We start from the raw sequence: 72,089 nt of genomic DNA, 5'->3' as shown, positions 1-72,089 counted from the left end.
ACATTAAAAAATTTTCAGTAGCATTGGCGCTACTTAAGTGAGAACAAATTTTGTGTTTTTTTCGGTTTTTGATTACTGTAAACACCACATGAAATTACTGCAGCTTCCAATGCTTACATCACCAGTGAAAAATGTGGACAAAATAAGTTAATTAACATGAAGGTGTAAACAGATGTGCCACAATCAAGCTATGTGAAGTGTAGTAATAGCTGGAGAAGAAGAAAGTTTTCGAATTATAGTTCAAATTGATGCATACTCCATATCAGATGAGAAAACACGGTGAGGATCAAGCCTATTGCAATAGAACACATAAAAGATGCACGTTTGTGACTATAAAGGGTAATGAAATAAAAAATCAAAATATAAAGCGCGTGAAGGCAGAAATATTACATCTAAAATCTTTAGTTATCAGCTTCAGTAATGACGTGAAAGTTTTGGCAGAAAATGGCAGTCACTTGAACTATCATAACCATGCCAGGGTCCTATAAAAACACAGAACAATACCAGATTAGAAAATGAGGAGTCCTATGAAAAGAACGCCAGTCTGAAACAGATAGAATAACTGCCTGGAAGAAATGAAGAAACCCGATTGTCAAAGACCTTACAACACAAGAACACATACTGAAACTCAAACGAAGTGAATTCACTTAAACAAGACGAAAAAACTTGTTCCCTAAACGGAAAGTACTTTTATTAAGTGACAGTCATGTTGGGCAGTGCACAAAGCTTCTGAATAGTATTCTAGAAAGAAATTACTTAATAACCTCATTCTTAAAATCAGGAGCACATTATTCCAAAGTTACAGGAAACGTTAATGAAAAGACCAAATATTACAGTAAAACTGACTGTGTAATAGTGATTGGTGGGACAAACAACAGTTTCAATGATGAGAAACCATACCTATTTCGAAAATCTGTTAATGAAACAATACAAAACACATTTCAGACGAAAATAATATTTACTAGAGTCACATACAGATACAACATTCAAAACAAAAGCCACTCTATTTATAAATTGAACTGTCAAGTAATGAAATCAGCAGCTGATCATGATCATGTTACAGTAATTGACATAAACACATTCCTCAGGAGAAATGATTACAGAAGGCAAGGGCTGCATATGGTGTCGAAAGGGAAGATAGCTTTGTGTAACAGTCTGAAAACACAACTGAAAAATGAGACAGAGAAAAATTCATCATCAACAACATATATAGTTATCCGACATCTTAATTCAGAATAACGAGCTGAACTATGAGAGCTCCATAGTACAAATGATAAAGGATTACTGCTTTCTCTGATGTCATGATGTATCGATGTCGTACTCCTTACATAATCACAAACCTCTGGAAATTTGGGAGCCAAGTGTGCCCCTTCTCTATGATATCATTATCATTCTGCATAATGACGATAGTGCCACAGTGCTAAGGGTCACATGCTGTGCTGGTGTGGGGAGAGGAGCAAGTGTAGGGCTTCTGTACAGTTCAGTTGTGCACAACAATGGATAAGTAATTTACAGAAATTGGTAGAAAATGGAATTCACAGTTAAAAGCATTATGTCGAACTGTGGAAGAAAAATAAGTCCTCTACTTCGTGGAAAATTGCGCTGGATTAGTTAAGAGATTTGTGGTTGATACAGTGTTTTGTTTGAGAATCAGTGATTGTCATAGAGAGACATATTGATAGTAGAATGTAAATTAAAAGGCTTCAGTGACCAGTGATTAACTGTTGAATTAATGTCAAAGTCCAATGTAGCAATGGTTGCTTCAGGTTAAATGTGAAACAAACATAACTGTTAACATTAAATGAGACTGGATGAACATACATGTTGCTAAGGAAGTGTGTCACATGCAAAAGGAAAAATAAATGTAAAATATTTTGACTTGCATTATTATCATTTCAAAATTACATAATTCATTCTTTATTTAAGCAATGTTAATGTTCGAAAAATATAACAGACACATATTTGTATTAAGCAAATGGTCAGGTTTAGCATGATCTCTGTGTACAGTTCCCATAATTTACTCTGACACCAGGAAACTAAAAACTAAAAAAGAGATTAATAAAGAGAATAATGAGGAGCTTTATATCTGGCAATGTGTGAAAGGACAACCGCCCTTCTGTGAAGGATAGTGATAGCAACGCAAAATGAGAGTTAACTGTGAACAACAGAGTAACGAGTCTACGTGTGGAGAGAGCATGCGCCATCGACGACAAAACTAGTGTGCAAGAAAACGTAGCATCTTGGATTGCAGTGGTTCGAGTCGTGAGGAGGAATTCTACATCATCTTTGACTGACAAGGTTCGAGACGACCATATCGACGACACAGTGACTTGGCGCAGTTTGCAGTATCATATCGAAGCACAGAAACCAATAGTCGCAGATTCAAATGTGAATGGTGCATTAATGCCATTTAGGCGTAGTATAAAATTACTGCTGTAGACGAAACTTTTCAATCCTTTGGCGTGTGATGGACTTTAATGTGGGAAATTAACTAGGCTTGTGTTTTGTATTTCGATTTTCGAATGTATCTATGCCATCTTCAAAACAACAACAGCAACTAGTAGCTGAATTTAGGGAAGCATAGAAAAAGTTTAGGAGTATAACAATGTAAATTATTTGGGGGGAGAAAATGGAGAAATCAGAATAAAAATCGCAATACGATAGCGAAGGTGACTGCAGTAAGCCTAGATAGCAGAAAATATATATAGAATTGCGCAGGAACGGTAAAAAAATGTAGAAGAAGTGGGAAACAAATTAAATCTGCATTTAATAAGCGCCATGAGAAAAAATGAAGATATTTGAAGAAAAACAAGAAGAGAAATGCACGGGCATATGTGAACCAGTAGCTGAACTTTGGAAAGCATAGAAAAAACTAAACTAAACTCCTCCCAAATTGGCTGTGTCATCATCAGCCTATAGGTGTCACTGGGTGCGGCTATGGAAGTATAGAAAAGGGTTAGGAATAAACCAATGTCACTAGTTGTATAACAGAAAATGGAGTATACAAGAAAAGAATTAAAAGAAGATAGAAAATTTAACTGTAGTGAGCATAAAGGTCAGAACATACAGAAAGCATCGCACAGGAATTGCAAACCGACCTAAAAGAAGCACAATAGGAGAAGACTGTATGGTACCTGAGGTGTCATATTTAGAAGTTAATTTTCGACACCGACTTGTTAATGGAACACCTAGTTCTGAAGTTAACATGTCAAGCAGAATGGGTGCTAATACGACCTCAGTTGATGAAACGACTAGCACATACACTGATGGTCACTGTACTCAACCGAATGCACACGTTGATGGCATTTATGGAGCTGTCTTTTCAGCAGATAAGGAAATCATACTTTAGAAAAGAATATTCAGATGAGATTATTATTGTTAAAGAGAAGCTGCAGCAAAACGACATGAAACAAAAACAAGATTCAGAATAAAAGTACAAGTTCCTCAGGATTAGTTAGTCTGAATTTTATAAGGAACTTGATCATTTGTTATCTTGAAGGCAGAAGAAGAAGAAAGATTGTCATATGCAGAGGAAGGTAAGAAGATGTTCTTGGATACTATGAAGCAGACTGAGATTCAAGCAGAGGATATGAAGATTATTGTTACTGAAGAGATTGAACAGACAGTTAGAAAGCAAAAACAAGATTCAGAAAAGGTCTGTCTGACTTCTTTAGATCATGAGAAGAAAATTGAAGAGATGTCGTTCAGGATGAAAGAAGAATAAAACTTGTTGCACAAATAGACTGAGGAGCTGTTCCTGGAAAAACTTACCGCACGATAAGCATGAAAGATGAGAGTTTAAATAGTATTTGCATCGATCCATATGACCACAGATAGGACAAAAAGTATGCAGAAATTTTGTAATAAGAACTAGAAAGGAAGCACTGCTTTCAAGTACTGTATAAAGAAAATGACATTTTAAGTACCATGATGCACCAGCTAACATGCCAAGTTCATGGTCAGCTCCCAGGCGCAATGATAAGAAAATCAATGCAGGTTGTAACATCGAAAATGCAGATAAAATACCTTCTGCAGCATCCAAAATTTTCGCTGTTACATATCCATAGATAACTTGTAATGTACTTCTGATTTTGAATCTGTAAGCTTTATTACGGAAACTATATTGAATCTGTAATCGATGTAACAGTGTATTTATTTCTGATATAATTGATTGTAATAATAATGAAAATATTGTAAATTGCTGGGTAATAGCCAAGGAAACTCAATTTAGATGTATCGATAGCAACGACGAAGTGGCAGAAGCTGTCCCGTTGTTTATCTTTGCGTATTGATAGTCTTTGTCGTGCTGCGAGCAGAGAGGAAGCAGAGTAGTTTGAGTGATAAAAGAGTGCAGAAGTGTTTCTTGCACGCTCCCGCCGACGCGGTGTGCAGCTATGCTCACGCCAGTTTAGACGCGTCTGATTCGTTAAACGCAAGTATTGAGAGGACGGTAGGTATGGACAGGCGGAGGAAGCTGCAGTTTTATCTATTGCCTGTCCTGTAATTACCGGTGGTTCTGGAGACGACTTGGCGTTCTCCAACTGCAGGAGCAGCAGCTCAGCATTGTCGTCGGCAATGTTCTTCGTCGTCCACACAGCTAGAGCATCGTAAGACTGTTTAATGACTGTTCTAGAAATATATAGGCTTTACCCAGCAGCATTTCTTTCACAAAGTATGGCTAACCTGAATAATAACCTCCAATAATTAAAACTTCTAGGGCATCTGTGAGACATTACTACCAAGCAGGGTCGCACTTCATTCGCTTAAATTAAAGTAAAATTTCACTGGCAAAACTAATAACGCAAAATACATCACAAATTAAGAGTGCTCAGTTTCATTTATTCTCTATTTAGCTAAGGGAGTGACTTCTGCTAGCTTGGTATGTATGTTGTTGCTGTTATTTTAAATGGAAAATTTGTTGCTCATTTGCTTCAAGTAAGTCTTTCAATAATCAAAAGTAAATTGCTTGCCATTTTCTGAATTTAGCAGTACATTACACTGAGCTTACTGAAAGTAATTTCCTACATAACAAAGTTTAAGTTAAACTGGCCATTTATTCAACTATGAATTTCATTTGATTTTACTTTCAAAATTTAGTATTTCACAATAAGTAACTGCAAACTCAATGCTTTCTGATTCATTTTCTCATGAACTGTTGCACTGTGGAAAAGCCTGACAATGTTATGTTGTCACACCAGTGATGAATGCTTTAATGTCTTTGACATTACATTTCTTAAGATTCTGGAGATTCATTGCCCTAGTGGGCTGGCGACCGTTTAATTATCCCCTTTTTAGCTAATCAGTGTTTTTTTTCTATTATCAGTAATTTTGTAGTAAATATTATGTGGTATAAATTATGTGGTATCCTTTTTCCCCCTGTGCAGTTCATCAGAAATTGCACTATATTCCACCCATTTCAAAATTATCATCAGGATTTAGCTTAAGTTTAGAATAGATTCCTCCTTCAGAAGAGACTGTTGTACACTTTCCTCCAACTAACCGGAGTTATTTTCCTTCAGTAATGATAGCCTTACTCATTGTAAGATTTCATCAGGCATATGCGATCACAGACAGTTATAGCTCAATCCACTAGGCCGATTAGGAAGGGGGAGGTTACAAGGTTCAGCGAAAATCTGCACAAAATGGAATGCAGAAGAAACGGTTGGATTCAAGAGAAAACCCAAGAAAAGAGAATAAGGGACGACACGGTTACCATCATGAAGATGTGCGAGATTACAATGGCTCACTGACTGACAAAAAGAAGAGTAAAAAGAAGTGGGATGACAGAAATGGGATCAGCCAAGGTCAAATGTATATGCACAGACTGGCAGGAAGCGGAACAAGAAGAGCTGAAGTTCAGTATTGTCATTTGACCACTTACAAGGATGAAACTATTATGCAATGGAAGAGGAGAAGAAAGAAGAGCTAATGAAGGTTGACATGATGTGTTATGCATGTTGTGTGGCTGCAAGTGACCAGTATGGTACTTGCAATTAAATGAACTGTCAATTATATATGTACGGTAATTTATTTAGTAAATTTTAAATTGTTTGTATTAAAATACTCTATATATGTTAGGCTAGTAGCAGTAAAGAGTAAAAATATTCATTTTTGGCATTACAAAAGTAGGAGTGTCACACCCTGTGCATACTTTGATACTCTGTTGGGCATATGAACCTTGAGACCTGTCTCCAATGGTCATGTCTGCTGCATGTCTGACACTGTAGAGTGGATGTCTCGGTGATGCCGTCATTGTAGTGCTGCACATCATCTCATCTGCAGCCTTGAAGGCGGATAAGCGCTATTCCAGATACACTCCCACCCCAATACTCCTCAACCTCTGCTTTCTTCTTGGAGTCGACACAATGTGAGGGGCTGTGCAGCTGCTGAGGTTAAGCATTGCCCAGAACATCATAGGCCACTGATCTCTCTTTCTTCTGGGCAGCTTGTGCACAAAACTTCTGTAGATTTACATCAATATGCATTAACATTAGTATGATTAGGATATTTTATATGTTATAGGCATTTGAATGGACTCCATTAAATAATATTTGGCACAATTTTCATGGGTCTTTGTATGGAGATATTTCAGTACTTTTCTTGTTGTTTGATCTAGTTCTTTAACTAATTTAATTTATTTGTATGTTCATTGCCTGCTTATCAGATGCATGAACAAAATGAAAAAAAATTAATTTCGGTTTATGGAAATGAGTATGTGAAGTGCACATGATGTTTCTGTTATACTTTGGTATAATAAAGGAACCATTGCTGGGTTGTTCATCAGCTATTTGTTTTTCTGCAGGATTTCTATTTCCTCTATCTTTAGTGTTTCCAAAAACTTCTTTTTTGCGTATTTGAACAAATTGTATTGGAGAACGTAAGGAGTACTGCTATCTTTGATGCATAACATATTGATATCGTAATCTTTACTTAATCTCTAGCTTATGAAACTTTTGGAGCTGAGCACGTGTTTCCTCTGTGAAAGTTTGAGCTTGCTGTATAATGACAATAATGCCACTGGAGTCACACACCATCTTAGCATGGGGAGAGGAGTCAGTGTTTGGCGTCCCTACAGAGCAGTTGCTGCTGTGCCATGGTGAAGTAATGTGCAGAATCTAGTGGGAAGTGGAATTAATAGCTAAAACTGTTATCTCAATTTGTTGAAGAAAAGTAATTCAGTTATTTCATAGAGCGGTGTGCTGGATTAACTAACAGGTTTATGACTGATACAGTGTTGTTCTTGAGAACCAGTCATTGTCATGAAGAAACATATTCATAGTAGAATGTAAATAAAAAGGCTTCCATGAACAGTGATTACCTGTTCAATTTATTTGGAAGTGCAATGTAGCAGTGGTTGCTTCAGTGTGAATGTGAAAAAAACATAACTGTTAAATGAGACTGGATGAATGTGGACATTGTTAGGGAAGTGTGACATATGCAAAAGAAACAATAAACCAAAAGTATTTTGACTTTTACTATTATCATTTGAAAGTGACATTTTCATTCTATAACTGAGTACCATTATCATACAAGAAATATAAGAGCCACATATCCGCATTAGGCAGATGGTCAGGTTATATACTTAATGAGGCATGATCGCTATTTAAATCTCCTATACCTGAGGCCAATAGCGACAAGAACGAAAACTAGAAAAGATGTTAATATGGAGAGGAGTGAGGAGGTTTACAACTAACGTTTTAAAAATGCCTCAGGCTTGTGTTTTCAAACTACATAGAACAGAATGGTAGCTTGCAGATTATCTGTGATGACCCTTAGTGTAGGAGGGCTGGCTGCACACCAGTCTTCTCATTCATTATGACCCAGTAGGCAGCAGTGACAGACCATGGCTGTGACGTGCCTCAGATTGGCTGCATCTCAGTATTGAAGTCAGCAAGCAAGTAGCAGGCTGGTCATCATCAATGTTTTTATGTAGCACAGCAATATCCACGTTTCCATCTGCCTTGCTCCAAGCTTGTGTGGCAATGCTCACCTCTGCACATTTCAATTGGTTCAATTGGTACACCATGCAAGTGCTAACCTTCTTTGTTCTGAGTTTGCGTGCTATATCTTCTAAATTTGAAATATGTACATTAAAATTGTTCTGCTGCACAACACTCCTTGTCTATTTCAACAAATTAGTTCTGAATCTTGCCTTTGATTATCATCTGCACCAACATCACAGATCTGCCTACATACCTGTACATTGTGTCCATTGCACCAACTTCATTGTTTGTGAGGGCTGACTTATTTCTAATTCTGTATCATTTCAGTTTGCTGAATCTTTTTTACAGTTATGTTACGTTATACTTGGTCCTGCTTTTGCAAGTGATAATAATTTTACTGTTTTGCCAGTCTATCAGCTGGTTTTTAAACCCTGCTGCTTTGGTACAACATCTGAAAATTTGTCTTTGAAACGAAAGTTTCCCTCACGTTTCCTCAAAACACACATCATCAAAACTAGGCTTACACAACAACTACTTACAGTAGTTCCACGTATAATAATCTGGTTGGTAGCTCCAGTTCCCTACCTTACTTACAATTATTCACAGATTGACTACACCTTGCTGTGCCAGATTTCCTTATGCTTTTCCTTTTCAAAACCAACTTCCTCATGTTCTTCGTCCCTTTACTGTGTGCATTGACTGTTAGTGATGTTGTATGCAGTTAAGGTGGGGTTAGCATTAGCGTCTGTTACACATGTCCGGGTTGTGTCCATGCTGAGATACATCCGAGTATCTGCCATCACCTGGAGGATGAAATATACCATTAAAATAAATAAAATGAATGTAGCTGTCCAGGCCTGACTGAGTCCTGCTTGAGGAACGTTAGTGAGCTGAGGATGTACCCTGGAGAATTTGTGCTGTTTAGTTTTTTAAGTGACAGACTATGCAACAGTAGAATTGTTTTGTAGGCTGTGCAACTGTGCAAGACCGTTTTGTGTTAAAAAATGGATATGGAAAGATTAATTCAAGAAGTTCGTAAGCTTTTCGTAACTTTTGTTCGTTTACTTTGTGTGTGGTCTTTTTTGCACCTACCTTAAAAAACAGCCAGTCATTCTTTGGGTGAAATTGATAGTCCCCAAAAAGTGACCATTTTTCTCAATTTTGGTTTTAAGTTTTTTAATAGCTTACAGAAGATACGCTGTGTCATCTTAAAATACTCATAAAACTTCGACTCATCATCCATATCATCCATGAGATGAGGAGATAATGTACCACACTTCCCCTCTACTGGCTTTGTTTTGCATGCACTGTGTAGCCACACAGTTGTTTTCTTTCGCCTTGATTCATTATATTATTCCTCTAAAGCAAATGCCATTAAGTCCTGATTCACTATTACGAAAATTACCGAACATATTTACAACTTTCACATACAGGAACACAGATCCCCACTTCACTACAGACTAGTGTCAGCCGGCCGGTGTGGCTGAACGGTTCTAGGCGCTACAATCTGGACCCGCGCGACCGCTACGGTCGTAGGTTCGAATCCTGCCTTGGGCATGGATGTGTGTGATGTCCTTAGGTTAGTTAGGTTTAAGTAGTTCTAAGTTCTAGAGGATTGATGACCTCAGCAGTTACGTCCCATAGTGCACAGAGTCATTTGAACCATTTTGAACTAGCCTCAGATAAGCGCGGCTTCTAGAGGAACAGGCCGGAGTATGGGTGTCAGACAGAGCAAGGTAGTGCATCGGTTAGCACACTGGAGTCGCATTTTTGCGGACGACAGTTCGAATCCACGTCCAGCCTTTCTGATTTAGGTTTTCTGTGATTTCCTTAAGTCACTTGAGGCAAATGTCAGGATGCTTCTTTTGAAAGGACACAGCCGACTTCCTTCCGCATCCTTTACTGATCCAATGCGACTGATGACCTTGCTGTTTGGTCCCCTCTCACAAATCAACCAACCAACCATGGGTGTCAGTCATTCGACACTCGGTCCTGACACGGACCGGATGTATGTGACCGGTGGGTTATCTATATGTCCGTATCCTCTCTGATGACGTATATAAGGCGTCGTTGCAACTTGTCGGCTGCTGTCGAGTTTCGTGGTCAGATCGAGTTAGGTGTAAGTTGGTCTGCTATCTTCCTCATTGTCAGTTGCTGCATAGTTCTGTTGCCTTTACTGTAACCTATAAACGTGGAATATTGTAATTAATGGTCGCTCTTTAGATAGTTAATGACAAATTTGTTTCGAAATTCGCTGTTTATATATTACAATGAAAGCAACTAAGCAATGCAGCAGCTCACCCATAGAATCGTCTCGAATAAATGGCATAATACACCAAAAACACGAATGAAAATTGACTCACTTCATGGAAAGCATCGTGTAAAAGGTAAATAAAAAGCAAATCGTTACTGTCAGTAGAAATTTATTTTCTAAACGAACCTATTGTTAAATTTATGTAACATTTGATAACACAAACTTCATTTTTCTCAGATCATTATTTTATGAACTTCTATGAGAGATCTGATTTGAAAGCAGAAGCATTTCTGTTTTGCAACTGAGATATTCAGGATTATTAATTTTAGACATGAATTAGAACAAAATTGAGAAGTAGTTACGTTAAATAATTCCACCATACATGAATGTAGGCTACACGAAATTTTATTGCCGATTGGCGATCAATATTCTTTCCAGCTGGCTTAAAATTTTGCAATGAGGAGAGACATGACTGAACTCGGCAATGTAATATTGAGACTCTGTCCTGCATACAGTTTCTTTTTTTGCAGAACATTTCTACAGGGTTATGAGGTAAAACTGATCTTTGTTTCGAGTATCGTTTGTGGAAGTGATGGTTAGCACTTCGAGTGTTGTACCCCCATGATCAGTTTACAAATTTATGTGGATATAATAGTTCAGTGGTTCCAATCCAATGGCTCTGAGCACTATGGGACTCAACTTCTGAGGTCATCAGTCCCCTAGCACTTAGAACTACTTAAACCTAACTAACCTAAGGACATCACACACATCCATGCCCGAGGCAGGATTCGAACCTGCGACCGTAGCAGTCCCGCGGTTCCGGACCGCAGCGCCTAGAACCGCATGGCCACCGCAGCCGGCTATATAATAATTAGGAACCCTCCTTTAAGGAAAAAATCACGATATGAGTCTCTTAGTTTTGCACAACAAACTATAGTAATAACCTTTTTCTACAATGGCAATGGTGGAAAATAGACGTCTGTGTAATCCAATGACTATATCATCCTGCCTTTCTCTCCCAAAGTTCTTTAAAGGACTTTCAAAGACACCTTCAACTCTAAAGAGCTTACATATGGAGCACTGTAATTACTGCCACTTTTTGAAAGTGTTACAGCAAGACCACCAGGTTGGATGTTCCTACTGACACTTGAATGCAGATTAATGGGTTCATAGTGAGACCTTTTTCTTCAGAAGTAGAAAGTTATTTTGTAAACGACCTATTCCTCAGTAAAGAGAGGGGGCAGGGGGTTGTTGATCTGCCTGGAGAAGTTAACAAAATATTACAGCTACCTTCGAGATTTTAAAAGGAGCTGCTTTAGAAATGAGAAATTCTTAGATTTCCATGACAAAATAGCTTTTCAACTTACTGGTACAAACAGTAAATAGTTCCTGAGTCATGGTGCAAGATGTTGCCATAGCCATAGTATTGAATCAGATGGTAACACTAAGATTTCCCTCCAGTTTGACCCAAGTACAACTGTGGTTGGAGAAATGTTTTCTGTTCTTTCACATAAGCAATCTTTTGCCCAGTCCATGTGTCATCACTTAAAAAGTCTGCTGACATCTGACACAGTTTCAATTTTTAAGTGTATTGTCTGTCCAATTATAACAGTTAAAATTGAATTATTCATTTAGGCTTAGCATTTGATAAACAGATTATCCATTTTAGGTAGTAAATATCTAATGCTCATCTAATATTTTAACTGTGATTGTGATTACATGTAATGATATGTAAATGTCCTATGAAAATATTGATTTTTATAATTTTTTCTGTATAATCATCATTTAGTTTGGTGACTTATGTGTATATAAAGTATTACCATTTTATTGGAATTGAGGTAATAACAGACACAAATAATGTACAGGAGGTCCCTAATTAGTAAGATCTTTACTAAAGCTTAATCTCCATTGCCCACAAAACTGAGGCTGCATTCAGTAGTAATACATTATGGTGATGCCTCATTAAGGCAGATACACACCTTGAGACAGTTTAGTTCACCAAGAGAAAAGTATATTTGTCAATGTGTATGTGTCACACGACAGTGAAGAACCTTCTGCCTCTTGACCCTGTATTTTAGGTAATTTTGTGCTCTGCGTCCTGTGTTACTCTAAAGTTGTCTTTTTACATTTATCATATTGTTTTAAAGGCATGCTGTTATATACATTAGAAACTCACATATACACTCCTGGAAATGGAAAAAAGAACACATTGACACCGGTGTGTCAGACCCACCATACTTGCTCCGGACACTGCGAGAGGGCTGTACAAGCAATGATCACACGCACGGCACAGCGGACACACCAGGAACCGTGGTGTTGGCCGTCGAATGGCGCTAGCTGCGCAGCATTTGTGCACCGCCGCCGTCAGTGTCAGCCAGTTTGCCGTGGCATACGGAGCTCCATCGCAGTCTTTAACACTGGTAGCATGCCGCGACAACGTGGACGTGAACCGTATGTGCAGTTGACGGACTTTGAGCGAGGGCGTATAGTGGGCATTCGGGAGGCCGGGTGGACGTACCGCCGAATTGCTCAACACGTGGGGCGTGAGGTCTCCACAGTACATCGATGTTGTCGCCAGTGGTCGGCGGAAGGTGCACGTGCCCGTCGACCTGGGACCGGACCGCAGCGACGCACGGATGCACGCCAAGACCGTAGGATCCTACGCAGTGCCGTAGGGGACCGCACCGCCACTTCCCAGCAAATTAGGGACACTGTTGCTCCTGGGGTATTGGCGAGGACCATTCGCAACCGTCTCCATGAAGCTGTGCTACGGTCCCGCACACCGTTAGGCCGTCTTCCGCTCACGCCCCAACATCGTGCAGCCCGCCTCCAGTGGTGTCGCGACAGGCATGAATGGAGGGACGAATGGAGACGTGTCGTCTTCAGCGATGAGAGTCGCTTCTGCCTTGGTGCCAATGATGGTCGTATGCGTGTTTGGCGCCGTGCAGGTGAGCGCCACAATCAGGACTGCATACGACCGAGGCACACAGGGCCAACACCCGGCATCATGGTGTGGGGAGCGAACTCCTACACTGGCCGTACACCACTGGTGATCGTCGAGGGGACACTGAATAGTGCACGGTACATCCAAACCGTCATCGAACCCATCGTTCTACCATTCCTAGACCGGCAAGGGAACTTCCTGTTCCAACAGGACAATGCACGTCCGCATGTATCCCGTGCCACCCAACGTGCTCTAGAAGGTGTAAGTCAACTACCCTGGCCAGCAAGATCTCCGGATCTGTCCCCCATTGAGCATGTTTGGGACTGGATGAAGCGTCGTCTCACGCGGTCTGCACGTCCAGCACGAACGCTGGTCCAACTGAGGCGCCAGGTGGAAATGGCATGGCAAGCCGTTCCACAGGACTACATCCAGCATCTCTACGATCGTCTCCATGGGAGAATAGCAGCCTGCATTGCTGCGAAAGGTGGATATACACTGTACTAGTGCCGACATTGTGCATGCTCTGTTGCCTGTGTCTATGTGCCTGTGGTTCTGTCAGTGTGATCATGTGATGTATCTGACCCCAGGAATGTGTCAATAAAGTTTCCCCTTCCTGGTACAATGAATTCACGGTGTTCTTATTTCAATTTCCAGGAGTGTAGTTACTGCATGTGAGTGATATTGCGTATGTAGCACAACCTCATGTTTCAGCTTCACCATTTGGTTGCTGCGAACTTTGCCTGTACCTCGCGGCATTTGGCAGATTAAGCAGCACATCATTTATAAATTAGTGAAAGAGCATGCATGTTTCCACAGACATATCAGAGGATGCCCTAAGTAATCACTTATATTACAATAAGCTCTTACCACATGCTTGCTAGAGATTTCAGCCACACGCATCCTACTGTAGAGATATTACAAATGACTGGTTGCATGTGCCTTTCATGAATCCAGTTTGTAGAACAGCAAAGAAGAATGGGGATTACCATTATCCTTAGGTGTTTCACAAATTGTGTGTAAACTGTCAGTCAAAACAATCAACAATAGTTAAATAAAAATTCTTACTTCACCTGAATCATTACAAGGGAAATTAATTTGAAGTCGGAATTATAAGAAGCACAAGATCTAATACCACAGAAAAGTTTCACAGTTCAGTGAAAGACTTAAGCCTAAACAAGGCACTAGGAGTAGAGAACATTCTCTTACTTTTGTGGAGATCCTTCAGACAGCCAAACAAGAGACACTATTCCACCTGATATGCAAGATATGAGATAGGTGAAATAACTTTGTACTTAAATACAAATTAATTAGTTCATTTTCCAATATAGGCAACTTCTGTAAGTTGTAAATAATAGAGAGCCACCAGTCTAGCAGCTCAAGGTTACCAAATTTTGACACAGATTACTGTATAGAAGAATAGAAAAATTGGTACAGGAGAAGCAACCTCCAGAAAAATCACTGTAGGGTCTGGAGAAATGTGAGACTATACTAACTGTATGTCTTATCTTAGAATATAGGTTAAAGAAAGACAGATACATTTATAGCATTAGTGGTAACAGACAAATCCTTATGACAATGTTGATTTGACTAGACACTTTAAAATTCTGAATGTATCCAGGAGAAAATGTCTGAAATTGGCCCACAAATGAAGTATAGTAATGTGTATGGACATGAAAGGGATGCAGTACTTGAGAAAGGAGTAAAATGGGAGGAGGGAGAGCTTATAGAAAGGAAACTACAGGTTAAGTTTAGTATGCATATTCAAAGGGGTGTTGATCCATATATAATTGTTTTCTTACATAAGATTTAATTATTTGATATACAGTCCTTCCAGTGCTTTTTACTGATGATCTTGTGAAGGGAATGACAATATTAAAATATTGGTATACAGATTCAATAAGGAATTTTGTCTCGTTAGTGTCACCTTGTAATGATTCATGTTGAATGATTCTTCAGTTTCTTCTGCCTGGACCATTGATGAATGAATGCGAAATTTTCATGCTTCACAAAATTTATTCACATTAATTGACATCCAAACTGCACACTCGTCATGTAAAGAAAGCACACAGACCTCACTGATCTCTTTGACTCCCAAAAGTAACTTCAAAACTGACTTCTCACAGTATCACTTTAAATAGAATTTTAACAGTAACTTCCAAAATAAAGCATTATTAATTTTGTACAATTTTGATGATACAATTAAAATTTACTAAACGTAAAGAAACTGATGTTACAGCTGAATAAGGTATAAAATACAATATTCAATGACAATCTTTTATAGTAATATCTTTAGTTTTCCATTCTGTACTTTACTTACAATAATGTCTCCCATGTTATTTTAGTTACGTAATTGATTACAGTTTGGATTTGGTTACTAATATTCAGTGGTAGTACAGAGCTCGTGCTTTATCCAATTACATACATAAAATGCACAAACAAGGCCTCAAATTCTGGAAATCGGAAAACTGTAAGATTTAAACAATTGGGGAGTTAATTAGAAATGTTATTACAAAGAATATTAATTACAGAGGAAGACATAAAAATAAATAACAAATGAAAATACATCGCTTGATAACAACTTTAAAGCTGTTTCTCGAGATAGTGAGGTCTTCTGTTACTGGATTTTTAGATTACCATTTTGCTAATTAGAAGCATTGATTTTTCATGCTAACATCTCTGCAATCTCTAGTTACTTATTCCTAAGAACGTATTACTTCAATGTCTTGATTAGTTACTTAATTTCGTATGTTGTTGTTGTTGTTGTGGTCTTCAGTCCTGAGACTGGTTTGATGCAGCTCTCCATGCTACTCTATCCTGTGCAAGCTTCTTCATCTCCCAGTACCTACTGCAACCTACATCTTTCTGAATCTGCTTAGTGTATTCATCTCTTGGTCTCCCCCTACGATTTTTACCCTCCACGCTGCCCTCCAATACTAAATTGGTGATCCCTTGATGCCTCAGAACATGTCCTACCAACCGATCCCTTCTTCTGGTCAAGTTGTGCCACAAACTTCTCTTCTCCCCAATCCTATTCAATACTTCCTCATTAGTTATGTGATCTACCCATCTAATCTTCAGCATTCTTCTGTAGCACCACATTTCGAAAGCTTCTATTCTCTTCTTGTCCAAACTATTTACCGTCCATGTTTCACTTCCATACATGGCTACACTCCATAAAAATACTTTCAGAAATGACTTCCTAACACTTAAATCTATACTCTATGTTAATAAATTTCGTATGTGTACATAATTTAATAAATGAGCACAATCCACCGATAATTACAACGCACATCTTTCCAGAACATTCCACACGCCTTCGCAATGACTATCAAGTTTTTTTATCAAAAAGGACAGAATGATATATATAAAAACACACATACAATGCCCTAGGAAGCACTGAATTGTCCAATAACTATCCTGATGCATATAAAAAAGGTGGTATCAGCCATTTCATATGAATTTTGGGGAAGGCTGTATCGTTATACATCCCCTCAGCCACTCTTACAAGTATTACTTGTTTGAATGGCTGCTAAATACACACACCCAATCCAAAAAAAATCAAAAAATTTCTTTTCTTAGCTGTCAATCTAGCCACTGGTTCACATTGCACATCTTAAGAATTGGCAGCTCACAGTCATCAGTCCTTTTGCACTGTCCATCTTGTGTCTGCAACCCCTCTTTTTCCGGCAGTATCTACGCTGCAGTAGTACAATCCACTATTAGTTTCACAGTTTTTTAATTTTCACTACCAGGTCAGGTAAGGATCTAGGATACAGTTCTCTAGGTAGGAACAAAGATGAACCCATTACTGAAGGTACTCATATAAGTTACAATTAAGGTCACATCAGGTATGAATATATCAAATGCATTCACACATTACCCTATACTATCAGCATATTTACGAACAAAATCAAGCAAACTTAAGCATCTTTAAATTGTAAAGATTTAGCTATATACAGTCAATGAACAAAAATGAATTATATATGTATCCTTTCTTTTTGATTAATATTTCAGTATATTCCACTATATATTCCACTATATTTCACCCTCCAGATCTCATTCAACTCTTTATCATATCAAACAAACTTACTGACTGCTCATCATCATACCATCTTGTAATAATAAACTTTTCACAAAATGTCTTTTGTCACAGTGCATTTTGTCCATTTAGTAACACATGTACATCTTTACGACAGTCCATTTATTCATCTCATTAGCAAATTCATAAAATGATGACCATGCCTGTACTTTTCAAAGAAGCACCCACAAACCAAATACATGCTCTACGGAGTATAGCTACAATAACTGCTCAATTACTATTGTAGGAAAGTGAAATTTAGTACACTGTTATATTTTCAAATTATTCCTCAAATAACGTCACACAGTAGTCATATTACATACAGAAAACTTATACTACAGAGAATGGATAGTAGTTTCAGTAAGAGGTAACTTCATTACAGGTTTATAGATGAGTAAAAGATGTAGCATCCGAAAACTAAAAGAAGAAAATAAAATACTACATAGCTCGGAGACCTAGTGCTCGCCATGCACTTGACACAAAGATGTATCCTCCTGAGGGCTTTTACGTCATCTTAATTTTTCCTGGTGTTTGACACTCCATATGGTTTGATAAAAAATGGTATGTGAGGTTTTAGATTAAGTCTTCATTCATAGTTTTTTTTTACTTTTTCACGTTTCTCACTAAACGCGTCTTTGTATTCTCACAACAAACTACCTAATTGATCTGTCTATTCTTCATCTAGACTTCCAGCTTCTTTTAGTTTCGCGGCCACTAATTCAGCATACTTGTCTTCACTGCATTCTTCTTCATTGTCTTCCTCATTAATATCAATTTTCATTTATACCATTCTTGCGTGCACAATTTCTCTTACTTGTCTGAATTTAATTAGAGCTACGTCAGATGACTGTTTGATGTCATGTCCTTCTTTTACACACTATCTACTTTTCCAGGAACTGATCTCATTGTAAGCCTGCTGTTTGGTTCTACCTTCCCAGTTGGAATGCAATTCTTCGCAGATAATCTTGATGAACCTTTTTACTCTGTCGTTGTCACTATAATCCTTGTAAGTATACCATAATGTTTCTAGCATCACATCTAAATCATAATGTCTGTTCACATGTTCCTTATCTGATGATACCTTCCCAGTTTCCATTGGTTCAAAAAATGTTCAAATGTGTGTGAAATCTTCTGGGATTTAACTGCTAAGGTCATTAGTCCCTAAGCTTACACACGACTTAACCTGAATTATCCTAAGGACAAACACACACACCCATGCCCGATGGAGGACTCGAACCCCTGCCGGGACCAGCCACAATTCCATTGGTACAATCTGGTTCTCATATTCTTCACAAATACTACTGACATCATCTTCTTCACCATTAATTAAATCTTCTTTAACCTCCATATGCGCCATGCTGCCTAATTCTTCCTCCCATTCATTATTACTACTGTCGCTTTCACTATCAACATCGTCACACATGCTATCATCTCCAATACTAGGCACTTCTACATCATCTTTACAATGATCATCAGAATTGTTGACAAGCACACTAGTACAAGTATTATCACTTAAGTGCTTAACAGTGAAAGATTCTCCCTGCGTTAACTTACCTAATCCAAACTCATCAGGATTATTATCAGAACCAACATTTTCTTCGCAAACTTCTTTGCCGCACTGATTATATAGACTCTAGCAGAACCTTTACAACATTCTTTCAGATGCTATTACTCTTATCTTCAACACTTTCATTCATACTTTTCCAGAATTTACTGTTAAACTGTAATTTGCTAATCTGATGTTCTCTTCTTACATTAGTTCTCTGATTTCCACTCCAATTCTGTAATTATTTTCGATGTCTATAGGCTGGTGGTGTTTAGTCTGATTTTGGTACTTATATCTCGCCCCAAACTGGCAGGCTCCCAATGAGGCATCCACCAGTTTAAATTGCCTGGTCTTGATTGGCGATTATCGAATTGTTTGTTATTATTCTCCTAAGGTCTCCCCCTGTTGTCATATCCTTCGTTTCCATTCCCATTTCTATGGTTGATCCATCTATTATCACTTCTGTTGTAACCACTACTATTATTCTGATTTTCATTGTCACTCCTACCTTGATTCCTGATCTGATTCCACCCCCCAAATGGTTGATTGCCAAATCTGCCATTACTTAACCTCTCATTTCTGTCTATCCAACTTATCTACATACCTCAAGAACTGATCTACAGAGTCGTTTGGTCCATAAATCGCCTCCCACTGTATTGTTTTCGGTAATCTCCTTTTTAAGGCATCTATTTGTGTTAGTTCATCAAAAGGTTTGTCTAACTGTACTAATTTCCTCAATTGGTTTTCACAAAAACACTTCAAGCTACCATCACCTTCCCTGTACATTCTACCATTCAAAAACTCACTCAGATTCTGACCAAAACTTATTTAAGAACTTTTTTTCAAATTCATCATATTACATGGTACAATTAACATTCTGATTTCTTCTCCGTCCAAAAATCTCTTAACAAATTTAATTTTAACATTGTCATGTCATTACTAAAATTATCTTGACAATGCTGTAAAAAATCAACAGGATGCAATTTACCATCTCCTGGAAAGCATTTTGAAGGTATGCCACCCCATACACAATTCTACATCTACATGGTTACTGTGGAATTCACACTTAAGTACCTGGCACAGGGTTCATCAAATCATTTTCATACTACTTCTCTACCATTCGACTCTCAAATGCCGCATGGGAAAAAGGAACATCTAAATATTTATGTTCGAGCTCTGATTTCTCTTATTTTATTATGATGATCATTTCTTTCCATGTAGATGGGTCTCAACAAAATATTTTCACATTCAGAAGAGAAAGTTGGTGATTGAAATTTCATAAATAAATCTCACAGGAAAAGAAACCACCTTTGTTTCAGTGACTGCCAGCCCAACTCGCATTTCATATTAGCGACACTTTCACACATATTGCGTGATAACAGAAACTAGCTGCCCTTCTTTGCACTTTTTCGATGTCCTCCATCAATCCTACCTGGTAATGATCCCACACCATTCAGCAATATTCTAGCAGAGGACAGACAAGTGTAATGTAAACTGTCTCTTTAGTGGGTTTGTCGAAACATCTAAGTGCAGTCTTTGCTTCACCTTCCCCACAATATTATCTATGTGGTCTTTCCAATTGAAGTTGCTCATAATTGTAATTCCTAGGTATTTAGTCGAATTGACAGCCCTTATATTCGTGCGATTTGTCGTATACCCACAATTGTGGTTAATATTTGTAACAAAATTTCTTTGAGCTACACGCTCTTGTAGTTCTACAACTTTCTTACTTAAATCTACAACATTACTTTTACACAAATCTATTTTTTAATCATAATTCAGTTCTACATTACTTATTTGATTGGAAATGTCTGTAAGTTCCTTTTGAAAGTTTCCACTTTCTCTTCTAACAGTCTCCTAGTCTAAACAACCTCTACTTCATGTTTAGAATTTTTTACTTCTACATGTTTATCTAGTTTTTCGAATCTCTCCTCGTTTTTGGACAACTCCTGTGTGAAATTAGTTTCTAATATCTCTATCCTTCCTTCTACTGCTCCTACACGAGTATTGAGTTCACCCTGTCTTGTCTCAACAGTAATTCTTAGTACTGCCAAACCCTCCTGGATTTCCCTAATCCGATTAGTATTTTCAGTATCAGTATTCCTTAATTCCGCCATTTGTTCACTGGATTGCTGACTTAACTGTAGACCCTGTTGACCAATATCCTTAATCTGTACCATCTGTTCCTTCACTTCTTGCCTCATCTGTCAAATCTGTTCCTTTGCTTCTTTCATATGCTGCATTAATAGCATTAACAAATGATCTCCACCTACTCTTCCCTGTGCAATTGGAGTACTCCTGGCGACATTTTCACTGGAACCCTCTCCACCAAAGCTTCGATCTACACTTTGATTACTACTGGGCGATAGTTCACTCCTGGGTCTGAAGTGTTTTCCACTGCTTCGCTACTTACAAGTTTTTCCTCACTCATTTTTACCTTGTCATTATCGGCCAATGTAAATCACAAAATATAAAAACTTCCCACACAAATGTTAGTCAATGTCACGAAACTATTTAATATAAAGATAAACTGTTACTCATCTGATGGTTGACAGTATTGTCTGACAATTAGGTACATTTTATCCACACCAACTCTTTCCTTACAGTAACATCACTTCGTTCTGTGAGTCCATAACAGAAAATTTTTCAAGACAATTTATGTTTGGCATTCGTCTTATGTTCACCTGAAACAACCACTTGTTAAATATATTTCCACATTGCAAACATTGATCGCAGCTCATCTCCACCATTTGTAAAGATTCATGTTGAATGTTACTTAACTGAAGTTTCCTCTTCCCGGTCCATTGATGAATGAATGCGAAATTTTTATGCTTCACAAACTTTATTCACATTAATTGACATCAAAACTGCACACTCATCATGTAAACAAAACACAGACAGACTTCACTGATCTCTTTGATAGCCAAAAGTTACTCCAAAACTGACTCCTCGCAGCATTGCTGCATCGCTTTATATAGAATTTTAACAATAACTTCCAAAATAAAGCATTATTAATTTATTACAATTTTGATGATGCAGTTAAAATTTAAGAAATGTAAGGAAAGTGATGTTACAGCTAAATAAGGTATAAAATACAATATTCAATGACGATCTTTTATAGCAATATCTTTAGTTTTCCATAAGAAAATCATTCTGAACTTTAACTACAACAATATCTTTCATATTATTTTAGTTACATAATTAATTACAGTTTGGATTTGGTTACTAATATTCAGTGGTAGTACAGAGCTTGTGCTTTATCTGATTACATACATAAAACAAAGCCTCAGATTCTGGAAATTGAAAAACTTTAAGATTTAAACAGTTGGAGAGTTAATTAGAAATGTTATTACAAAGAATATTAATTACAGAGAAAGACATAAAAATAAATAACAAATGAAAATACATCACTTGGTAATAACTTTTATGCTGTTTCTCAAGATAGTAAGGTCTTCTGTTACTGGATTTTTAGATTACCATTTTGTTAATTTGAAGCATTGATTTTTCATGCTAACATCTCTGCAGTCTCTAGTTATTTATTGCTAAGGACTTATTACTTCAATTTCTTGATTAGTTACTTAATTTAGAGTATGTACATAATTTTATCAACGACAGCTATCCACCGATAATTACGACAATGCACGTGCTTCCAGAACATTCCACATGCCTTCACAATGGATATCAAGTTTTTTATCAAATAGGACAGAATGATATATATAAAAAACATACATACAAGATCTTAGGAAGCACTGAATTGTCCGATAACCATCCAGATGCATATAAAAAAGGTGGTATCAGTCATTTCATATTAATTTTGGGGAAGGCTGTATCTTTATAACCTTCATCAATTGCTGATGCTTCAACGTGTATATAAATTGCTTGGACATGTTTGATGATACTTGTTTGTGACTTGAGACGTTAAAGAAAATTTGAAGCTTTAATAGTGAACTGAAAGTAGCATTCACTAAGCAACTGCATATGACAGATATTATAGCCTATCAATATTTTTCAAATAAATTATAGTCATTGGGGTAACTTTCATCATTTGAGTTGGGTGATACACTGGTATAATCTACATAACACACAAGCAATAAATATCTATGTTTTCTTTAAGCACTCATCTTAGCAACTAAAATGGCCACACACCCATACTGTTTTTTCAATCCCAGAATCTGTGTCTATCATGACATTCCCCACCCCTTCCAGATTGCTGCTTGCATCCCAAATGATGTTGCATTCCAGCTCAAGATGCTGGAGCTGGTGGCTGTGCGTGTGTGAGGTATGCTTGCTTGTGTGTGTGAGTGGTGTGTATCTCTCTTTTACTGATGAAGGCTGTGACCAAAAGCCAAATGTAAGTATCTTTTGTTGTGCTTGTCTGCAGATTGACGTGTCTTCTTTATGGTAAGTAGCAATATGTGTTTTCCTATATTGTTCATATTTCTTCCTGGAGCTTCCATTGTTTCATACTTATGGTGTGTATTTCTGTAAAATCGTGTAAAAGCATAGCATATTACAATGGCTGGTGGAGTACAGCCGATGGAAATGGCCAATTCTGCCACTGGCCTGCCCAATGTATGGGGCTACCGGCCATTTCCATCTAATAATGCCACTTTCTGACCACCCTCCAACCCCAATATAACTTGTTCAGTAAATTTAACCAAATCTAAGATTGAAAAGAAAATCAGAAGAATAATATGTCTTAACAGATTATAAAAAATTTAAAATAATCTTTTGCATAAAACAAATTCGATAATAAATTCAATTGCAAAGGGTATACCACAGAACTGCTGAAACGCCTATACGAGTCTGTATTTTCAATGAGACTGATGTCAGATGTAGGAGACATAAACAAAAAAACCTTGCATACCTTTCTTACTTTCATTCCATTATGTCATACAGAATCATGTTTTGGGCTAATTCGTCAAACAAAACAAAACTTATTTTTAGAGTCCAAAAGTGTGTAATAAGACTCATTTATGGCGTAAATTCAAGAACATCATATACAAATTTGTTCAAGAAAGTGGGTATGCTAACCACTGCTTCTCATTTGTTGTAAATATGACTCTACTTCCAGCCAATAGCTTAACACGTAGTATCTTTAAAAGGAACAAGAACAATCTACATAAATATGTAAAATCACTTACCTTGGTAAAAAAGGTGTCCAATACCCAGCAAGACATATTTTCAATAAGCTCCCAGCAACCATTAAAAACTTGGTTTCAGATGAAGCACAGATTCAACAGAGGTTGAAAGATTTTTTTGTAGCCAACTCCTTCGACACTATAGATGACAATTCGTTGATCTGCTAAAGGAAAAATTATTTTGTATGTCAATTAATTCATGGCTGTCATCCTTCTGACGGATTATAATTTAAAGTTATCTGTCAAATGTGAGTACAACATGCCCTGCATAAACATTTTTGATTTGTAATGAGGCCTGGTATTTAGCGATAGGAATCAAATTCTGTAAATAAATATGTGTAGTGATTTTATGTGATTATTTGAAAAGAGTTGCTAGACTTCTCTTTTCATTTATTAAGAGATACAATCCTAGCATGAACATTTTCACCTAAAGACCAGTGGCACAGCCAATGAGACATGAAATTGATCTACAGGTAGGTCCCCTTTGCATCCTTACGTCTGGTGCCCCATTCCAGGAACACTGTGAGACTTGATACAGTCTTTGTTCCTGGACTCACGAGTACTATGGACAGTGTGTAGAAGTGACTTTTAATGGAAAGTGGCATTAGTGGTGTATACATATCCTTCTTCAGACGAGTGAGGAGCAATACAAAAACTGATACATTGTCTATGAGCAGGTAAGTGCTTAAAACATAACGCAATGAAGTGACTTTTAGTGGAATATTAGTGGCAGTTTATATTAATGACTTATTGTGAAGGGGCACTTTGCAAAGGCACTTTAGACAGGAATTTATAAAACACTCAAGTCTCTGTTAGTGCAGTGTACAATCATGTAAAGGACAAGAACATGACTGAGTAAAATGTACAGTGGCTGGTAAAAAGTTTTTGGAACTAAGTGACTGTTTTGAAAGATAACTGGAGCTGAACTGAGATAGAGAACAACAGAAGAGGACCATAAGAATTATGAATAACCACACTGGTCTATAGAAGAAGGAATGCTGGATACAAGAGTGGATGAGATGGCTGCCATCTTGAAAACTGGACCAATCCTGTCTTTGCTGTGGTGTAACAGACAGTGTATTGGATGATACCAGATAGTACTGAATGGGTCTGGTGGTGGAATCGCTAAACTCTTCAGGCAGATATATTTGAAAACTATTTCAGTAACTTGTTTGGGATAATGTTCTCTTTATAATTCTATAAAAATGGCTGATAAGGAAAAAAGTGTTAGTGGTAAGAAAATTGTGCTGAGGAAATCAGGGTGATAGTGTAGTGGTTGTAACTAATTTTCTCATTAGGACAGAAATTTTAAATGATTCTGAGCAGATAGTAAAAGAAGTCAAACAAATAGTCAAATTTTGGAAAAAATGACAACAGCTTCACCCATTAATGGTAAAAATGTAAGTAATGTTGAAAGTAAGTATGAACTGTGTGAGTGCAATAAGCAGTTTGGACCATGTATATTCTCAAATTTACGATCTTATCCTTTTTTCAATCTTATTTGAAATGTTTTAAACTCCAACTGTATAGTAGTATAAGTCATGCTAACATAATTAACCCTTTTGATTAAAAATAAATTTCATAAAATTTCTGTACTACAAAAGATATATCTTTTGTTTATATGAATATGTATATTAACAAGATTGTTCTATTGTGCTGTTGAGTGAATTTCATTTTCTGTAAATTATTTTCGATCTAATGTTCTATGTTTCAATCTTAGTATGACTACCATAAAACAGGGTGAATAGCAACAAATTTTAACTTTGATTGAAAAATTTATTTATTGTTTGTCAAGTTTAAACAAAAAAAAATACTACCCAAAACTCAGGTCTGTACGGCTCTAATCAGTTTATGATATTATCAAATTATTTTCTTTCAATAAATTAAAAAATTTAAACATGGTGTTTCTAATCACCCTGCAGATAGAGGTGAATAGAAACAGTGTTATAAAACTGTCAGCGTTTCTTTTAAAAGCAAAGAGAGGTTGAGGAGGAGGAGGAGATTAGTGTTTCACATCCCATTGACAATGAGGTCATTAGAGATGGAGCACAAGCTTGGGTTAGGTAAGGATGGGGAAGGAAATTGGCAGTTCCCTTTCAAAGGAACCATCCCAGCATTTGCCTGAAACAATTTAGGGAAATCATGGAAATCCTAAATCAGGATGGGCAGGGATGTGTTTGAACCATCGTCCTGCCAAATGCACGTCCAGGGTGCTAACTGCACCAACTTGCTGGATAAAGAGAGATCGATAAAAGCTATTAAATATATTTTTTCTATTATAAAATAAATAGCTAAACGTTTATTTCAAAAGACAATGGTTTATTGATTCTAAAAATAAGTAAAATATACAAAAATGTTTGTGTCACATGGCTAATCTATTCAAACTTAAGGGGAACTAACAGAACACCACTGTTTACCATGAGCCTGGTACTGTATTATTAATAAATTGTTAAATTAGACACATCATCCTCAAAATATAGCATGGCTATGAAACGAGCACCTGAACTGAGAACCAGCAACGACAATTTTAGGGCGACATAGTTTCTTTAGACAGAAGATTCTTCTTCAGTCATTGTGAACTTTCTGGGTTGAGGAACTCTTTTTATAAATGTTCCAACAAAATCATTGTCAATAAGGTAAATACCTTTGCAAACATAACATCGAAAAGATGATGTTTTACCATATACTTTGACCACCATATAGTCACCTTTGCTTTCATCTTGATCTGAAGAATCTCAAGAGGACAGAATCAAGTCTTTATCACTGTCCTGCACTGAGTATGCATCTTCATCGTATCATGATGTATCAAGACGTTTTCTGTTTTTCTTGGTACTTTTTATCGTTCTCTTGGCTTGTTTGGATGTACAAGAGCTTGGACCACAGTAAAGTGAAGAATTGGGGGTAACGTCCTTCCCATCCATGTTCTCAAAGTCATCAACACTAACACTTCTGCTGGGTTACACATTAACTTTTGTCCTTTTTCTCCTTTGTTTAGGAGTCTGGACTTGCCTTGCCAGGTTGGACAGTAACTTTTGTCCTTTTTCTCCTTTGTTTAGGAGTCTGGTCTTGTCTAAGGCTCTGGGAGAGTTCTTTAAAGCCGTTGTCAACAGCATTAGTGAATTCTTCAAGATTGTTCTTATCCTGGTTTTCATTTACTGGTATACGGGTACCAGTATCTGGGAGCACTGATAACACATTATTGCGGTCTAGAGGCACAATTCCACATTACCTAAAACCTGCGATAACATTTTTTCCTTCAAGGGGTCACATACCTTTTTCAAAAGCAGAGGAAATTTATCCATAAGAACTGTTGCCACATTTCTTCATGGGCCTTTCTTCCATTCTTCTAATATCTGGCCAAGTAGTTTTAAGAGGCCGAAAAATGCCACACTCAGTGGTTGTGTCAGGTGTGTTGAATTTTCTGCTAGGAATATAAATTTTATGTCATGTCCTGACACAGCTTAACTGATTCTATGAACAGATGCAAAGATAAATTGTCTCCAATGAGAAATTTCTTAGCTTCCAGCTTTTTCAGGTATTGAACAGCAACTGTAAGGACCCAATCGTCGAGGCAGAACGAATCAAACCAGCCAGATTTTATCCAATTGTATCTTTCATATTTTCGCCCACCTTCTGTCCAGCTTTGAAATAAATGCAAAACCTTATACATGACACTCAAAAATTGAGATGATTCTCGTGGTTGTGGAAAACGTCAGAAAATATAGCATAAAAACATAAAACATTTGAATATAAAAAATACTACCCTTATCATTTGCCAGGAGATTGTCGAAATAGGTGAATACAATGTGGTAAACTGGAACAGCTAATATTTACAGAATTAACACGCTGTTAGATTGAAATACGGTTATGCGCCATTAATTAATTTTTCATACACAAAATACCTAACCTTGACTGTTGTGACTAAGTGGTCTCAGAACTGAAATTAACACATATTCACATATTTTTACTTAAGATGGCTTATCAGTCTCTGTTAGGATATTCATCTATGGAGTAGAAGGAGTTGCCTATCAAAAAGTCTTTCAAATTCTGTTTAAACCATGCTTTATCTGAAAACATGTTTTTAATGGTTGCTGGCAATTTATTGAAAATGTGTGTTCCTGAACATTTGGCCCCTTTTGGATCAAGGTAAGCGATTTTAGGTCTTTATGTAGATTGTTCTTATTCCTAGTATTGGTGCTATGTATTGAACTATTGGTTGGAAACAGAGGTGTATTACTTGCAACAAATTTCATTAAGAAATAAATATACAGAGAATAATGGTTAGAATACAGAGTTCCTTGTACAAGTCTCTACATGATGTTCTTGAATTTACACCACAAATGAGTCCTATCACACGCTGCACCCTAAACATTTTTTCTCAGTTTGATGAGTTGCCCCAGAATATGATCCCATATGACATAATAGAATGAAAGTAAGCAATATATGCAGGGTTTTTATATTTATATCTCCTACATCTTACATCATTCTCATAGCAAATACAGACTTGTTTAGGCGTTTAAGCAATTCTGTGGTATGCCCTTCCCAACAATTTATTATCGAGTTGTAATCCCAGAAATTTAACACTGTCACCCTCTTCGATCTGCATGTCTTCGTATGTTATACACATGCTGTAAGGACATCTCTTACAGGTTCTGAACTGCATATAGTGGGTCTTCTCAAAGTTTAATGACAGTGAATTAGCTGTAAATCACTTATTAATGTCAGTGAAAATATGATTAGCAGCTATTTCTAAATCTGTACTTGACTTGCTATTTATTTGCAAGGTTTGTATCATCTGCAAAGAAACCAAACTTACCATCTGGCATTTTAACAGATACTCCATTACGCTGTTCACCAAACCTGACAACCCCCAAGCTGTCACTAACAGCAATGAAGTACTCGTTTAAGAGGTTTCCAACACTAGATGTACTTGTGACCAATGTTTCATTTATTTTTAGAGCTATCTGTTCCTCTTCCTTTTTGGCCCCACCTGTCTCTGTCTTCACTATATCCAATACAGTTTTTATTTTGTTGTCTGAGTAATTGCTTTTTTTATCATAATAAAGCTGCTTCGATTTCTGGATTACTTGCTTCAATATTTTGCTGTACTCTGTGTAATACATTACAATCCTAACAATTGAAAAGTCAATAGTCTCATAATGTAATCTTATTAGAGCAGAGCTTAATGTGCAAATTTATAATGTTAAAAAAAAATTTAGCTGACATGTTTCCTCAGGTGAAGGCTACAGATGAACGTGTGAAAAAAGTAACGGAGAGGATAGAGGCTTTAGACTCCAAAATACAGTTTTTAGAAACAAAAATAGGGGATTTAGGCAAGTATCTCAGATGTGAGATAGGCGCTGTTGAAGTTAGATGTAAAGATGCTGTTGGAGGCACTAGTAAACAGCCCGTAACCTTCATAATTAAGCGAAATGAAAAAAATAGACAGTGTTGCGTCAGATGTAGATGAAAAAGTTCAGAAGATAGCTGAGATAACAGACTCAAATGTGTCAGACTTACATAGTGATGTCACTTTTGTCCAAAAACATGTACAGCAGTTACATTCTGTAGTGTAGGACACCCAAGCTATCCTACTATGCCATTAAAGTGTTTCCCTGGTGACAAACATTCTCATCCAGTTGATTTTATACAACATTGGCACGATAGTTTTCTCCCTGGTATGAGTGACGGATTAAAAATTAAGTTTATTAAAGGATCATTAGAAGGGAATCCTTGTCATGGGCCAACCAATTTCACTGTAGCAGTTTATCCATAGATGAATTTTGAAAGCATTTCTTTAAAACGTTTTGGTATGACACTGAACAGGCAAGGATAAAGAGTGAGTTTATAATGATCCAACCCAGGGAGAAGAGAGGGGGTATGAAAGAGTTTTGCAAAGACCAGATCGTGCAACTTGCACACATAGATCAACCTTTTGATCAGTTAACTCAAATAGATGTACTTAAGAGAAGGTTACCAGAAAGAATTCAAATGGGGTTAGTTCATGGGCCTGAAATATGTAGAAAAGTTGGACAGGGTGTATAACAGGTTTGTCAAATAATAATGACAATTTTAACCAAGCCTGGGGAGGAATGACAGAAATCCAAATAATACAGGTACAAACCTGTAATGTCAAGCATGAACCTGTCAGTGATCATTTGTTGTTTGGTAAAGTAAAACAGAACATAATGGTGCTACAGATAATTCTATGGCAAAATTAATAGCTATAGCTATTCTTAGTAATTTACATACAAATATGAATAAACAAAAAGGAGAAATGAATTCAAATATGTGTGAAATAAAAGGAGATATTGCCAATATAAAGAGAGAGCTGGGAGATGTAAATCAAAATTAACCAAATTTCACCAAACAGTTGCGGAAGTGGAAAGTAATTGTGATAGCTGGTTGATGGAGGTTTGTATGCAGGGTGGTCCACAGATGGTGAACGGGCAGAGTATCTCACGAAATAAGCATCAAACGAAAAAACTACAAAGAACAAAACTCGTCTAGCTTGAAGGGGGAAACCAACCCTATGGTTGGCCCCCTAGATGACGCTGCCATGGCTAAAACGGATATCAACTTTTTTTAAAAATAGGAGCCCCCATTTTTTATTACATATTCGTGTAGTACGTAAAGAAAAATGAATGTATTAGTTGAACCACTTTTTTCGCTTTGTGATAGATGGCGCTGTAAAAGGCACAAACGTATAACTACGTGGTATCACGTAACATTCCGCCAGTGTGGACAGTATTTGCTTCGTGATACATTATCCATGTTACAATAGATCGTTTACCAATTGCGGAAAAGGTCGACGTCGTGTTGATGTATAGCTATTGTCATCATAATGCCAACGGGCATGTGCTATGTATGCTGCTCGGTATCCTGGATGACATCATCCAAGTGTCTGGACCGTTCACCTGATAGTTACGTTATTTAAGGAAACAGGAAGTGTTCAGCCACATGTGAAACGTCAACCAAGACCTGCAACAAATGATGATGCCCAAGTACGTGTTTTAGCTGCTGGCGTGATTAATCCGCACATCAGTAGCAGACAAACTGTGCGAGAATCTGGAATCTCAAAAACGTCAGTGTTAAGAATGCTACATCAACGTCAGTTCCACCCGTACCATATTTCTATGCACCAGGAATTGCATGGCGACGACTTTGAACGTCGTGTCCAGTTCTGCCACTGGGCACAAGAGAAATTACAGGATGGTGACAGATTCTTTGCACGCGTTCTATTTAGGGACGGAGCGTAATTCACTAACAGCGGCAACGTAAACCGGCATAATATGCACTATTGGGAAACGGAAAATCCACGATGGCTGCGACAAGTGGAACGTCAACAACCTTGGCGGGTTAATGTATGGTGTGGCATTATGGGAGGAAGGATAATTGGCTCCCACTTTATCGATGGCAATCTAAATGGTGCAATGTATGCTGATTTCCTACATTATGTTCTACTGATGTTACAACAAGATGTTTCACTGCATGACAGAATGGCGATCTACTTCCAACATGATGGATGTCTGGCACATAGCTCGCGGTTGGTTGAAGCAGTATTGAACAGCATATTTCATGACAGGTGGATTGGTTGTTGAAGCACCATACCATGGCCTGCACGTTCACTGGATCTGAAGTCCCCAGAAATCTTTCTGTGGGGCAAGTTGAAGGATATTTGCTATCATGATCCACCGACAACGCCTGACAACATGCGTCAGCACATTGCCAATGCATGTGCGAACATTACGGAAGGCGAACTACTTGCTGTTGAGAGGAATGTCGTTACATGTATTGCCAAATGCACTGAGGTTGGCGGACATCATTTTGAACATTTATTGCATTAATGTCATATTTACAAGTAATCACGCTGTAACAGCATGCGTTCTCAGAAATGATGAGTTCACAAAGGTACATGTATTACATTGGAACAACCGAAATAAAATGTTCAAACGTACCTATGTTCTGTATTTTAATTTAAAAAACCTACCAGTTACCAACTGTTCATATAAAATTGTGAGCTATAGGTTAGTGACTATTACAGCGCCATCTGTCACAAAGTGAACAAAGTGGTCCAACTAAAACATTCATATTTCTTTATGTATTACACGAATATGTAATAAAAATGGGGATTCCTGTTTAAAAAACGCAGTTGATGTCCGTTTTACCTATGTCAGCGCCATCTAGCGGGCCAACCATAGCGCCATCTGGTTTCCCCCTTCAAGCTAGACAAGTTTCGTTCTTTGTAGTTTTTTCATTTGACACTTATTTCGTGAGATATTTGGCCAGGTCACAATCAATGGACCACCCTGTATTAACAGATTCAAAAGTGGAGGAAGTAGCCAGTCATTGCAAAACTAATATGGAAAATGTTGTAAAAATATGTAAGGATGTGTTGGAAGCAATTAATGCTAACTGCCAGGAAGTCCATGAGGATAACAAAACTTACTGGACAAAAATAAAGATAATTTGAAAACATAGTTAGAACAAAAAAAGAAGCAGTGAGTAGTTCAATTCTAAATATGGAAAGTGAAGTAGGTAATAAATGTATTTCTATAATTAAAGACAGTATTTTGGGAGTTACTGAAATCATTAAATCAAAATTAACTGAAAATAAAATAAGGTGAATCAAAGTGTTGATGGAAGTGATGACTTTGTATCAGGTGTTTTATCTTTCACTAGTTGTAAAAAATTAACAGTTTTGAACCCTGTGGCAATGGACACCCAATTGAGTTGATTAGAAAATTCGATGGGTTAACTAAGTGATGGAATTAAAGAGAGAAAATGTTTTTGTAAGAGGTTTCATGAAAGAGGACACTGGTTGGGCAGCAGAAGCAGCAAGTAACCGTGCTTCTTGTGAAGAATTCAGAAAGGTTTTTCTAGAAGAATATTGATCGAAAGTAGAACAACAGAATTTCTTGAGTGACATCTGGTGGTGGAAAAAAATATGACCATAAGACAGGCACAATAAAAGGGTTTGTTAATATCAGATGAACAAACTCAAGTATCTTCATCAGGATTTGGGTAGTGAAACAGTTGTATTGGGGTTAGAAAACGAGTTGCCTCAAAGAGTGAAAGAATTACTGTTATATGCCCCCAGAGGAAAATTTAATGATGTTTTAACTTATGAGAAGAATAGAAACAGTTAAAACTAATTTTGGGGAACATGAACTAATTTCAGCAAGCAAAAATGGGAGTAGAAATCATTACCAAATTAATAGAATTGGTAGAACAGATAACCAAAATAATCACATGGATAACTGGAGAAGTAATAGTAACAGATGAGGTAGGGATGAAGATAGAAGCTCAGCTAACTGGAATGGAAAGAGAAATAGTCATACAAATCAGAATGAGGGAGACTAAAATTTGCAATGGCTGAGGCTTAAACGTGGACAAAAGATTGCACACAGTGATACAGTTTCAAATATAACAGTGGTTATGCACCAGAAGTAGTGCAATTAAACATTTTATCAAGATAAGAACAATATATACTCTCCAAATCATTAATATGGTAAGGAAGCAGCTTGTATAGCAGAAAGGAAGTGAGAGGAAGCAAATTATGTTGTGAATAACTATTAAAATAAAGTAGTAAAGGTCAAAACCACAGAAAGAGTAAACAGCATGAGGGAGGAAACTAATAACTCTTGTTTGGCATTAAAGAGGGCTATTTCCGGTAGTAGTAGTGTAGAAAATTCATTTGAAAACTTGTCTGATCAGATGAGTGAAATCGAAAATGAAAATAGTGTTCCCCTATTACAAGTTGAAGACAATGGCAATCAAGAGGAGATACCAGAAGGTATGTACAACTTTGAAGTGTCTGGGTTCATACACTAATAACAATGAGGAAAAGGATCAAATGGGTAACCAAATGTTGAATGATAATGATAGTGATATCAGTATTCGTTTGGAAGATGATGTGACTGTTAAATCATCAAGTAGTGATGATGAGGAAGAAATATTTGAAATGAAAGTTCAAAAAAGTAATGTAATTAGCAAGGGGAGGGTAATTCTGAAAATGGAGTTATTAGTGAGGAGAGAAGCATTGAAATGTAAGTAGTGAGCAGGATACTGCTTTGTGTCAATTAACTTTAGCTGAAAACAAATTTGGTGATCCAGGTGACAATTTTTCTGGAAGAAAAATAAATGAGAACTTGTCAGATGAACCACACATTTCAGAGAATGATGATGAAATATACAGTGCTGTAGTTATGGCTAAGGTACAAGGAATAGCAATTAAATGCCTTTTGGACAGTGGGTGTGAATTAAATGAGATGTCTCATGCATTTTTTGATTCGGTAAAAAACAAAGAGAGGGTAGTTGCCCTGAGAGTTTGCAGAATTCCTATTCTTAGTACTACTGGAAAAATGTTTAAGCATTAAAGGAGAGGTAATGTTAACCACAGAATTGGCTGACCAAAGAATGTATTGTAAGATTTTAGTTACTCCTGGTCTTAATATCAATGTAGTTCTCAGAACTGAGTTTTTGTGCAGATGGAATATCAAAATTGATTTTGCAATCTAAATTTTTATATTGATTATAATGGAAATACAAATTAAGTAAGTTTTTTTGGTAAAAGGAGTCTTACTGTGGATAATGAAAATAATCAGAGAGAGGAGGAAAAGACTATTGAACTCATGAAGTAGAACATGTTGATCTTTTTACCGGAGAACAAAAGGATGCTGCAGCTAAAATATAAATACAAAATAATCAATTAGTCTCTGAGTAACCTGACTTAGCAAAAACCTCTGACTGTAAATTAAAATTTAAAAATCATGAGTCCTTTTTTAAGAAAACTTATGTCATCCCATTACCAAGAAAAGGAGGAGATAAAATGGAAATAGAAAAAATGATTTCGTGGAGATTAATAGGAAGATCTGATAGCTGGTATAACAACCCATAAGTAATAGTTGGAAAAAAGAATGGGTCTGTGAGATTAGAATTGGATGCCAGAACACTAAATGAAATTGTGTTAAGAGAAAATGACAGGCCTGCTAAAATAGATGAAACTCTACAAAAATTCCGTGATGCTAAATTTTTAACGTCTTTTGATGTCAACTGTGGCTACTGTAATATTAGTTTGGCTAAGGGATCCAGGACTGCATGAGGTAAGTGTTATCATTATTGTGTGGTCGCTTTTGCGTTGAATATATCAGTTTTTGTATTCTTCAGGGCTGTGGATCAGTTGTTGGGTAATCAATTGGTAAATAGAATGAATTTTTGTGTAGATGACATACTTATTGCAAATTCAAGCTGGTTTGGGCATTGTAGTTTAATGGATGAAGTTTTACAGGCTATTCAATAAGGAGGCCTGAAATTAAATGTCACAAAATCGGAGTTGGTTAAAAAGGAGACAGCATTGTTGTAGCTAGCAATAAATGGAAAGAGAATCTATCCAGACCTGAGGAAAGAAAATGCTACAAAAGAATTTCCACCTTCCAGAAATAAACGATTGGAAGCCATGTTGGAATTGTTCAGTTTCTACTATAACTCTGTAAGTGATCAGCCATTTAATTACCCATGTTTAGGGAATTTATTAAAGAAAAATTCTGTCTGAAAATGGAAAGGTAAATGTATGAAAGCTTTTCAAACATTAAAAGATGAATTGTTTAATAGTAAAATATTGTATAATCCAGATTTTTCTTTGCCATTCTGTATGAGTACTTATCTTAATTACTGTGTGCTAGGGGTAGAAACTTTTTAACTCTTCAAAGCAGAAAATGGAGTTGAATATAGGCCATAGCCTTTGTTAGTCGAACATTGCATTTCCACAAGAAAAATTATGTAGTTACAGAGCTAGAAGCATTAGCTATTAAATTCCCTTTTCAGAATTTTGAGGGATACTTCTTAGGATATAAAACAATTGTTTGTACTGATCACAAAGCTTTGAGTTTATTGCTGCAGTGTAGGTTACAGAAGAATAGGTTCACAACATGGGCCAGGTATTTCCATAAATTTCACACAGAGGTAGTATACATAAAAGGAGTTGATAATATTATTGGTGATGTATTGTCCCATTTATCAGAAAGAAGAAGGGGGAATATCCAAGAAACAGAAAGGTGTTTGATCAAAACACTCTATATGCAAGGGTTGAAGGGAGAAAAATCTGTTCTAAAAACTTGCAAATACATGAAGAGAGAGCAAAATGAAGACCTAAAGGTAAATTTCTTTAAACAATATTACAATTCTGATAATTTTTCAAATGTAAAACGATATTATCTGATTCACAGAGGGTTGCGTTTTAGAAGGAAGTCTGTAGATAAGAAGGAATGGAATTTTTTTTCAGAGCAGCATATGGATATTTTGCTTGATTACATGCATGAACGTTATGGTCATTATGGGACAAGTAAATTGATAGCTAAACTACAAGAAACAGTAACTTCTGTATATATAAGGAGGTGAGTAAAAAGGAGCTAAGCCAGTTGTGACACCTGTCAAAAAGTAAAAATAAGTTGTATTGCATTACATGATGCATTCAGTATTACCTAACAAGCCAAGAGAATTAATAGTAGTGAATTTACTTGGACCTTTACCTACTTCTACAAGGGGATGCAAAAATGTATTGGTAGTTCTGGATAGTTTTGTCAAATGTGCTAAATTTTGTCCTATGAAAAGAGGCAACACCACAATTATTATTTAAATATTTGAACCTATTTGTCAAAAGTAGGCACTCCAACTGCATTGCTTTCAGATAACGGACCTCAGTTTACTTCAGAAAGATTTTTGCAATTCACATACCAGTACAAAATTAAATATATAAAAATATCTACATAATTTTGTCAATGTAATATGAGCAAGAGAGTAATGAACGAAATCAACAGGCTATGTTATACCTACTGTAGCAAGGAACACTCTGCTAGGACTAATTACATATACCAGTTTGAGAACATCATTAATAATTTCAGGAATGAATTAATTGGTCTCTGCATTATATGAATTAATGTTTGGGAAGAAACCTTCTTATATAATTGGGGAAGAAATTGATTTTCTGGTGTTAAGTGAAATAACACATGATGAAGAAATAACATTAGCAAAAGAAGTGATGAAAAATAAAGTAGCAGAATGACAAAAGAGACATGACAGCAAAGTAGTTAGTTACAAATCTGGTGATTTACTATTGGTAAAAACAAACAAAGGATAAACCATACGAAGTGAATGACAAGATTAAGAAGTTCTTGCACGTGTACCATGAGCCTTATAAAGTCATCATCGTAACTCTATGAATTAGCTTATGTGAAATCAGATAAGTTGTTTGGAGTGAAAAATGTAATTGATTTAAAGCCTCATGTGATTCCTATGACACTAAAGAAATTAACCAACACTGAACTAAATAAAATTGAAGACATTAATTTTAGATTAGATTAGATTAAACTAGATTTACTTTCATTTCAATTGATCCGTAGTGAAGAGGTACTCCAGGATGTGGAACATGTCAGAAAAACAACAATACATGGCAAACATTTACAACCAAAACAAATAAGCCAATGTATCACTCCACAGGTCCCAAGTGGAATGATCATCATTTTTTAATGAACACTACATGAAAGAGTCATTCTACAAATACTAATGCACTGAATTTAAAATAAAAAAGTTTTTTATTTATTTATAAGGTAATAAACATGTAATACAACTACTATAATACTTGTTTACGATGAACACATTACTGCACTGAAATGGTGCTGAAGTTAGATTGTACTTACACACACATACACACATTTACAATGAACACATTACTGCACTGAAATTGTGCAGAAGTTATGTTGTACTTATATATAAACACAAATCAGTTGGTTTTACTGAGAAATTCATCAATGGAGTAGAAGAAGTTGGCCACCAATAAATCCTTTAGGCTTCTCTTAAACTGAATTTCATTGTTGTTAAGCTTTTTATGGCTGCCAGCAAGTAATTGAAAATGTGTGTTCCTGAATAATGCACACCTTTTCGTACAAGACTAAGTGACTTTAAATCCTTGTGAAGATTATTCTTATTTCTAGTATTGATTCCATGAATTGAGCTGTTGGTTTGAAAAAGTGATCTATTTTAATGACAAATTTCTTTAAGGAATAAATATATTGCGAAGCAGTAGTTAGTATCCCTAGTTTCCTAAACAGGATTCTGCAGGATGTTCTTGAGTTCACACCACATATAACTCTTATGCACGTTTTTGTGCCCGGAAAAATTTAGCTTGGCTTGATGGATTACCCCAAGAAATAATCCCATATGACATTATGGAATGAAAGTAGGCATAGTATGCCAGCTTTTTCATTTTTATATCCCCTATGTGTGACAAAATTCGCATTGCAAACACACATTTGTTAAGGCGCTTCAGCAGTTCTGTGGTGTACTCCTCCCAGTTGAATTTACCATAAAGCTGTAATCCCAAGAATTTAACACTGTCCACTTCTTCTATCTTCTTGTCATCGTATGTTAGACATATACTCATGGGACATCCCTTACAAGTTCTGAGCTACATGTACCGTGCTTTTTCAAAGTTTAGTGACAAAGAATTGGCTAGGAACCAGTGATTAATGTCCATAAATATTTTATTAGCTGATCTTTCTAAAAATACACTTGATTTGCTATTTATTGCAATGTTTGTATCATCGGAAAACAAAACAAACTTGGCATCTGGTAATGATACTGATGAAAGGTCATTGATATACACAAGAAAAAGTAAGGGCCCCAAAATGGAACCTTGTGGGACCCCACATGTATTAGTTCCCAGTTGGATGATGCCTGATAGCTTGATACATGTCTCTTTCCTAATAACACCCTTTGTTTCCTGCCAGAGATATAAGATTTGAACCATTTTGCAGCATTTCCTATTACACTATAATATTCTAACTTACTTAAAAGGATATTGCGATTTACACAGTGAAATGCCTTTGACAGATCACAAAATATACCAGTTGCCTGCAATTTTTTGTCTAATGAATTAAGCACATTTTCACTGTAAGTGTAGGTAGCCTCCTCAATATCACAACCTTTTAGAAATTTAAACTGTGACTTTGACAGTATGTTATTTGAGATAAGATGGTTATAAAGCGGACTGTACATTACTTTTTCGAAAATTTTTGAGACTGCTGGCAACAGTGAAATTGAACGGAAATTTCTTTATCTCCCTTCTTAAACAGTGGCTTAACTTCAGCATATTTCAGCCATTCAGGAAATATTCCACTGATAAACGACTGGTTACACAGATAGCTTAATATATTACTTAGCTCAGAATCACATTCTTTAATTAACTTTGTTGATATTTCATCATACCCACTAGATGTTTTTGATTTTAAAGATTTTATGATGGACATTATTTCTGTTGGGGTAGTGAGGATCAAATTCATATTATGGAAGTTACTTGAAATGTCTGGTCTGAGGTATTCCATAGCAGCATCTACCGAACCTGACAACCCCATCTTTTCAGTAACAGTTATAAAATGTTTGTTAAAAAGTTGTGCAACACTATACACATCTGTCACCAATGTATCATTTACTCTTAATGCCATTTGTTCCTCTTCATGTCTGGTTCTACTGGTCTCCTCCTTCACTATATCCCATATTGTCTTTATTTTGTTATCTGATATGACTATCTTTTCCTTGTAATATATTTACTTTGACATCCATATTAAAGTCTTTAATATTTTGCAGTATTTCTTGTAATGTGCTATAGCATCAACATTGGAACTGTTACGGATTGACAGATACAGTTTTCTTTTTGTTTTACAAGATACCCCTATTCCTCGAGTAACCCATGGCTTCTTTGTAGACTTTGCTCTAACCTTGCTAAGTTTAGGGGGAAAACAGTGTTCGAATAAGGTAAGCAATTTATTAGCAAAAGTGTTATATTTTTCATTCATGCCATGAGCACTGTAAACATCAGTCCAGTGAATGTCTCTGAGGAGTGTCCTAAAATAATCAATTTTTTGCTTATTGAGTACCCTCTTGAGCTCAGATTTAACAGATTTTATATCATTTAACAGAAGACTGATAGATTAAAAGAATTACTAAAGAATTATAATATCATTTATGTAGATGATTCACTACTCTTTAGTGAATATTTCAAATGACGATTAGTGCCTCCTCAGCTGGGTGAGATCATTCTTTCTTTTTCTGATCCACTCGTCTATATCTGTCCTTTACAACTATTTACAGTTTCACATTTCTTCATATGCACACTATGTGAATGCATCCATTTTAATATCTTTTGATATCCTCCAGATTTAGGAAACTGAATCAAGTCAAAAAAGAAGACTTGCAAAGTTTGTAATAGGAGTCAAATTAACATTTTTATGTCATTCCTTTGTTCTTGATGAAAGTATTACAATTACAGAGCAATCAGTAATCTTTAACAGATGTGTTGCAATAGGTTTCACATATGCTGATTCTGTTCCCTCTTGATTCAGAGACATAGTCCCTTTGATACCTTTGCTCTTGTCCTATCTCTCTTCGGAGATACTTTTGCAGTTCTGTTGGTGTCATCTTTATCTTTCATAACCATTAGTCACACTTATATTTATCACTTGTGGCCCTATCACTTCAAGTTCTCGTCGAAAGAGGAAAATTTCATGTGTCACCTTTATAGTATATTTCATCTTTGTGGATATCATGGTTGCTTTAAAGTCCTCTACAATGAGGAAAGTCCGTACATTATGTTTCAATCATGTCGACATATATATCAACGAAATAGGCAAATTTCATGGGTCACCTATATAGTATATTTCATCTTTGTGGATATCATGGTTACTTGAAAGTCCTCTACAATGAGGAAAGTTCGTACATTGTGTTTCAGTCATGTCGACATATATATAAACGAAATAGGCAAATTTCATGGGTCTTGTTTATAGTGAATTTGGTCCTATTTCCTGAATACGTCATAGCATTTTTAAAGCATTAAAGAATCACAAAAATTATTTCAACCATCATCATGCATATTTGCTACCTAATGTCCACATCACTGGAGGTAAGATTCATAACATACGACCCAAATAGATCAATACATCCCACTTACACAAAAAAATTCATTATACACTCTGGATGGCATAGCAGGTTTATCATAACTTATCATGAACTTTAATGTTTGCATTTATGAAAATTTTACTCAATTATGAAACAAAATTAATGGAATTAATCTGTCTAACAAGGAGTCAATATACATAAAAGATCAGTGTTGTCACTTCTACCAATAAATTGAGTATTGCTTACTTCATATGTAAATATCTTCTAATTTTTAAACAAAAGAACTGTCTTACTTTGGTATTATTATTGTCATACTTAGTACTGATTCTGTTTGCTTATGCATTACTTATAATTATCTTGTGTTATGAGAGAATTCAAATAAATTGTGGTATCATCAGTAAAGCAGCGTAGTAGAAAGTTTCAGTGATAAGGGTTCTGATGCTACTGTTGGAGCACAACCACAGCTGTCGATTTCTGCAAAGGTAGGTGACAAATTATATTGGTGGAAGGTTGCTGTTGCGTGTTCCTCAGTTATTTTTAAAAGCTCTCCCCTTTTGATACTTACCCCATTGGCATATCAGTAAGTCTATCCTTTATTTCTTCTTGTGTTGATGAGAGCGTGTTTAGGCTAACACACGCCAGCATTACCATAACTTTACCCTGCCATCCGTCAAAAATGGGGCATTGCACTACTCTTGCAACAGTATCGTACCAAAACTCCTTAAACTGGTACTGCCCAAATGTTAAAATAATAAATTTTGCTAAAATAATTTTGTCTTGTGATTGTATAATGCTGGGAATGGATATTCTATACAAAACTATCAAGTGATGCTATTAAAAAGTTAGTATTTTGTGTGTATTCCCTCAAAAGAAGGTGAATGGCCTTTTTTCTTCTTCCCAAAGTATAATAATAACTGAAAATTTCTATGTTATATCTTCAAAGAAAATGTGAAAACAGGCAAAGGTAAAGGGCCTGTGTTATAAATGCTTACAAAATATATTGACACAAAACTTGGCTTACTGACACTGAGTAGAGGACCATTTGAGACTAAGATTTGTATTAAAGGAATGTTTGAGTCCTGAGGGTAAAATTGGGACAGCTTCCAAATTATACAACAGTTCATACAATTATTATTGAAAAAAAGGTAATGAAACGTTTATAAATGTATTTATGACTGAATTGGTATGTATAAGTTGAGCTTTGTGAAATTAATGATTTTCTTTACAAAAAATCATTAGGATTTATCTGGTTTTTATTTCATGTGACCATGAGTTAATACTGCTGCTGCCTAGGTCTCAGACTGTGAAATGTAGTAAGCACAGAGAAGGTCAAGTGATGTAAAATGGATAGCAAAAAGTGCTCTCGAGATGCTGTTAATTTTTTCTTTTATTGAAAAAGTTTATCCGTTTTGTTAATATTGTCAAGTTTATTAAGGACTATTGGTTCACGTAAAGTTAAGATGTACAGTAATTTGAATTTTGTAATTATTTCAGATTTCATTTTTAACTATATTTTGATAATATGCAACAAGTAACAAATATTGAATTTTTCAGTTTTTTCTGTTTTTATATTAAAATATAAACAGATGGTCAGTGCCACTAGGGACTTAACTAAAATTACCGAAATTTGTAATATAATATTCAAAATATTGACTTCATATGGTATACATGTAAATTTTATTACTATGGAATTAACCAGGTTATATTTCACAATATTCACCTGTATAATTCCTTGGGGTGGGGGTGGATGTGTCAAAGCAAATTTGGCACCCACCATACTGCTTTGTCTTTTACGCTCCTAATTACTGTAGGTAAGATCCATACTACTTTTTTTCTTTCTGTTATTCTTGCCAAAAATTTTGATGATAGAATCCGCTATCTGAGCAAACATTACATGAATTTAAGAACTAATTTATTTCCCCTTTGAAATCCATTTATTCAGATTATGCAGTTCACTGTTCTGAACATTTAGACAAATTATTTTAGCTGGGAATTATGCATTTCAAAGTTTTTGATCTAGAATGTATCCATAAAAATCTAGTGAGCTAATAAACCGATTCAGAAAAGTAGATAACTGTAGACCAACTTTTTCTCATTTCAAAGACATGTTTATTTAATTCAAACCTAATTAATTCAGGAGATCTAATTAATCAAAGGTATCAACCAGCCCAGACTTTCAGCTCATATTGTGACCAAACCGCTATAAATTCCTGGAAAATGTTTACGAACTATTGATGGGCTAAATTTTCTGAACTCAATGACACTAATAACAAATATATATTTGCCATATTTAAGAATTTCGTCATATTTCATATCCAAATTTTAGTAATCACTGTGGATACCATACCTAAAAGTCTGGAAATCACACAATGTTCTGCATATTTTAACAGTCACAGTGCATATCAATAATTTAGTAAACAAGGTCTGACAGTAATTATTGCATCTATTTAAAAAGGAATAATTTGACCTAGGGAAATGCCACATAACAATCAGACAAAATGACATAACATTCTAGCATACGTCCATATAAAGGACAAAACGCATGCAGTTGCATTATTACACTTCTAGTTTTTCTTGGAATTGAGTTTTGGTGGGTATATAACTAGCTCCAGGATTACTGTATCCTCCACACTGTGTACTCTATTTTTGTTGTTTGAACTAGCTTCAGGATTATTCGATGATATGAGCAGTGACTATTGGAATCAAGGATAGGCTTAATAAGTAACATTCATAAACATGCAACTGTACCTTAATGAACTATTATCATTCTGTGTGCCTTATAGACAATTTGTTGATCTGCTATAGGAAAAAGATCTTTGTGTGCCAATTGATGCATGGTTCTCATCCTTTTGGCTGAATAAAATTTAAAGTTATCTGTCAACTGTGAGTACAAGCAGACCTGCCTAAACACATTTTATTTATACTGAGGCTTGGTCTTTAGCATTAGGAATCAAACCTAGTAAATAAATATGCAAAGTGATTTTGCATAAACATTTCAAAAGAATTGCTGGACTTCTCTTTTTATTTATTAAGAGATACAATCCTATCATGAACATTTTCAGCTAAAGGACCAGTGGTACAGCTACCGAGAGGCAATATTAATCTACACGTAGGCCCCTTGCACCCTTACAACTATATGACATTTTCCATACCCACGAGAATCATCTCATTTTTTGGCTATTGAACGAAACTGAATCTAATCTTATGTAATGTGCTGCAATGAATGTTATGTAATATAATATGATACTGACTCATCTCTTTTGCATACGGATCAGAGAGAAGGAGTCTAGTGCTCATGGTTAAATGCATTACATAAAGCATTATTCTCACAATATATGGTTGAAATGGAAGATTTCTCGTTATGAATGGTTTGAATGGAGAAGAAAGATGAGCTCTTTTTCTGTCCTGAATGTGACAAAGAAGATCGTTAGCTAGGATTGACTAGTAGAACCAGCTCCAGAAGATGAATTAACAGATGACCATAGCATCCAGGATTTTACAAAAGTTGTGTGCTACTTCAGGAGAACGTAAGTAACTGATAGGTTCAACGTATCCCTGCGAGCACTAGAAACATATAAAGTTCTTGTATTAGTGATAAAGCTATTTCTCAGGGCATAGTATGCTTTTTTCCACATATTAACATATGGTGCTTTGTTATGAGATCATTCCTCTTGTGCAAGGGAAGAAAACTACTATTTAGCAAAAAAACTAATCAGATGCAATTTTCGGATCGCAGCTAATGAGTTATGACTGTTTGGAGAACACTAATAATACCAAGAGTTACAGCTAAGGAAAACCTGGCAATTTCAGTAACTTCGCCAGTGTTCATCAACATTAATTATTTATTTCACCTGGCAATATATTAGGACCTTCAGCCCCCCCCCCCCCCCTTATGTCTAATCAGACATTCTTTGTGAGTCAAAATTACGATTTGTATCGACTTGAGTGATACATGGTGACGATATATAAAATAAGGGAAAGGCAGCCACTCACCTATAGTGGGTGAGTGTGTGGAGCACAGAAACCCATAACAAGAAGCAGCATTCACATTAGCTTTCGAGCACTTCCTCCTTTTCAAGCAATGTCCATGGCAAGAAAATTCCTTTTACAAATAAAGAAATACTGACCCTATCTGACTGCCTTGATCCCTGTATCATGTGAGAAAAGTGTGAGTTTGGTTTCACATGATCGATATTTTCGAAATCCGTGCTGGTTGACATGGAGGAGGTCATTCTGTTTGTGATAACTAATTGTTCTGAGCCCAGAATATATTTTAAGATTCTAAATAAATCAGTGTGAAGGACATTGGGCGGGGTTTTTGTGGATCACTCGTAACGCCCTTCATGTAAACGAGTGAGACCTCTAATTTCTTCCAACTACTGGGCATGACCTTTCGTTCAAGGGATGGGTCATAGACTGTAACTAAGCGATGGGCTAACTCGATTGCACATTCAGTATAGAATGTGACAGGGACTCCTCAGGCCAGATTTGGTGCCCGTCATTACAGCCAACAAAGGTCGTCATTAATACTCGGTATGGAAGCAGCAATGTTGTTAGAGCTGGTGCTTAGACGCAAGTAGACATCATCACTACTCAATATGTAAATGATAATTCCAGAAATAAAGCACAGATAAATTCCTGTTGACATACAAATGCCATGGACTAAGAACTGTTCCCTCCCACTGTTTGGGCCCATACTCTTGCAATCTATTCACTCATTAAAATGTGGGCTGACATCCCTGCTGGTAGATGTAAGAAAATTCAACACAGTGTCAAACATATGGGTTTACTGTTGTACACGACGTTGCCAGCAAATAATGATTCTGTCATCTATTGTATTGTGGACTAGTAGTGTCTTTTGATATTTAGACATGTTCTGGTAAATGGATTGTTGTATCTTGATCAGTAATAGTAATGTACAACTTATACATGTACGTTACCATATACTTTCTACAATGCACTTGTGTGTGTGTGTGTGTGTGTGTGTGTGTGTGTGTGTGTGTGTGTGTGTGTGTGTGTGTGTGTGTGTGTGTGTGTGTGAGTGTGTGTGTGCGCGCGCGCTTGTGCATACACAAAATGATGAAACGAGTTTTACTTAAGTGCTTAAAGATGGAATAGAAATAAGTGGAATATTGCTGCTTTGACACTGTGCTCTTTGGTTTCTGAATGACTTGAACTATTGACAATAACGTACTATTCCACTACCCTAAAATTGTTATAACTCTTACTAAAATTTCTGTTCAAATATTTACTATTGTCGGTTTTAAAAGAAGATACTTTTACTCTGTTTCAGACAGAAAATCTCTCCTTGTAAATGTCTTGGTGGAAGAACAATGACATACATAGCTAAGTTCACAGCATTACACACCTTGGTGTTCACCTACACTAAACCTAATAAGTTATAACGCAGCGTGAATTGCATCCTTAAAACGTCAGGGCTGCACCAGCTTTACCTCCAAGAAAGTATGTGCTGGGCAATATCGTTTGACAAAGTCCCTGGCAGACTGCTGAATCTCAGGTAGCGTAACACTAGATTCATTGCAATGTAGTAGTCTACCTATCAGGAATTCGTGTGTGTGTGAGAGAGATGTAGATGGAATAAGTTATCGATGTGGATCGTGTGGAGGCCATAAAGAACGTAACATCTGTTTCCAGGTATTGCGTGAAGTAGTGGGGAAAGTAGAAGAGTTGCTTCACTGACTCTCACATTATATTACTGCATCACGTTCTTCTTCAGTGGATTTCAGTATGAATGACAGAACGCAAAATAACACCAAATGTGAGATATAGTCTGTAATTTTATCAGTAGCTAAAAGCTGTTGATGTTCGTCACGAAATTTGTTCTGTATGCTGGCCAGATGTGAAGCATGCAGGTATTGCTTGTCAGTGGTGTCATTAGTTTAAGAACGTAAGGACGGTTGTTCTCTGTGATTACAGAAGTGGACGCACACCTGTAGTCAGCAAAGATCTGTTACAGAAAACTGGCCAAAAGATTTCATGTTGGACAACTTTCCACTGATTTCTTGAATTGTTCTGCAAGAGATCCAAGTAGTTGACCAGATGTTTTGTGCTCGCTGAGTTCCAAAAATTCTTTTTGAGAATGACAAAACTCAGCAATGACTGCTGCTCTTTGCTTTCTTTGTCATTACAATACAGAAGAAGTCCTACCGAACGACTTCATTGCCAGTGACGAAACCTTTACGATGTTTGCATGGGAACTAAACTTTCTTTGTCATTACAATACAGAAGAAGACGTCCTACTGAACGGTTTCATCAACAGTGTCGAGACCTTTACGATGTTTACGTGGGAACTAAACAACATACAGTGGTGTGCGATCATACCTTCTGCCCTAACAAGCAATAAAAAAGTGCTACGAACTTTGTCAGTCAGAGAGGTTTAGGATACTGTCTTTTAGCACCTTACTGTAATCTTACTTGAGGATCTTATGGACTGTGGAAGGACAGTTAATTCTGAAGCCTACTGTAAGGTATTAAGGTAATTGAGAACAGTCATTCAAATAAGTGATGTGGTCTCTTGACTATTGCTGTCACGTTTTTGGATGATAATTCTCAGCTCCATTCTATCTGACAAACAACAGATTTGCCATTTCAATTGAAATGGGACATATTTAATGCCCACTATACAGCCTAGACTTGGCTCTGGGAGATTTACACCTCTCTGTACGGATGAGATGATGTAAGAAGCTAGTTGCAATTGTGGTGTCATGAAATTGGTCGAGTGACCTATCTTTGGAGTGCCTTCTTTGGGCTTGTGGCCGATGGCGTGTGAACCTTCAGTTCTTTGCGGAGATTTGAATTGTACTGATTGTGTGTTGACGTATAGCAGTATTATTAAAGTACTTATCTCAATATGTAGAACCTTAGTGTATTCATTTAAGCCATCGTACCTACTTCCATATTGGTGACCCCGACAACAAGTGCTCGGGTTTTTTGTGTCATCTTTTCTTGCTACGTCCTGTGGCCTTTCAACAGCCAACAGCAGCCACCTTTGCCTACCGCGACTCAAGCACCTTACCTACCAGTGAACCAGATGCCATCGCAAAAAAATGATTCAAATAGCTCTGAGCACTATGGGACTTAACTGCTGAGGTCAGCAGCCCCCTGGAACTTATAACTACTAAAACCTAACTAACCTAAGGATATCACACACATCCATGCCCAAGGCAGGATTGTAACCTGCGACCGTAGCGGTCACGCGGTTCCATACTGTAGCACCTAGAACAGCTCGGCCAATCCGGCATGCCATCGCAGAGTCCAGCTATGCAACCAGAACTTCCAAACACGAACTTTCATTATTTTTCTACTGTTCCTGTCAGTGCTTCGAGTCAGGTTAACAGGGCTCAAATGACAGCCGCCATATTGCCTCAGACTGTGCCTTCGTACATTTACAGACATTTCAAACGAGAAAGTGATGTACCACCAACTGTGCCTCGTGTTCCGATATGTTCTGCATCCAATTTCGTACAACAAGGGCTTGCTGACCCATGCCGACTTGCCTTGGCCAAGGTCGAGTCTGCCGCACCGTGCGCGCCAGACTCGGTTCCCACCGAATTACAACTCTCTCCCGCATCTGCTGCGCATTCCCAGCAGTGCATTATCGATATGGAAGACGTTACTACCTCGCCACATCTCCCAACGCCCTGGCTGCAACAGGAACCTAGCCTACCTGTTCAAGTTTCCGTAACCCCACGTTCCCTTCTCCCCAGTGTATCACTAAATGCCATATGGTCTAAAGAATGCAGCGCAGACATGGCAATGTTTCTTGGACTTCCTCCTTCCTGCGCTCCCATTTTGCTATGCATATATCGACGATATTCTGATTTCCTCATCATCAGCAGAAGATAACGTACATCACCTCAAGGCAGTGTTTCGTATCGTATCCGATAACAGTATCGCAATCAACAAGGACAAACCGCAACTCCGATGCACTTCAGCCACTTTTCTCGACCGTGAAGTGTCGGCTGCAGTTATTAGACCCACCTCAGACAGAATTGCGCTGGTTTATCAGCTACCCCCACCTGAAGCAGACCATGACTTGCGACGGTTTTTGGGGATGATTAACTTCTTCCGTCGCCACATTCCTAAGGCTGCATCACTACAAACACCACTGACTAATACTCTGTCAGACCCTCATACAACAGGCACAAGTACCGTGGACCAAGGAAATGGAGCCCAAATTTGCGGATTTGAAACAGGCGCTCGCGCAAGCTCTCACTTTAGCTCATCTGGTAGTGGACCCCAAACTTTCCATCACCATGGATGCCAGCGATTCTTTGATTGGTGCCGTCCTACAAAAGCATGTTGGAGATTAAGTACAACCCCTAAGTTTCATCTCAAAAAAGTTATCGCCCTCCCAGAAGAAATGGTCGGCATCTGGCCTGGAGCTACTTGCTATGTACAAGGCTATACGTTATTTCCATGAAGACATTGAGGGTGGAGACGTTACAGTCTTCACTGACCAGAACCCTCTTGCAGATGCTTTACACAACCCGCCTGCAGACCACCCTCCCTGCTGGTCCTGCCACATGGACATTATTGCCCAACACATGAACGACTTTCGCTACATACGTTTGGCAGACAACATCATGGCCAACCATCTCTCCTGCATCTCTGCCATAGGTAGTATCATTGACTTTGATGCACTCACTCGAGCGCAACATCATGATGCAGAAATCGTGAAATTACTCACAGACAATTCCACGGCTCTTAGGATCAAGCCTCGCATGCTTCATGGGTCAAGCGTCCCACTCCAGAGTGATACCTCAACTGGTTCACCCTGCCCACTCGTCCCATAATCGGTGAGGCGACAGATTTTCGACGCCATACACAACCTCACCCATCCAGGCATCAAGGCCACGACCAGTGCTGCGACTGGACATGAGCATGTGTTGCATACCAACGCTTCAAGTTCGGCAGGCATGCACAATCCCTGACAGGCATGTTCAATGTACCCCCAGGTCGCTTCAGACATATACACCTCGAATTGGTTGGTCCACTGCCCCCCTCATAAAACTATAGATACATCCTGTCAATTATCGATAGGGCGACCCGTTCGGTGGAGGCTACCCCTATGGTGGACGTTTCTGCAGACTTGTTGTTCATTCTTTCATAGCCACATGGATTTCTTGCTTTGGCTGTCTATCCTATGTTACAACAGATCAAGGCCGACAGTTCGAATCTATACTTTTTTCCAAATTATGTGAACTCTGCAGAGTAGTGCGATTCTGGACTAATGCCTACCACCCCCAAATTAACGGCCTCATGCATAGGACCTTAAAAGCTGCTCTCATGTGCCACAACCCCTTGTGGTCTGATGCATTACCCTGGGTTCTCCCAGGTCTCCGCATGTCCCTCAAGAAGGACAACAAGGCCTCCCTGGCAGAAATATTGTTTGGCAAACCATTGGTCTTTCTGGCCCAGTTTGTTGAGGACCCACCTCCACTTGCAGACGCTGAACTCCCTCCCCTAGTAGAGCAGGTGCACTCCCATATGTTTCGATAATATGTCCTGCCTCCCGGTCCTCACTTCTTTCCAACCATGTTTATCCAAAAGGAACTAAACAAATGCAGTTATGTGATGTTATGCAATGACTCAGTGAGCACAGCTTTACAATGCCCATATTCCGGCCTTCATAAAGTGTTACCATGTGCAATGAGCACATTTGATATCCTCCTACATGACCAATCTCTCACCATTTCAGTTCACTGACTGAAGCCAGCATGGGCCATTGTAGATGACGCTGTGGACGAGCCTGCTCCTGTCGAGCTGCTTTCATCTCCACAAGAGGCCTCCTCCGACACTGCCATCTCGCCACCCGATGGCTGGTTGGCACCAGCTCCAACTCCAGCCTGCCTGAGTCCAAGCCCTGATGGCAAGAGCTCCCCTTCCTCATACCTTACCTACATTTTTCCTTCCCGTCCTAGCTCTTTTACCTCTAAACAGATGTGTACCATTTCGCCCTGGAAGACATCTCTCTACAGGTATGTGACAGTTTCATTTTTAAACTTTGCACTCCTCCCCTTTCAGCCAACGACCCTCCCATCTCTTCCATTTCTATCATAAAACATCTCCAACTCCTTCCAGGCTCTGATATCAATGCGATCTCTTCTTTCATTGATGCTACAGACCTCCTGTCACCATCCCACTCACTCCTTCCTTGCTGACCAATTCTGATGGTCCACCCCTCTCATGCACAGGTCACTTATTATGTCCAGCTGTGTGGCATAAGGACTTCCCCCCTCACACGCCCATCAGCAGTGACTTGCACGGGCCCTGCCTACAGATCCAGATGCGTCTACTGCACTTCGCCTGTGCACAGTATCCCTGATGCCTTCTTCCCTGCATAATGCCACAAGTGCTCTGCACTGCTGTGTGGGGGTGGGCCTCTGTATCAGCATGCAATCGGTGGAGTGACCTATCTCTGGGCTGCCTTCTTTGGGTTTGAGGCTGATAGCAAGGACATCTTCAGTTCATTGCAAAGATGTGAAGTGTACTGATTGTGTATTGACGTATAGCGGTATCAAGCCGATTATTTAAGTACGTATCTCTACATGTGGAATCTTAGCATATTCATTTAAGCCATCGTACATACTCCTACACAATTTTAGGTAGCAGAATTTCGTACAGAGGGTACTTGGCAACTAGTTAAGAGATGTGATAAATACTAAAATCTGGATGGTGACTGTGTACAGATGCCAGAACTGAGGGTGTAGATCAGTCTTGGACCACTCTTCACAAATGAAGATGAGTATGATTACTATGAGTGACACCATTATCAGTGTCTACATGCACTTGGCACCTGGAGCTGCACTCATATTCCACAGACCCTGACTTCAAAATTCAGCCAGTGCCTCCATATCTTTACTGTCCTTGGCTTTGACCTAGCATTGGGTGCCATAAATAAGAAAACAGGAAGGGGGAAACAATGGACAATGTTAAAACAGTGATTATTTTAGTAATTGCAGATGTCTCTAGTGTCTCAGTTTTCTTTAAAGTGATTGTCTTATAGACTTAAGTGAGCATATGTTATTGAAGGTTCTGCTGATACAAATAAAAATTCCTTTTTACAACACTATGAATGGTACCCATTGTTTTTAATAATGGGTTGCTGAAACTGTTTCTATATACTACTCTAGATTTAAGTTCTTGATATGCTGCATTGTGTCACTGCAATCACTAAAAGATATGTTGATGATGCTAAAGGAAAACTTCCTCATGAATTTGGTTGTGAGATGTGTTACTTAAAGCAAAAATTAAAATATATTTCAATGTCATGCTAAAAACTGCCCTGTCATCGACCTGAACACTAGTTTTATACTGCTCTCCACGCTAATCTGTTCTGTTTAATCCTCTTCATACCTGTGTAACTCATTTGCCCCCCCCCCCCATCTACTTGAACCTGCTTACTGTGGTCAAGCCTTGGTCTCTCTCTACAATGTTCACCCCAACACTTTTGTCCGTTATGAAATACTTCAGGGTGTGTCCTATCGATCTGTCCCTTCCTTAAGTCAAGTTGTGCCGTCAGTTTGTTCTCTTCCCAGTTCCATTTATTGCCTCGTCATTAGTTACTCGATCTATCAACCTAGTCTTCTCTTCTGCAGCTTCATATTTCAAAAGCTTGTATCCTGTTATCATCGAAACTGTTTATCACCCAAATTTCAGTTCCATATTATACTACACACACAGCAAATAGTTCCAAAAATACTTATTAATGTTTAAATACATAGTATATATTAATATAGTCATCTTTTCTCAGAAAGATTTTTCTTGCTGATACTGCTTCGTGTTTCATGTCCTCTTCATTTGCACCAATGTCAGTTGTTTTGCCAGCCAAATACCAAAATTCATCTGCTACAGGGTAACCAATTGGAAATCGCTCAGTTTCAAACCGGCAGTAGTATGTCTATTTCTATAAAAAGAAAATATTAACATATTTTATTTGCTACATGAGGTCATTTACAAAAAGTAAGTCACCCAAGTGATGGCCATTCTTTCAAATACTATTTTAAACCCTCTGCCAGCAGATACACATATCTCCAGCCAACTTGTATTGGTCAATAAACCACACTTCTTCTTTAGCAACAGCTTTCAACTTCATTAAACTCCTTGAAACCCAGTCATGTTCTTTCAATATTCTCATAAGATATGACACATATTCCAATACTAAAGTCTGGTAACCAATATTTAACTGATAGGAATGAAGTTTCACCACATAACGCTGTCTACCGACTCTTTAGGAGACTGCTTCAATGATGCTTACATAAAGTAGTTGTTTACAATTTGGGGAGAGCAGATCGCAGTGGCTGAGACATAGTTAAATCCCACCAGTTGTTAATTTCATGGTGTGATTAGATTTTTGCTGGCAAAAGGATCTTCAACTGCTGAAATCCATTCTGAGTTATGCCTCGTGTATGGACTTGAAATAATGAGTGGTAAACAAATTCGAAAATGGAATCGAGAGTTTTAATATGGTCGCACAAATGATCACAATGAGCAGTGGTGTAGCAGACTTGGTACTGGAACTAACAACCTCTTTGATAAAGTGAACAAAAACTTCGAAGTGATCAGTTATTAACTATTAATGAATTCCAAAATGTTGTTCGAACTTATGATTACCGAATTATCACTGTCAGCTTGGATATCACAAACTGTGTGCAAGGTGGGCTCAAAAATGTTCACTTGTCAGTACAAAGAGAAAAGAAAGAGTAGTGCATGACAGTTTTTGGAGTGCTGTAGACAAGATAGAGATTATCTGTCTTCCCACAGTGTTACAAACGACAAGACATGGATATCACTCATCAATGAAGAATTCAAACAACAGTCAGTGCGGTGACCCCACTCAAGTTCATCCAAACTATAAGGGTTTAAGCCATCTCCATTTTTAATAGGAAAATAATGGCTGCGATTTATTTCTCTTTTTTTTGCCAAAAGGGATTCGTTTTGATTTACTTCATGGACTGTTGGTCAACAATTACAGCTGACTTATACTATGAAATGCTAACCGAACTGAGATGGGCAACCCAAAATCGACGCCATGGGAAACTATTGTCTCACATAATCCTCCTTCATGACAACGCACACCCTCACACCACTGCCAAAACCGAGGAGAAGATTCAAGATACACGATAGGAAGTTTTTCATCACCATCCATACAGTCCCAACTTCAGGACAATTTCCTCTCTTCGCACTTGAAAAAGTGGCTTGGTGGACAACGATTTCAAATGATGATGAGCTCAAAACTGGAGTTACCAACTTGTTCAGTTCCTAGGCGGCAGACTTCTATGCAAAGGGATTAAAGAAACTGACGCAGCGTTCAAGAAAGGAAGTCTATTTGAACGGCGACTACGTGAAAAAGTAAAGTAGAAATGTGGTGAAATATTACTGTCAATATAAATCTGTTTTCATGAACTTATTTTTAGTACCAAACGAACTTTAATTTTGGAATATGCCTCGTAAAGTAACAAATGGGCTTTTTGGGAATTTCAGTGGCTATGCCACATCACCAAAATGAGAAATGAGGTGTCCATGCAAAATGTGGTTCCCAAATGCCATGGACATATTTATAGTGTGCGACGTTGCACCATGCTGTTGAAAAAAACGCTCTTCGCATTTATCTACAGGCTCTGCAGTTCTGGCAGAAATAACTCACAGCACTGTACTACATAATCTAAAAATATCAGTTTCAGAAAATGTCACTTTGTACTTTCGGTCCCTCCTTTTCTAGTGTAAAGCCCTCTGTGCCATCTAAATAAATTTGATTACAATCTATTGCCTCGTTTTATTTTAACTGATGCTCACATTACAATCTCCTTTGAAGACACTGTCAATTCCACTCAGCTAACTTTCCAACACCTGCTTCAACTCTGATAGAATTCTAATGTTTTCAGCAAATTTCAGATGTTTTACTCATGTAAACAGAGTTGCTCTTAAGCTGTCTGCCAGTAGCTTCTGAACTCAGTCTCTCCAGCTGTTCCTGCCACTTTCCTCACACTGTATTTCATTTATGCTGGTCTCTCTCTGCCTCTACTGTCTTATCACACCACCAAATTTCTCTTTATTTCCTGGGTTTTATCTGTTTATATTTTTTCACAAGTGTAAATACAAGTTTATTCAAACCTCATAACGTATGAGTAGTTTCATAATACTTGCAACTTCCTAATTTCCCTACAAATGGCTCCATAAACAAAATATAATACATTACCCAAAATTCAATGGATTTTATGCACATTATTTAAGAGAAATTAGGAAGTTCAGTATTAAATAAAAATCAGTATTCCGAACAGAATGGAATGAGAATAGGTGGATATGTAGATATCTATGGTGGTTAAGTTGAAAATGTGAGCAAAGCAAAAGTGATAAAAACGTTGCAGCATCTACTGTGTCGTTAGGGAACATATGGGGCATCTGGGAGAGGTGTCATACATCTGGAGGCGGCTATTAAGGCCGGAGTTCCGAGTAAATTGTAGGAGAGTGTGAGAAGGATGTGTTGTGATATCAGAAGCCAGCAGCCTAGAGTGAAAACCGTCTCTGCACTGATCTTCGACTGCCTGCATGTGCCTTTCTTATGCTTCTATTGGTCGAGGGTTGGCACCTATGCTTGCCAGCATGTCTATCCATCAGTAATCCTTACCATGAGAATGGTACTCAGCACAGCATTATGAGTGGGGATGACAGATGTCTTTAATTTTCGAAATTAATTCATAATAGAAATTTTACTTTCAGAATAAAATTCAGTCATCAGTTACAAATACATTATTTATTTCACTTCATCAGTTTCAATAAATTCATTTTCCATCTTCAGAAGCCTACATAATTAGGGATTATATAAATCTTTAGATGTTGGCTATACATTTATGTAAAGTATAAGGAATATTGGAGACATTTTACTAAGTACACAACACTGAATTCGGATGAAATTAAAGCAACATTTTTGAGACTCGTACTAAAGTACAACTACTACAGTTTCAGTGGTCAGATACATCAATAAGATGGTGGTCTTGTTATGGGGAATTCCCTCGCTGGATTTTTAGTTGACATCTTCATTAATAATTTTGAATTACATTTTGTAAATTCCCACACTGCACCAGCCAATAACTTTCCTTTTCACATACGATATGTTGATGGTAATGTCATCATATTAAAGGGAGATCAAAAGGACGTCAAATCACTTACTGAGTCACTGAATTGCATCCACCCTAAAAATAAATTTACATATGAAATAAAAAATCAACATACCATGGGCTAGAATCTGCAGTGTTGATAATGCTGGAGGAGATTTTTCCCCTCTATCTAGTGGAATAACACACCCAGAGAATTTGAACTCAATGTATTTACTGTATTGTACAGTCCTTACTTCTTCTAATGGATCGACTTTCTTGAGTGTGTCACTCAAGAAACTCTGAACAATTTTCTACAATAAAATCTGAACATCAATTGTTTTTTCAGCGATGATTTCCTTGGCATCATGGAGGTCACATGCCCTTCACTCATGGCCCCATGAGGGCCCTCCAACCTGCAGGAAGAAGCTCCACTCTGAGGCCCCCATCACCAATAGCATAGCATCAGAACAACTCTGATTTTCACAAACCATCAAAAACGTCCCTGAAGTTGGGTGCCTCCAAATTACAATCTACCTTAACCCATGAACATCGTTTGACAGAGAGTGGAGACCTAGGACGTGGAACATCTGTTCCTATAAATCGTATGTCACTCTTCAGACTCACATTCAGGAAATCTGCATCCAGCCATCCAGACTTAGGTTTTCTGTGATTTCCCTAAATCGATCCAGAAGAATGCTGGGATAGTTCCTCTGAAAGGCCATGGCCGATTTTCTTCCACATCCTCCAAACATTCCGAGTATGTACTCCATCTGTATGACCTCAGTATCGATGGGACTTTAAAGCCTGATCTGGAAGTGTTACCTGTCTTCTATCTCAGCTAACTGTAGTTAGATTAAAAATGAGAGGTGAAAGACTACAGGAAACACAGAACAATCAATTAAGATTCCATTTTGGTCCATCTCCATGGACTGAAAGCTACAGGTTGAAAATGTAATTTACATCCAAACTATCTCTCGAATTTCTTAATTGAGAAAGTAGATTTAGTTTACATGTTCTGGCTCAACTGCTAAGAAAATGAAAAAAATCGTGAAATTTCAAATATATATTGTGGAAATTGAGAAAAATTTGACAGGAAACCCTTTTTTCCATGATTTTAACAAAGTATCAAAGAAACACAACAAAATGATCATTGGATGTCATCGATTAAAATTACCCTTTTTTCATCCATTTTCTTCACACAGCATTTTTCTCGAATATTTAGCCATTTTACAAGTGTCTTTACTATTTTTCAAGGACTTTTTACCATTTTTTCAAAATCGTTTTAAAGATCAAGTATCTTCCTATACTTTTGTCAAATTTTCTATCATTTTACTAAATATTTGCTTGTAATTTCAAAATTTTTCGTCTTCTTGGAAATAAGCCAGAACATACAACGTATATCTACTTCATTTTAATTATTTATAATGAAAAAAGCATGAAAGTATTTCAAACATATCACGAATTTTTACTTCAAAAGTTCTATATCATGGAATTCGTTATATACAACTAGGCTTTTTCTTCCTTTATATCTCAATTCAAAAAATTGAAAATGCAGTCCACTTATTAGTTTCAAGTATTCGTTTGGTAAAGCAATTTTAAATTCATTATTGTGCTCTATACAAATTTCTTCTCCATATTTTGTATTCAGATAGTTACATCCAGTAATGTTACATAAAACATCTACTTCTTAAACAATTTTGCATTGTTTACACAGTTTATCTTTTAAAGTAGGGACTCCATTTATATACAAAAATAGCAATTAGGAATATTTAAATTTATTCATTACAGAAACATAGAAAAATGTTTAATACAAAACTGTAAATTTACTCATAATGGGAAATAAAATATGTTTTTGTAGTTAAATTATTTTGTTATAAAAGGACTCAAAACACAAGTTGCTGTTTGAATACTCATTTAGCGTTCTCAACAGCGAAAAATCAATATCAAAAATTTATGCAGGTGAAGAGGCAGCAAATATGGCATGTAACAATTTTCAGTTTTTTGGAGGTGAAGATTAAAAGATAAAAATTTCAGTTTTTGATGATGAAACTGAAGAATGGAACAAATATTAAGAACAGATGATTATGTTTTAAAAATGTAAACAAGCAAGAAAAATTTAAAAATTCTCAGACAATATTCTATGTTGAAACTTCCTGGTAGATTAAAACTGTGTGGTGGACCAAGACTCGAAAGCTGTGAGGATGGGGCATGAGTCATGTTTGGGTAGCTCAGTGAGTAGATCATTTGCCCATGAAAGGCAAAGGTCCCGAGTTCGAGTCTTGGTCTGGCACACAGCTTTAATCTGCCAGGAAGTTTCATATCAGCGCACACACTTCATTGCAGAGCGAAAATTTCATTCTGGACTATTCCATGTTGAGCTTCATATGTTCAGTTCTTTTTTCCATACATAATTATATGCACTAGTGTATCAGCTGGCAAACTAGCAATCAGACTAGCACATAATTTCACTGTTGATTTTATGTTGCTACAATGTCTTTTCTACATGTCATTTTTTAAAATTATCTGGTGTCTTTAAATTCTGCATGTTTTACAGAATACTTAATTTCTTCAATTTTTTAAATATAAAATACATAGTTTAACATGATAATATATTGATGAGCCAGTCAACCGATAATTTTTACGGTTAGTTTGAAACACAACAAAATAAAATAAGGAATACCAAAACTCTATTAAATTACAATAATGAGTTATATCTATCTCAAAATCTTTGTTATCACCTAATCATGCTATTCTACATCTACATTTACATCTACGTGATCACTCTGCTATTCACAATAAAGTGGCTGGCAGAGGGTTCAACGAACCACCTTCCAGCTGTTGTTTCTCTACTATTCCAGTCTCTAATGGCACGTGGGAAAAACGAGCACATAAATTTTTCTCTGCAAGACCTGAGTTCTCTTATTTTATCATAATGATCATTTCTCCCTATGTACGTGGGTGCCAACAGAATGTTTTCACAATCGGAGGAGAAAATTGGTGATTGAAATATCATGAGAAGATCCCATCGCAACGAAAAACGCCAGTGTTTTAATGACTGTCACTCCATTTCATGTACCATGTCTGTGGTACTAGCTCCCCTATTTCGCGTTAATACAAAACGAGCAGCTCTTTTCTGTACTTTTTCGATGTCATCTGTCAGTCCCACATGATGCAGATCCCACACCACACTTGTTGCACCTCCTAAGTGTTCTGCCAATGAATCACAATCTTTGGTTTACCCTACCCACAACATTATTTATGTGATTGTTCCAATTTAGGTTATTTGTAATTGTAATGCCTAAGTATTTAGTTGAATTTACAGCCATCAGATGTGTTGCATAATCAAAATTCAGTGGATTTCTTTTAGTACTCATGTGAATGACCTCACACTTTTCTTTATTCAGGGTCAATTGCTACTTCTCGCAAATACAGATACCTTATCTCAATCATTTTGCAATTCGTTTTGGTCATCTGATGACTTTACAAGATAGTAAATGACAGCATCATGTGGGAACAATCTAAGACAGCTACTCAGATTGTCTCCTATGTTGTTAAAGAGATCAGAAACAATAGAAGGCCTGTAAAACGTCTTTGGGAACGCCAGATATTACTTCCGTTTTACTCGATAACTTCCATCTATTACTACGAACTGTGACTTTTCTGGCAGGAAATCACAAATCCAGTCGCACAACTGAGACATTATTCCATACGCACAGTTTGGTTAGAGGACGCTTGTGAGGAATGGTGTCGAAAGCCTTTTGGAAATCTAAAAATATAGAATCAATTTGACATCCTCTGTCGATAGCACTTATTACTTCATGAGTATAAAAAGCTAGTTGTGTTTGGAAGAAGATGAAAACTGTGTGCCAGAACGAGACTCGAACTCTTCCGCGAAGTTTCATATCAGCGCACACTCTGCTGCAGAGTGAAAATCTCATTCTGGAAACATCCCCCAGGCTGTGGCTAAGCCATGTCTCCGCAATATCCTTTATTCCAGGAGTGCTAGTTCTCAAGGTTCGCAGGAGTTTCTGTGAAGTTTGGAAAGTAGGAGACGAGGTACTGGGGGAAGTACAGCTGTGAGGACGGTGCATTAGTCTTGCTTGGATAGCTCAGATGGTAGAGCACTTGCCTGCGAAAGGCAAAGGTCCCGAATTCGGGTCTCGGTCTAGCTGACAGTTTTAATCTGCCAGGAAGTTTCATGTCTGCACACACTCGACTGCAGAGTGAAAATCTCATTCATGATATATATTATTTGATCCATGAGCATTATATGCTGAACAAATGCATATAAAATAAAGTAATTCAATATAATAATTTAATAAAAAAATTGTTATAGTCTATTTTCAAAAATAAAGGCAACTGCATACAGATCACTCAGAAAGTAAGAGGACCGGTGATGGATTTATTGAAAATGGACAGAGATACCCTTTGTTTATGTTTGACCAAATAGTGTTACAGATTTAATTGACAGATTAATAATAATTCATTAAACGAATTAGCTGGAAACAAAAATCACTATAATGGGAAAGGTAAAATATGAAATATTACCTAGAAAAGTAAAATGATTATCAACATTCCAAGAGGTAAACCTTAGTTTAAAAAGTTTTTCAGCAATTTACTGCATATATTTTGTGACAAGCGAAAAATATCGTAAAGGATTAGTTAATGTAATAATTAACAAATTACAATCTGAAATACATCTTCTTTGCTTAATTATTATCGTCCAGGAACAAAATTAGAAGAAAGATTAGCTCATGGAGATGAAGTAAAACATAGAAGTTTGCAATAAAAAGTTTGTAATAATAACTATACTTCATATAAAAATCGTAAAGGCTTAGAATCTAGACACTAAGTAGACAAAAAAGTTCAAAAACTTCCAAATGGAAAAAGTATGCTGAAGATACATCATTTGGAAAAAATTAGCTGCAACAGCAGCCACAAAAATAATGCACAGAAAAAGAAATTTAGGACTAGAATTAGAAATTGATGATAATTATTGGGGATTAGAATTTTTTTATTATTTTAATCATATTCAATAAGACGATTACATTGAATTTTAGAAAAATTTTAATATACAGAAATAAAAATTTCAGCAAGTGACAAAACTGAAGCAATAACACTGATAATATTTAACTGATGCCGAAAACAGAAACAGAGATAAACCCAAAAGTTGGTGGAAATTTGCTAAGAACCTGATACGAAAAACAGGGACATTTAATAAAAAAGAAAGAAGGAGCAAGTTTACCAAAACTGGAGGACCATTTTTTACCAGTTTTATTAGCAGCATCATAGGTAAATTTAAGTAAATAAAACGTGATACTCTACTAGATGAACAAAAAAGAAAATTTAGCAGCAGAAAAGAACAATAACAAAGTAAAAAGAAATCGAACAAATGATTTAGAAAGATGATAGAGCGCTAAGTAATCCTGATACAGAAAATCTAGGTAAGACATTGAAAATTATACACCTATGTTTCCATTTTTTACCAGTTTTATTAGCAGCATCATAAGTAAATTTAAGTTAATAAAAAATGATACTCTACTAGATGAACAAAAAAGAAAATTTAGCAGCAGAGAAGAACAATAACAAAGTAAAAAGAAATCATACAAATGATTTAGAAAGGTGATAGAGCGTTAAGTAATCCTGATATAGAAAATCTAGGTAAGACATTGAAAATTAAATACCTTTGTACTGTTTTTGTGACTGATGAATTAAATAATAAATCACAAAATTGAATCTGAAATACTTAATTTAGATACTTCAAATCATAGTTGAACTTACTGGATTTGCTACTCTGAATGCTTAAGTTAAATGCTTAAGTACAAATTAATTCTATGACAGTACTGAAATAGTAAAAGCTAAAAATGAAGCTATTTGTGGTCATTTGTGTTTATTTGTGCTAAGGCTATAATGAGATGATTATAAGTTTAATTATATTTTGAATCTAATATATGGTCATTTTTTTAAATAAAAGAAATGGTCAAGTGTTGCAACATAAAATTAGAATAACTAGAAAAATCAAAACTGAGATTAAATAAGGGTTTTATCAAAAAGTAAATAATCAAACAGTTCTGTAGTGATTGAGTAACACTTTTCACGTAATTAAGAGTTGTATTGGTTATAATGGCCAGAGACTAGTAGTTGTAAGTGATCCAAACGATAAAAAACCGTAGTGAACAAAATATATTTGGAAAATGAATTAAATAATACAGTTACAAAATATCAATACGAAGGTATTTTAAAAGAGTTCAATATCTATAACTGAAAAACACATCTCAGTGAAATAATTAATCAGCTTCATGAAGATAATTACATCACTGTGACAAATCTTAATGAAAATACTAAGAACCTAAAGTGAGAACTGAAAATTGTGCGAAGAATATCGTTAAGATTTTAGGAAAAAAACATGATAAATGAATGACTTAATTTTCATTTATAACAGGAAATGAGCACAAAGGTATAATTTTGGGAATAATTTTACAGTCATACAAATTACAGTTATTGGTCAAAATATAAATAAAGATTTAAAATTTAATGATTCTGATATTTAATTAAGCATACACAATAATCTGTATGAAATAAATAATAATAATCAGACAATAATAGTACATAAATATAATTTTCTAACTGTTAGGTTAAGAGATATGGATCAAAATTTAGCACTTGATGTCAGACTAATTCGATTTGGTGAAATTTTATACATATTTATTTAATAAAATTGCATCCAAATAGCCACACACAGTTATTTTGCTTAACATTTTACATTTACATTTTACATTTTTGCATATTCATTTATCGATTTCACTCTTTTACTGCACAGACCTACGTGATATCGTTCCCAGGCTTCATTACACAGTCCACATACACATGCTGTGGTTGGGTCATGACAAGTTTTGTTTTCAAAAATTAGGTGATTAAAGCCATGAATAGAGAATCTAGTTACAACATGTAGCACTTCCAAGTTTGGTGCTGTCCATGTGAGGTTCGTCATTGCTTCGGTGCCATAAAACTCCGGTCATACTTTTTCTCGTTTGTCCTCCATGATCTTTATTTGATTTCTGGTAGCCCTGGCGTGTGACACCATACATCGATGTTTAATGTCTTCAACTAGGAGTATCTCTCTCACTATCAGGTTACACTCGTCTAGATCTTGTTGTCTTTGAGAGACCTAGTCCTCTTTTTAGATAAGTCGATTTTACCTTTTCTAGTGTTTCTAGATTCTTTCTGTCAGGTGGTCCCATATATCCTCCATCCCATAGGCTAGGATTGACAGGATTTTTGCATAGAATAATTTCATGGCCGTTTCTAGACTGAGTAGGCAGATATTTTTGATGTCCTATATAGCTGCTATTGCTTGGGTGCACATTCTGTTCTATGTTTTGTGAAGCATTTGGCTGTTGGTTGCAATGTCACCCCTAGGTATTTAAAGTCTGATGAGATTTTAATTTTTTGTCCTCTGATGTTGATTTCCGCATTCATGCGTGTTTTGCCTCCCTTTCTGAAAATCACCATTTCTGTCTTTGTTATACTTATGTGTATTTTGTGTTCACTGCACCATTTGTCTATTTTCTCAATGATTTTCTGCAGCACCTGTATCTCTGTTGAACCTATGGCTATGTCGTTAGCATATGCATATACATATACATGTAAATCTTCATTTTCTCCAATTTGCAGTACTTCTTCAATGGCAAGAATGTACAGCAAAAGGCTCATTGGGTCACCCTGTAAGATTCCGTTCGATTGCAGAATGAGGTTCGAAAAAGTGAGGTTGTCTGATATTGTGATTAAGATGTATTCAAGGATTGACTTGATTATTCTTGGATAAATAACGAAAAAAATATTTTATTAAGATTTTTATGTATAAATGGAAATTCTCTTGACAAAAAATTTACATTCTAATTTTTCTATCAATTTTTTTCCTGGTGATGATTTATCTTCATTCATAAATCAATTGACTGGTGAGTGTGTCAGTTATTTATTTCATCTGAAAGGTGGTGAAATATGTATAGTTTATGATTTTTATAAGCAGCTGCTAAAGCAATCATGATAGCTAGTCATAGATTAATATACACACTTAATTTTATAGCCACATATCTTTTTAGCTATATTAAAGTAGCTTTCTTTTTGTTATTTTATAAGCTTTACATTATAACTGTTGTTCAAAATGTTTTCTAATTATTTTACCTGAGTTTGGATAGTGGAGTAACTTTGTTGAATTACTTGTGTTCTTTCTCTTCTGCTGCAATTAGCTAATACTATTTTACCAATTATCCTGTTAACTTTAGTTGTAATTTCTTGAGACACTTTAATGGTCCTATTGTTCTAGGAGAAATCATTATGTTATAAAACACGTAATTTATAATTTCATCACCATTTGATTTTAAGTTGTTTAACAAAAAATAACTCTGTATGTTGATTAAAAAATCTGAATAATATTTTATGTCACTAGTATTCATTTTATATAATTCCTTGGCACCTTCTCTTCTTTGTAATTAAATAACTGATTTGAACACTACTCCAGCAACATTAGAATGAATGCAATTTCTCATGTAATAATATTCAGAATTTTCACTATTATTGTATATAGACATATAAGACACAATTTTATTTGTTTTACCAGATGTATAGAAATGTTCTTTTTGTAATACTATTGCACTAACAGTGTATATCATATCAATTTGCTCTATTTTTGAAATTTCTTTACTAATCTTATTTAACATTATACTTTTTCCTTTATTTCCTCTAATTCTAAGCAAGTTGTTATTGTTTTTTTTTCTAATTTTATTTTTAGAGTTGGAAATAATTTTTGCAGATGTTAAGAGTAAACCAATAAACTATTTAAATATATCAGTTACTTCACATTCCAGATAATTTAAATAAATCGAGTGGCGATGTATTCATAACAGTAATAACGTTAGTCCACCAAACATTCAATCTTAAAATAAATGGCAATTTAAGTGAAGACACATTAAATTTAATGAATTTGCCCCTGATGTGGTGTAAAAGTTGATTTTGCAGTTACTGAACAAGTATGTATAAATAAAATTTGATAAATTATTAATTGGCACTATAAAGAAGCACATAAAAAGTTTAACAACTAACAGAAACTGATAATTTATGAGAAAAAATGTTGATGTTAAGCTCGATCATGATAGCTATAACCCTTATATTTAATTACAAATAAATACGAAGTTGACAAAACTGTTCAAACTCCAAGATGGTTTGAGGGAACAGGTAATAGTTTTGCAAATGAATATTTTTAAGTTATTAGTAACAACCAAGCATGGTTGGATCATTGTGAGATACGGTACTTCAAAACTGATATTAATACAAAAAAATTAAATAAATCTGTTTGAAGTAGTAATACATGATACTGGTCACTCATTAGGTTTACAACATACTTTTTCGCACCTGATGTCCCATTTATACTAGCTGCAGCAGTTGAATCATTGTCATATTAAGAATATTGATCCCTTACTATTTGTCAATGGTATTTTACATTATTTTAGCAGTAATTACTGTTGGTAATCGATAATGAAAATATTATCAACCATAGTTCATAACTAAATGGTTAATGTTTTTAACACAATATTCACAAAAAAAGAGCTGTTGTGTATCAAAGGTGAAGTGGTGAAATTGTCTTAATTGTTAATAATATTTACCAAATGACAAATTTACATACCTTACAGTTACCCTCAGGATATCCAAACTCGATATCTAGTACAGGTTTACGCCAAAATTTAAAATTAAGTGTTGTCATCAACATATATTCAGACAGAACATTTTTATTTTAAAATGATTTTGTCTATGCAGATTTTATCAATGTGAATTTAAATATAAAGTATGCCACATTATAAGTGGGGAATTTTCTAGACTTCTACAGGAATTAATATATTAGTAGAACATTCCCCCCCCCATGAACCATGGATCTTGCCGTTGGTGGGAAGGCTTGTGTGCCTCAGCGATACAGATAGCCATACCGTAGGTGCAACCACAGCAGAGGAGTATCTGTTGAGAGGCCAGACAAACATGTGGTTCCTGAAGAGGGGCAGAAGCCTTTTCAGTAGTTGCAGGGGCAACAGTCTGGATGATTGACTGATCTGGCCTTGTAACACTAACCAAAATGTCCTTGCTGTTCTGGTACTGTGAACGGCTGAAAGCAAGGGGAAACTATAGCTGTAATTTTTCCCGAGAGCATGCAGCTTTACTGTATGATTAAATGATGATGGCTTCCTCTTGGGTAAAATATTCCGGAGGTAAAATAGTCACCCATTTGGATCTCCGGGCGGGGAGTACTCAAGAGGACATCGTTATCAGGAGAAAGAAAACTGGTGTTCTACAGATCAGAGCGTGGAATGTCAGATCCCTTAATCGGGCAGGTAGGTTAGAAAATTTAAAAAGGGAAATGGATAGGTTAAAGTTAGATATAGTGGAAATTAGTGAAGTTCGGTGGCAGGAAGAACAAGACTTTTGGTCAGGTGAATACAGGGCTATAAATACAAAATCAAATAGGGGTAATGCAGGAGTAGGTTTAATAATGAATTTAAAAAAATAGGAGTACGGGTATACTACTATAAACAGCATAGTGGATGCATTATTGAGGCCAAGATAGACACGAAGCCCATGTCTACTACAGTAGTACAAGTTTATATGCCATCTAGCTCTGCAGATGATGAAGAAATTGATGAAATGTATGATGAGATAAAAGAAATTATTCATGTAGTGAAGGGAGACTGGAATTCGAGAGTAGGAAAAAGGGAGAGAAGGAAACATAGTAGGTGAATATGGATTGGGGGAGAGAAATGAAAGAGGAAGCTGCATGGTAGAATTTTGTGCAGAGCATAACTTAATCATAACTAACACTTGGTTCAAGAATCATGAAAGAAGGTTGTATACATGGAAGAACCCTGGAGATACTAAAAGGTATCTAATAGATAATATAATGGTAAGACAGAGATTTAGGAACCAGGTTTTAAATTGTAAGACATTTCCAGGGGCAGATGTGGACTCTGACCACAATCTATTGGTTATGAGCTTTAGATTAAAACTGAAGAAACTACAAAAATGTGGGAATTTAAGGAGATGGGACCTGGATAAACTGAAAGAACCAGAGGTAGTACAGAGTTTCAGAGAGAGCATAAGGGAACAACTGACAGAAATAGGGGAAAGATATACAGTGGAAGAGGAATGGGTAGCTTTGAGAGATGAAATTTTGAGGGCAGCGGAGGATCAAATAGGTAAAAAGACGAGGGCTGGTAGAAACCCTTGGGTAAAAGAAGAAATATTGAATTTAATTGATGAAAGGATAAAATATAAAAATGCAGTAAATGAAGCAGGCAAAAAGGAATACAAACGTCTCAAAAATGATATCGACAGGAAGTGCAAAATGGCTAAGCAGGGATGGCTAGAGGACAAATGTAAGGATGTAGAGGCTTATCTCACTAGGGGTACAATAGATACTGCCTACAGGAAAATTAAAGAGACCTTTGGAAAAAGGAGAACCACTTGCATGAATATCAAGAGGTCAGATGAAAACTCAGTTCTAAGCAAAGAAGGGAAAGCAGAAAGGTGGAAGGAGTATATAGAAGGTCTACACAAGCGCGATGTACTTGAGGGCAATATTATGGAAATGGAAGAGGAAGTAGATGAAGATGAAATGGGAGATACGATACTGCGTGAAGAGCTTGACAGAGCACTGAAAGACCTGAGTCGAAGCAAGGCCCCCGGAGAAGACAACATTCCATTAGAACTACTCACAGCCGTGGGAGAGCCAGTCCTGACAAAACTCTACCATCTGGTGAGCAAGATATATGAGACAGGCGAAATACTCTCAGACTTCAAGAAGAATATAATAATTCCAATCCCAAACAAAGCAGGTGTTGACAGATGTGAAAATTACCGAAGTACCAGCTTAATAAGTCACAGCTGCGAAATACTAACGCGAATTCTTTACAGACGAATGGAAAAACTGATAGAAGCCAACCTCGGGGAAGATCAATTTGGATTCCATAGAAATGTTGGTACACGTGACGCAATACTGACCCAACGACTTATCTTAGAAGCTAGAATAAGGAAGGGAAAACCTACGTGTCTAGTATATGTAGACTTAGAGAAAGCTTTTGACAATGTTGACTGGAATACTCTCTTTCAAATTCTGAAGGTGGCAGGGGTAAAATACAGGGAGCGAAAGGCTATTTACAATTTGTATAGAAATCAGATGGCAGTTATAACAGTCGAGGGGTATGAAAAAGAAGCAGTCGTTGCGAAGGGAGTGAGACAGGGTTGTAGCCTATCCCCGATGTTATTCAAACTGTATATTGAGCAAACAATAAAGGAAACAAAGGAGAAATAGGGAGTAGGTATTAAAATCCATGGAGAAGAAATAAAAACTTTGAGGTTCGCCAATGACATTGTAATTCTGCCAGAGACAGCAAAGGACTTGGAAGAGCATTTGAATGGAATGGACAGAGTCTTGAAAGGATGATGCAAGATGAACATCAACAACAGCAAAACGAGGATAATGGAATGTAGTCGAATTAAGTCTGGTGATGCTGAGGGAATTAGATTAGGAAATGAGTAACTTACAGTAGTAAAGGAGTTTTGCTATTTGGGGAGCAAAATAACTGATGATGGTCGAAGTAGAGAGGATATAAAATGTAGACTGGCACTGGCAAGGAAAGCGTTTCTGAAGAAGAGAAATTTGTTAACATCGAGTATAGATTTAAGTGTCAGGAAGTCGTTTCTGGAAGTATTTGTATGGAGTGTAGCCATGTATGGAAGTGAAACATGGACAACAAATAGTTCAGACAAGAAGAGAATAGAAGCTTTCGGAATGTGGTGTTACAGAAGAATGCTGAAGATTAGATGGGTAGATCACATAACTAATGAGGAGGTATTGAATAGAATTGGGGAGAAGAGAAGTTTGTGGCACAACTTGACCAGAAGAAGGGACCGGTTGGTAGACCATGATCTGAGGCATCAAGGGATCACAAATTTAGCATTGGAGGGCAGTGTGGAGGGTAAAAATCATAGAGGGAGACCAAGAGATGAATACACTAAGCAGAAGGATATAGGCTGCAGTAGGTACTGGGAGATGAAGAAGCTTGCACAGGATAGAGTATCATGGAGGGCTGCATCAAACCAGTCTCAGGACTGAAGACCACAACAACAACAACAACAACAACAACAACAACAACAGCCCAATGGTCCCTTCAGTGTAGATTCACACCAAGCTTGAACTCTTATTAGGGGAAGAGGTGAAACACCACGTGAAATGAAGTTAATGAGTCAGGTGTACTATGTCTGTAGTATATTGATAAGTTGAGAATTTGGGTCTGACGGGATATGGCATTGCAAGTTATTACGGGATAACATTTATTGCGGTAAGATATGTAGATGTAGAACTGGTGGCTCTGAGTAAGCTGCAGGAAGACGCCTCAGCTATGAGTCACCGCGCAGTTGACGCTATGTGGCCGTGTGAACGGGCTACCATGTCACCAAGTACGACTGTATATTCATACCCCCTATGAATCTAACTTTGTGTACTACTTTTTGTCATTCAGTAGGAGATCTCATAAAAATTACAGCTTTCTAACTTATAGTTTCAGTGATTGAGAAAATTACCTAAAAATCATAAAGCCGACACTTAGGATGTAAAATTCAGTTAGGAACAATTACCATTTGTCTTTCGTTATTAATTGAAATCATAACCAAATATCTCAATGTGTAGAATCATTTAATTAGGGTTTTTATTTTCAAAAACTTTAATTATTTCGCATTTCATAGTATGAAATTCACGAAAAATTAATATTTGTTTAATATGTTGTTGTGTGAATAAATCTGAATGAATGAGAGTGTGTATGTGGGACATACATAAAGTTTAATATTACTTTCTGTAAAACCTTACAGAATTGGACCGTGGGAAAGCTGCATGGTAACCACGATACTAATGACGTATGTCGAGGTGTGCATGCTTTTTTAATAGAGCAGCCAGAATATCATCTTATATCCTCCTTTCAGGACACTTTCCATTCCATTCAACTGCTCTTCCAAGTCCTTTGCTGTCTCTGACAGAATTACAATGTCATCGGCAAACCTCAAAGTTTTTATTTCTTCTCCCTGGATTTGAATACCTACTCCGAATTTTTCCTTTGTTTCCTTTACTGCTTGCTCAATGTACAGATTGAATAACATCAGGGAGAGGCCACAACCCTGTCTCACTCCCTACCCCAACCACTGATTCCCTTTCATGCCCCTCGAATGCTATAACTGCCATCTGGTTTCTGTACAAATTGTAAATAGCCTTTTGGTCCCTGTATTTTACCCCTGCCACCTTTAGAATTAAAAAGAGAGTATTCCAGTCAATATTGTGAAAAGCTTTCTCTAAGTCTACAAATGCTAGAAACGTAGGTTTGCCTTTCCTTAATCTTTCTTCTAAGATAAGGCGTAAGGTCAGTATTGCCTCACGTGTTTCAACATTTCTGTGGAATCCAAACTGATCTTCCCCGAGGTCGACTTCTACCAGTTTTTCCATTCGTCTGTGCAGCTATGACTTATTAAACTGATAGTTCGGTAATTTTCACGTCTGTCAACACCTGCTTTCTTTGGGATTGGAATTACTATATTCTTCTTAAAGTGTGAGGGTATTTCACCTGTCTCATACATCTTGTTCAACAGATGGTAGAGTTTTGTAATGACTGGTTCTCCCAAGGCCGTTAGTAGTTCTAATGGAATGTTGTCTACTCCCGGAGCCTTGATTCGACTCAGGTCTTTCAGTGCTCTGTCAAACTCTTCACGCAGTATCATATCTCCCATTTCATCTTCATCTGCATCCTCTTCCATTTCCATAATACTGTCCTCAAGTACATCGCCCTTGTATAGACCCTCTATATACTCCTTCCACTTTTCTGCTTTCCCTTTTTTGCTTAGAACTGGGTTTCGATCTGAGCTCTTAATATTCATACAAGTGGTTCTCTTTTCTCCAAAGATCTCTCTAATTTTCCTGTTTTCCTATCTTACCCCTAGTGAGATAAGCTTCTACATCCTTTCATTTGACCTCTAGCCATCCCTGTTTAGCAGTTTTGCACTTCCTGTCGATCTCATTTTTGACACATTTGTATTCGTTTTTGCCTGCTTCATTTACTGCATTTTTATATTTTCTCCTTTCATCAATTAAATTCAATATTACTTCTGTTACCCAAGGATTTCTACCAACCCTCGTCTTTTTACCTACTTGATCGTCTGCTGCCTTCACTACTTCATCTCTCAGAGCTACCCATTCTTCTTCTACTGTATTTCATTCCACAATTCCTGTCAATTGTTCCCTTATGCTATCCCTGAAACTCTCTACAACCTCTGGTTTAGTTAGTTTATGAAGGTCCCATCTTCTTAAATTCCCACCTTTTTGCAGTTTCTTCAGTTTTAACCTACAATTCATAACCAATAGATTGTGGTCAGAGTCCACATCTTCCCCTGGAAATGTCTTACAATTTAAAACCTGGTTCCTAAATCTCTGTCTTACCATTATATGATCTATCTGAAACCTGTCAGTATATCCAGGCTTCTTCCATGTATACAACCTTCTTTCATGATTCTTGACCTAAGTGTAAGCTATGTTTAATTTATGCTCTGTGCAAAATTCTACCAGACGGCTTCCTCTTTCATTTCTTACCCCCAATCCATATTCATTTACTATGTTTCCTTCTCTCCCTTTTCCTACTGTCGAATTCCAGTCACCCATGACTATTAAATTTTCGTCTCCCTTCACTACTTGAATAATTTCTTTTATCTCATCATACATTTCATCAATTTCTTCATCATCTGCAGAGCTAGTTGACATATAAACCTGTACTACTGTGGTAGGGGTGGGCTTCGTGTCTATCTTGGCCACAATAATGCGTTCACTATGCTATTTGTAGTAGCTTACACGCACTCCCATTTTCCTATTCATTATTAAAGCCACTCCTGCATTCCCCCTATTTGATTTTGTATTTGTAAACCTGTATTCACCTGACCAAAAGTCTTGTTCCTCCGGCCACCGAACCTCACTAATTCCCACTATATCTAACTTCAACCTATCCATTTCCCTTTTTAAATTTTCTGACCTACCTGCCCG

This window comes from Schistocerca cancellata, chromosome 4 (genome assembly GCF_023864275.1).
Source record: "Schistocerca cancellata isolate TAMUIC-IGC-003103 chromosome 4, iqSchCanc2.1, whole genome shotgun sequence".
NCBI classification, from domain to species: Eukaryota; Metazoa; Arthropoda; class Insecta; order Orthoptera; family Acrididae; genus Schistocerca; species Schistocerca cancellata.
The sequence above is the reverse complement of the archived record's forward strand: the minus strand, read 5'-3'. Positions refer to the sequence as shown.